Source organism: Lepus europaeus, chromosome 1 (assembly GCF_033115175.1).
Source record: "Lepus europaeus isolate LE1 chromosome 1, mLepTim1.pri, whole genome shotgun sequence".
Taxonomy (NCBI): Eukaryota; Metazoa; Chordata; class Mammalia; order Lagomorpha; family Leporidae; genus Lepus; species Lepus europaeus.
In genome coordinates, this window is record NC_084827.1 from 48,359,119 (window position 1) to 48,430,869 (window position 71,751).

The 71,751-nt window shown below is 44.4% G+C and overlaps 1 protein-coding gene and 1 pseudogene across 1 annotated transcript; both read right to left on the reverse strand.

Annotated features, from left to right (window-relative positions):
* Positions 1–6,896: 6,896 nt before the first annotated feature.
* Positions 6,897–8,327, reverse strand: LOC133747856 (putative elongation factor 1-alpha-like 3; annotated as a pseudogene).
* A 4,146-nt stretch (positions 8,328–12,473) lies between these two features.
* On the reverse strand, positions 12,474–42,041 carry SLC26A3 (solute carrier family 26 member 3). The gene is made up of 20 exons (XM_062195550.1): positions 41,911–42,041; positions 41,228–41,367; positions 39,834–39,944; positions 39,457–39,620; positions 37,633–37,797; positions 33,647–33,799; positions 33,110–33,192; positions 28,747–28,894; positions 28,523–28,636; positions 28,322–28,399; positions 26,131–26,226; positions 25,006–25,112; positions 23,514–23,583; positions 23,330–23,422; positions 22,497–22,592; positions 21,556–21,792; positions 17,858–17,912; positions 15,289–15,431; positions 15,117–15,182; positions 12,474–12,575 (listed from the first exon to the last, which is right to left on the reverse strand). The coding sequence occupies exons 1-20, from the start codon at positions 42,039–42,041 to the stop codon at positions 12,474–12,476; spliced, it is 2,352 nt and encodes a 783-aa protein (XP_062051534.1).
* Positions 42,042–71,751: the final 29,710 nt, after the last annotated feature.

Consider the following 71,751-nt stretch of genomic DNA (forward strand, 5'->3'; position numbering starts at 1 on the left):
TGCCTTCAGGAACTCCTAGAACCCGAATGTTGGGTTTTTTAATAGTATCCTGTAGATTCCCGACAATATTTTTTAGATTTCTAATTTCTTCTTCTTTTCTTTGGTTTGCCTGTTTCCTTTCCTGTTCTCTGTCTTCTAAGTCTGATATTCTCTCTTCTGCTTCGCCCATTCTGTTTTTAAGGCTCTCTAATGTGTTTGTCATTTGATCTATTGAATTCTTCATTTCATTATGATTTCTCGTCACAATCACCAATTCTTGTTCCACTAGTTGTTTCATTTCATTTTGATTCCTCCTTAATATTTCACTTTCACGAGAGAGATTTTCTATCTTGTCCTTTAAGGATTTCTGTAGTTCAAGAATTTGTTTTTGAGAACTTCTTAGTGTTCTTATCAATTTTTTGAGATCCGCTTCTTGTATTTCTTCTATCTCATCATCTTCATAATCTTGAGTTGGGGTGTCTTTTTCATTTGGGGGTGTCATAGTGTCTTCCTTGTTCTTGTTACCTCGGTTTTTGCGTTTGTTGTACGGCATGTTGGAGATATTTGGTTTCTTCACTGTGGTGTTTTTTTTTCTTGTTATACTATGACTCTAGATTAAGTGGACTGTCTGCTTTCAGTGGAGCCTTAGAGGCTTGAGATGGGTTTGGACTGAGAGCTGTGTTTGGTTCCTCAGGGTTGAGGGTGTGTCAAGATGACACTCCCAGGTTAGGTGTGGTAAATGTCTCTTTCTTTTGTTGATTCAAAAGGGAAGTAATTCCACACAGCTGAATGTAATTGGAGGTAGTTAGCAGGCAAATGATATACCCACAGGAGCCAGAGATTGGAAGCTCTTTCCCAAGGACCACACAGGGAATCTCTGCTGCCCTCAGTGTGGGCTCCAATTCTCCTGCAGTCTCCCACTGGGTTGCCAAGTTAGATGCTAATCTCCAGTTATTTCACCCCTCCCCCCTGAGTCAGGTTTTTCTGCTAGGCTCAGGGCTGGTGCAGACCTGAGGTCGCCCTGCTTATGACGTATGTCCAAAATGGCGCCTGCTCTTTGTCTTGCTCGCCCTTGAGGGGTGAGCGGAGAGAGAGAAACTTGTGTCCGTTTCGGTCACTTTTTTTTTTTTCCCTCTCTTCTAGTTAGCCTGGTGAACTTTTCCCCACGGAGTTTCAAGCCTCGTTCCCTCTAGCCTCCTCTTTCCGCTTGCCCGCTGGTGTCTCGGGCTATGGAGGTTCGGCTCACCTCGCGTTCCAGCGCTGGTGCGTTGAGTCTGCTGCTGGTGTCCCGAACTTGGGCTCCCACGCTCTCCACGCAGGTCCGCTGTGAATCACTAGTTCCGGAAGAGTTTCCTCTGTTGTTTCTTCCCCTACTCTTCCTTGACCCTGCAGTATCTCCACTTTTATTAACCTGTGTCTTGCCGAAGAATATCAATGTGCTCCCTTCCTATTCTGCCATCTTGGATCCCCCGGAAAATAGGCCATTATTAATTCAAGTATTTCTTTTGTCTATCTTTTCTTTCCTGAAGCATTTTTTAAAAAATATTTTACTTATTTGGAAGGCAGAGTTACAGAGAAAGAGGGAGACACACAGAGAGAGGTCTTCCATCTGCTGGTTATTCCACAAACGGCCAGGTCTGGAGCCAGGAGCATCTTCTGGGTCTCCCACGTGGGTTCAGGGGCCCAAATACTTGGGCCATCTTCCACTGCTTTCCCAGGAGCATCAGCAGGGAGCTGGATTGGAGGTGGACAGCTGGGACTTGAAATGGGGCCCATATCGATAGAGAGAGAATTCTTTCATCTGCTGGTTCACTCCCCAGATGCCCACAATGGCTGGAGCTGAGCTGATCTGAAGCCAGGAGCCAGGAGCTTCTTCCAGGTCTCCCATGCGGGTGCAGGGGCCCAAGGACTTGGGCCATCTTCTACTGCTTTCCCAGGCCATAGCAGAGAGCTGGACAGGAAGAAGAGCAGCCGGGACTAGAACCGGCATCCATATGGGATGCTAGCACTTCAGGCCAGGGCTTTAACCTGCTGTGCCACAGCATCGGCCCCTCTTTTTTTTTTTTTTTTAATGTAAGTACTTAATGCTATAAACTTCCTTCTTAATACTGCTTTTGCTGTATTCCACAGGTTTTGATATGTTGTTTTCGTTTTCCTTTACTTCAAGAAAATTTTTGTTTTCCTTTTTAATTTGTTCAATGACTCATTGATCATTCAGTAGCATGTTGTTTAATTTCCAAGTATTTATGAATGTCCTATTATTCTTGTTGTTGATTTCTAGTTTTATTCTTTTATGGCCTGAGGAGATATAGGGTATGGTTTCAGTCTTTTTGATTTGCTGATACTTGGTTTGTGGCCCAATATATGTGGTCCATCCTAGAAAATGTTCCATGTGTTGATGAGAAGAATGTGTATTCTGTAGCTGTGGGGTGAACTGTCCTGTAAGTGTCTGTTAGACCCATTTGCTTGATGGTGTGTAACAACTACAATGCATCTTAATTGATTTTCTTGGTCTGGATGATCTATCCATTGATGAGAGGAGAGTGGGGTACTTGAGTCACCTACTATTGTTATTTTGTAGTCCCTCTCTCTCCCTTTAGATCTAATAGTATCTGCTGTATGTATCTTGGTGGTTTGTGTTGGGTGCATGTACATTTATGTGTTAAGTCTTCTTGCTGAATTGAACCTTTAATCAAAATACAATGTCCTTCCTTACCTCTTTTTTACAATTTTCGATTTAAAGTCTATTTTATCTAATATTCCACAATAGCCATTTGGGAGAGTGAACCAGAAGATAGAAGTTCTCTCTTTCTGTCTCTGTCTCCCCCTCTCTCTGTAGCTCAGCCTTTCAAATAAATAAAAATAAGTCTTAAAAAAAAAGCTCAATATGGATCAAAGACCTACATTTAATCCTGAGACTATGAAGCTGCTGGAAGAAAACGTAGGAGAAACACTCCAAGACATTGGGGTAGGGGATGACTTCTTGGGCAAGACCCCAAAAACACAGGTAACAAAAGCAAAACTAAACAAAGGAGACCATATCAGACTCAAAAGCTTTTGCACAACAAAGGTAATAATAAATAGAGTGAAGAGACATCCAACAGAATGGGAAAAATATTTGGAAACTACCTGTCCAACAAAAGATTAATATCCTAAATATACCAGCAACTTAAAAACTCAGCAACAACAACAACAGTTGTTAACCAACCCAGTTAAGAAATAGGCAAAGGATCTCAATAGACAGTTCTCAAAAGAAGAAATACAAATGGCCAACAAATATATGAAAAAATGCTCAACATCTCTAGCCATCAGAGAAGTAAAAATCTAAAACACAGTGAGATATCATCTTATCCCTGTAAGAATGGCTAACATCCAAAACACAGAGACTAAATAATGCTGGTGAGGATGTGAGACAGGGCAACACTTATGTGTTGTTAGTGGGACTATAAGTGCAGCCACTGTGGAAAACAGTGTGGAGATTTTCTTTGTTTTTCTTAGAGATTTGTTTATTTACTTGAGATTCAGAGTTACAGAGAGAGGGAGAGATAGAAAGATCTTCTATCTGCTGGTTCACTCCCCAGATGGCTGCAACAACCAGAACTGGGCCTATCTGAAGCTAGGAACCAAGAGCCTTTTTGGGATTCCCATGCAGGTGCAGGGGTCTAAGCACTTGGGCCATCTTCTACTGCTTTCCCAGGCCACCAGCAGGGAGCTGAGTTGGAAGTGGAGCAGCCGCGACTTGAACCGGCACCCATATGGGATGCTGATGCTGCAGGGGGATGCTCAGCTTACTATGCCACAGAACCAGCCTTAATTTTCTTTTTTCTTTCTTTCTTTCCTTCCTTCTTTCTTTTTTTTCTTTTTTCTTTTTTTTTTTTTTGACAGGCAGAGTGGACAGTGAGAGAAAGAGAGAGAAAGGTCTTCCTTTACCGTTGGCTCACTCTCCAATGGCCACCGTGGCCGGCGCGCTGCAGCTGGTGCACCGCGCTGATCCGAAGTCAGGAGCCAAGTGCTTCTCCTGGTCTCCCATGGGGTGCAGGGCCCAAACACTTGGGCCATCCTCCACTGCACTCCCGGGCCACAGCAGAGAGCTGGCCTGGAAGAGGGGCAACCGGGACAGAATCCGGTGCCCCAACCAGGACTAGAACCCGGTGTGCCGGCACTGCAGGTGGAGGATTAGCCTATTGAGCCGTGGTGCTGGCCATTTTCTTAAAAAACTAAAGATAGATTTGCCATAGGATCCAGCAATCCCACTACTGGGTACATATCCATAAGACAGGAACATGCTGTAACCACCACATTTTTAGTAGCACTGTCCACAATGGCCAAAATTTGGAATCAATTTTCAATCTCTTCATTTTCAAATTCTAGTGTTGAAGTGTTGTTGTGTTCCTTTGGGTGTGTCATGTTGTCTTCCTTAATCTTGTTTCTTGAATTGCTTTGTTTATTTCTAGGCATTTGTGGAGATACTTGTTGGTGTTCCCCGCTTCCCCCCGCCCTTGGCTTTTATCTTGGACTATGCCTCTGTGGATTAGTGGAGTGTCTGCTCTTTCAGTGAATATCCTGAGGTGTGTGCTGGGTGTGGCCAAGGCGCTCTGTTTGGTGCTCCAGGGTGAGGAGAGTGTCCAAAGGTGACACCTAAATTGGGAGTGGTAAATCTCTCTCTCTCTCTCTCTCTCTCTCTCTCTTTTTTTTAATCAGAGAAGAGGATTTATCTGCTCTGTTGGCATTGTCTCACGCTCACCTCCAAGGAGGCCAATGCCTGGTTGCTAACCCCAGTGGGTATACTATTCATTGGCACCACCACAAGAACTGCACAGAGGATCAGAGCAGCCCTCTGTGTGAGCACAGATTCCACAGCCATGACCCTCACCAGAGAATCAGGGAGCCCCAAGTACGTGGAGTCACTCACAGTGACTGCCCAAGGACCTAGCCACACTTTGCACTCTCCCACACAGCCACAGTGTATTCATAGTCCCAGTATAGGTCTCCCACATTCACAAACACCTAGCCCCTGTCAATTCTCCAAGCCAGACTCAGGTGTCTCCACTTGGCTGGTTGCTGGGCCCGCAGATACAAGCTGGCGCAGCTGTTACACATATCCAAAATGACACCCTCCCTCTTTCGGCTAGTTACAGGACACCAGTGCCAAGTGGTAGGGGAGAAATATGCCCCCCTTTTTTCCCTCTAGGATGGCAGGTACCCCAAAGAGCTCCAAGCTGAATTCATGCCTGGCTCTTCCTGCTGCTTAACGCCAGTGGCTTGGGCTACTGCAGTCTGGTCTCACTTCTCTCCAAAGCTGGTGCTAAGGCTCTTGGCTGCTGGGGTCCTGAATTGTGCCTGCCCACACCCTCCACATAGACCCTCGGTGTCCCTTTAATTTGTGTGGAGTTTCCTTAACTTTTCCCTTAGATTGGACTCTCCCCACTTTTTTTTTTTAAACTATCTTCCCCTAGACTATAACATCCCCCTATTCTGCCATCTTGGTATATCTCCTACCATAATTTCTGTATCCAGTCATCAGTTGATAGACATCTGGGTTGATTCCCATATCTTAGCTGTTGTGAATTGAGCTGCAATATACATGGGGATACAGATCACTCTTTCATATGCTGATTTCTTTTGGTTTGGGCAAATTCCCAGGAGTGGGACAGCTGGGTCTTATGGTAGGACTATATTCAGATTTTGGTATTATTTACATACTATCTTTTACAGTGGCTGCACCAGTTTACATTCCCACCAACAATGGATTAGGGTACTTTTTTCCAATCCCAGGAATTTCGATTGTGAGCACTCCAGGAAATGTCAACAAATTAGGTGAAATGCCTGCCCTGAAAATTAGTACTTTTTTTTTTTTTTAGTTAAACAAACTTATTTGAGGGGCCATCATTATGGTGTAGCAAGTGAAGCCATGGTCTGTGATGCCAGCATCCCATGATGGAGTGCTGCGTTTGACTTCTGTCCGCTCAGATTCCTGCTGATGTGCCTGGGAAGGCAGCAGATGATGCCCCAAGTACTTGGGCCCCTGTCACCCATGTGGGAGACCTGGAGTTCTGTGCTTCTGGTTTCAGCATGGCCCAGCCCTGACTGTTGTGGTCACTTGGGGAGTGAACCAGTGAATGTATGATCTCTCTCTTTATCTCTCCCTCTTTCTCTGTCACCCTGCCTTTCAAATAAACAAACTATTATTATTTATTTATTTGAGAGAGAGAGAGAGAGAGAGAGTTACAGACAGAGAGAGGAAGAGACATAGTCTTCCATCCACTGATTCACTCCCCAAATGACTGCAGTAGCCAGAGCTGGGCCAGGCCAAAGCCAGGAGCCAGGAGCTTCTTCCAGGTCTCCCACGTGGGTGCAGGGCCCAAGGACTTGGGCAAATCCTCCCCGCTTTCCCAGGCTATAGCAGAGAGATGGATTGGAAAAGGAGCAGCTGGGACTTGAACTTGTGCTCCTATAGGATGCTGGTGCTGCAGGTGGAGGCTTAGCCCAGTGCTGGCTCCTAAATAAATCTTCTTAAAAAATTTATTTGAAAGACAGTGTGAGAGAGACAGACAGACAGTCAAAGATCTTCCGCTTTTTAGTTCATTCCCCCAAATGCCTGCAAAAGCCATGATTGGGCCAGACTAAAACCAGGATCCGGGAACTCCATTCAGGTTTCCCATGTGGATGGCAGGGATCCATGTACTTAAGCCATCATCTGCTACCCCCAGGGAACACATTAGCAGGAAGCTGGATCGGAAGCAGAGTAGCCAGGACTCAAACCAGGCACTCTGATATAGGATGCAGGCATGCCAAGCAGGACATGACCACTGTGCCAAGCCCCTGTTCCTGGTACTTTTTTTTTTCCTCTTTCCTTCTGAAGGCTTTATGATGCATTATCATTAACTAGTCTTTTGCTATTAAGCTTATATGGCCAATTGAGACAAACAGTTCTGAGGCCATTCTTCCACCACTGATTAAGACTGGGGTGGCAGGTATTAGGGATACTATTCATTTAGCCTCTGAGCTTTCTGGGAAGACTTGGTGACCTTGCCAGCTCCAGCAGCCTTCTTGTCCACTGCTTTGATCACACCCACAGCAACTGTCTGTCTCATGTCACAGAGAGAGAAATGACCCAGAGGAGGATAGTCTGAGAAGCTCTCAACACACATGGGACCATCTCAACAGTGGCAGCATCACCAGATTTCAAGAATTCAGGGCCATCTTCCAGCTTCTTCTCAGAACAACACAGCTCAGCAAGCTTGCAAGCAGTGTGAGCCATGTGACGATCCAGTACAGGGGCGTACGCAGCACTGATCTGACCTGGGTGGCTCAGGATGACCACCTGAGCAATGAAGCCAGCTGCTGCAATTGGTGGGTCATTTTTGCTGTCACCAGCCACGTTGCCACGATGAACATCTTTGACAAACACGTTCTTGACATTGAAGCCCATGTTGTCCCCAGGGAGAGCTTCACTCAAAGCTTCGTGGTGCATTTTGACGGACTTCAGTTGTGACGTTGACTGGAGCAAAAGGCACCACCATGCCAGGTTTGAGAACACCAGTCTCCACTTGGCCCACAGGGACAGTACCAACACCATCAATTCTGTAGACATCCTGGAGGGGCAGATGCGAAGGCTTTGCAGTTGGTCTAGTTAGCGGGAGGATGCAATCCAGGGCTTCCGGCAGTGTGGTTCCACTGGCATTGCCATGTTTGCAGGTGACTTTTTCCACCCCTTGAACCACAGTGTATTAGCACTTGTCTTCAGCATGTTGTCACCATTCCAACCAGAAATGGCACAAATGCTACTGTCTAAGGGTTGTAGCCAAATTTCTTAATGTAGGTGCTGACTTCCTTAACGATTTCCTTGTATCTCTTCTGGCTGTAGGGTGGCTCGGGGGAATCCATTTGTTAACACCAACAATTAGTTGTTTTGCACCCAGTGATAAGGCTGAAGGGCATTGTCATGGGTCTCCCCGTTCCTGGAGACACTAGCTTCCAGTTCCCCGACACCAGCAGCAACAATTGGGACGGTACAGTCAGCCTGAGATGTGTCTGTGATCAGGTTTGTGATGAAGTCCCTGTGTCCTGCGGCATCAGTGACAGTCACGTAATACTTGCTGGTCTCAGATTTCCACAGGAAGATGTTGATGGTGATACCACGTGCACACTCAGCTTCCGGTTTATCCAAGATCCAGGCATACTTGAAGGAGCCCTTTCCCATCTCGGCAGCCTCCTTCTCAAAATTTTCAATGGTTCTTTTGTCAATGCCACCACAATTTGTAGATCAGATGGCCAGTGGTGGTGGACTTGCCCGAATCTACGTGTCCAATGACAGTGATGTTGATATGAGTCTTTTCCTTTATCATTTTGTCTTTGATTTAGCGGTGGTTTCCATGACACCTGTGTCCTGGCAGCAAACCCATTGTGAAAAAGTCCTCAGTACTTTTTAATGGAAACAACTTGACCAAAAATCCATTACAGAATTTTGAGACCCATTTAAAAAAGTTTAACAAGAAAAATTTTTTTGTGAGAAATGGGATTAAAAGAAAAGTTTGTTTTGATGCAAAAAAATAATTGAAATCCATGCATAAGAATGGTCTTCAAAAAATTTACAGAGAATGTGTACTAAGGGGCTGGTGCTGTGGCGCAGCAGGTTAAAGCTGCAGCCTGCAGTGCTGGTATTCCATATGGGTGCCAATTCAGGTCCCGGCTGGTCCACTTCTGATCCAGCTCCCTGCTAATGCACCTCTGAAAGCAGTAGAGGATGGCCCAAGTCCTTGGGCCCCTGCACCCATGTGGGAGACCCAGAAGAAGCTCTGGGCTCCTGGCTTTGGATTGGCTCCGCTCTGCTCCAGCCATTGTGGCCATTTGAGAAATGAACCAGCAGATGGAAGACTCTCTCTCTCTCTCTCTCTCTCTCTTTCTCTTTCTATCTCTCTCTCCCCTCTCTTTCTCTGCCCCCTCACCTCTCTCTATAGCTATGTCTTTCAAATAAATAAAAGAAATTTTTTAAAAAAAATGTGTATTAAGGGCACTGCATGGCTTTCAACCTTTTTTGCACTAAAATAAACTTGTCTTTTACTTCTATTTTTTCCCACTAGCTTTTTGAGGTACTCTCATGTTTGATAATTATGTGCTGAGCACCTGTCATGTGGGACATAAAGATATACTCATTCAAGTATTTATGTGCTAGACACATTGCAAAGCACTTAGGATGCACCCCTCTTCAGCTAGACAATCCATGCATGTCATTAAATCACATACCATGTAAGAAGTGTGATAGAAATCCTATAGAAAAAAGGAAACATAAGGCTGTGGGGTGGTGGTGGGTTTGCATTTGAAATGGAGAGGGCAGGGAGGCACTCAGAGGAAAGGTGACGTTTGAACAAAGAGGAAGTGAGTGAAATCACAGAGAGGATGTGGGGCCGAGCTTGCCGAGCACAGGGCACACGTGCAAGGGCCTCCACGTGGGATTGCACCTGGCCTAGTGCAGGAGCCTGGAGTGGAGTGAAAAGCAGTGGTTAGCGGCGGCCTGAGGAGTGCTGTCAGGGGCCGTGGGGGCGATGCCAGGCCTTCAGGGCCATTGTAAAGATTTGGCCCTTACTCTGATAGACTTTGGAAGCTGCTGGGGTGTCCTGAGCAATGGGAGGGGATGTTGCAGCTCTTTGTACAAGGACTAGGAAGCAGAGAGACCAGTCGGAAGGGTGTTTTAACAATTTTCATGTGAGAGATGATGGTGGTAGCATTACAGGAATCAAGAAATGGGCGATTTATGGAGGAATATATATGCATATATATAAACACACATAAATATGAAATATATTGCACATATTTATAGGATCAAACACCTGTGGTAGGAATGAATACAACAGACGTGGGCTAATGTAGCTAAGAATTATTCTGCATAGTCATGCTTAACTTTTCCCCAACATTTTTTCTCCTATGTATTCTTTTTCAAGGTATGGATCTCAGGGAACTATGTTATGTTAGAAATATATTCCCCAGATTTACATAAAACCATTGGGAGAGGCAAATTTTTTTTTTTTTTTTTTTTTTGGACAGGCAGAGTTAGACAGTGAGAGAGAGAGACAGAGAGAAAGGTCTTCCTTTTCCGTTGGTTCAGCCCCCAAATGGCCACTATGAAGCCAGGAGCCAGGTGCTTCCTCCTGGTCTCCCATGCGGGTGCAGGGCCCAAGCACTTGGGCCATCCTCCACTGCCTTCCCGGGCCACAGCAGAGAGCTGGCCTGGAAGAGGAGCAGCCGGGACAGAATCTGGTGCCCCAACTGGGACTAGACCCCGGGGTGCCGGCGCCGCAGGCAGAGGATTAGCCTAGTGAGCCTCGGCGCCGGCTGGGAGAGGCAAATATTAACAGTATTTAATTTATTTCTTAATAAGTTTCTGGATGTACTTAAACAATGCTAAATTAGTGTCTTAGGACTAAATCTGAAGAATGCACCTGTATTATTTCCGAGTTTAGTCTTGCTTTGTACTGGCTCAGTTTTTTTTTTTTTTTTTTTTTTTTGACAGGCAGAGTGGACAGTGAGAGAGAGAGACAGAGAGAAAGGTCTTCCTTTTGCCGTTGGTTCACCCTCCAATGGCTGCCGCAGCTGGCACGCTGCGGCCAGCGCACCGCGCTGATCCGAAGGCAGGAGCCAAGTGCTTCTCCTGGTCTCCCATGGGGTGCAGGACCCAAGGACTTGGGCCATCCTCCACTGCACTCCCCGGCCACAGCAGAGAGCTGGCCTGGAAGAGGGGCAACCGGGACAGAATCCGGCATCCAAACCGGGACTAGAACCCAGTGTGCCGGCACCGCTGGCGGAGGATTAGCCTAGTGAGCCGCAGCGCCGGCTTGGCTGTTTTGAGACAGGTTTTCATTTCCTTTGGGAGGCAAGGTTTCCAAATCATCCAAAGCCTGGGCTCTGGGCTTGGATTTCTGCCCCTACCACCTGCAATGTACAACTTAGATGAGTTATTCATCCCTTTGAGCCTTGCTTTACTTTGCTTTTTTTTTTTTTTTTTAAAGATTAGTTTTATTTATTTGAAAGACAGAGTTACAGAGAGAGGTAGAGACAGAGAGAGAGGTCTTCCATCCGCTGGTTCACTCCCCAGTTGGCTGCAATGGCCGGAGCTGTGCCGATCTGAAGCCAGGAGCCAGGAGCTTCCTCTGGGTCTCCCACGTGAGTGCAGGGACTCAAGGACTTGGGCCATCCTCTACTGCTATTCCAGGCCATAGCAGAGAGCTGGATTGGAAGTGAAGCAGCCGGGGCACAAGTCAGTGCCCATAGTATATGCCGGCACTGCAGGCTGCAGTTTTAACCTACTATGCCACAGCGCCGGCCCCTACTTTGCTTTCTTAAAATCAGTCATAATATCTGCCCTATGGGGACTGCTTTGGGAATTTAGTGATTTTAGAGGGTACTTCAGAAAGTTCATGAAAAATGGAGCTAAAAAATAAGTTCATTTTCATGCCAAAAAACATCCACGGATAGCTTTTTCATGACACCCATTTTCGACTTTTTTAAGAGCCTCCTCCCTCCCCCAAGTATTTTAAAGGCATAGGTTATAGGATTTTTTTTTTTTTTTGACGGATATCAGCCTAAGCAATTTGAAGAATGGAGTTGTCATGAACTCAGGTGCAGAGAAGCTGGGAGGACAGATTAGGAGATCAGTGGGTTGGTTTTGACATGCTGCTGCTCAGATGGAGATGCAGACAAAATGGGTTAAATGCCCCTCTTCTCTGTGCTCGTACATGCATTGTGGGTTCAGGCTTGCGTTCAAATCTTTGTACTTACATTCTGGGTGGCAAGTCACTGTGGTCAGACATGAATATGTATCAAGAGCTTAATTATTATAAAATGATTTTAAAGATAAGGTGCTCGTACACATTAGTTTCAGTCTTTTTATATGTCTGACTCTTCCCAAGTGGCTCTGTTCCTCAGTTGTATCTACTTATCCTCAGTCTCCCTTGCATTGACATGTTCTATTTTGGTCTTGACCTCTTCCTAAATGAGGGGTCAGAGTTCTATACCAGTCAGTTTGCAGTACTGGTACTGAGGCTAGCACCTAGGCCCCACGTATGCCCATTACTCGAAGCACATCAACCTTTGTGGCCTAAGAGAAGAGAAGCATTTAGCCATAAGGCTATGTGAGTCTCTGAGATCCTAAGGTTGAAGGTATTGCGATTTACGCACAAGAGTTGGAGCACCTGTACAGATTCCCTGCTGCGTTGGTTGGTTGGCAAGAACGGTGGAGGGCACCTTGCTTGGAGCAATGCTGACATCAGTGACAACCATATAGGAAACTTTTGCTTCATTCTTGAGCCAAATGACCCCTTAAATAGGCTCCTGTCTTCAGTTTCTACTCTATGTTCTCCAGAAAGGAAAAGTTCTTAACCTGAGATTTATAGGGCATCACATGTTGATATATGTGTATGTGTATTTTTTCCTTGAGGTCCACAGGGTGCGTGAAATCATATAAATTGTCCATAACTCAAGAAACTTAAGAAGTGCTGTTAGGAAGAGTGCTGGTATTCTGGTTTTTGATTACGATAAACCATGTAAATACTCTTGATTTTGCTTTTGCTGTACTTGTGTTTAAGTCCACTGGATAAGCCCTAAGACACAGACAAAGGATGAAAGCGTGCCTGACAGTAAACTTTCAGTAGTGAGATCTATGACAACTCGAGCAGTTTTTCCCATGGACAAGAGGGATTTGATGTTGAACAGAGGGCACCACATCTTGTCTGTTGGAGCCGATGTTTAATTTCCATTGCATGAGTAATTACAAATTTGAACATTCCTCATGAAAAAGAGAAACAGGTTTGTTGAACCTCATTCTCCAGCTAAATGGAGCTCTGGAGCTGTTGTTCTGCCATGAGTTACAAATGATGACCAACCATGAAAAAAGAAGAGTCATACATTTCCCTATCATTTGTTCTTATTTCCTCCTCTTGAGAGCAGGAAGAATTGGCTAGCATCATGGTCGCCAACTTCTCACCTTCCCACTTCATCATATTATAGTTTCCATTAACTTAGATGAGAGTGCTTCAAAAATTTGGTGGGAAAAAGAATTAAAAGATAAGTTTATTTGGGTATAAAATTTTTTGAAATCCATTCATAATATTTTCATACTATGCAATTTTTGTGAATGTTTTGAAGACCCTTTGTATGTGTAGATTTTGCACCCAAATAAATGTACCTTTTAATTCGACCTTCCACAAACTTTCTGAAATGCCTCTGCACAATTTTCATAAGAAGCAGTGGGGGGAAAATAAGGATTTGCCTCAAAAGCTAGTTATAGTGACAGATAAAATACTAGAAGGATTGTTGTTTGAATCTGGTCAGGATTCTTGGTAGTAGAAATCTAGATGGTAGAAAGCTGAGGTGATAGTCAAAAATCTGGGCAAAGAAGTTCCCTTACAGGGGGTTTTGTTAGCAGAATCTCATGGAGCAGGTTTCCAGCTGAACCACTATAAAGGATCCCACAGCAAAGAGGTTTCAAAAAACTCACCAGAGGTTTGACAAAACAAGACACATTCACTGTACAATGAATTTTTAAAGTGGAGACACATTAGTATGACCTGTACAAATTATGAGATTCAAAGCAATGGTGTAAATACACTGCAAAATATATGCATGAAGGTAGTCACTTGGATGGAAATCTGTCAGTGCTACAAAAATACATATAAACAAAACAATTTTCTTCCTTTGATAAATCTACAAGGTATAAAATTAAGAGTATTTACATAATTTCATACTAGATATCTGAAAAATATACCATTCTAGAACAATCTCGTTCCAAAAGTTTGAAACATAGTTCTGTCAAATAAAAATATTCTTCATACAATGTATGAAGTTCTCAATAACTGTACGGGTAGAAAGTTGTTCTTTGCGCGACGCTCAGATGAGGAGCCCTCTGAATTATGTTTTGATTAGAACTTCGTTTCAGTTGGGACCTGGAAGAAGATAGAAAGTTTTAAAAGATTTGCTATAGTCAGTCTCTTTAAATAATTACTACTTAGTAGTCAGAATTTACCAGCCATCCACCACTCCTGACTCATCTTCCTTGAGCAAAGCAAGGCGCTGGTGTGTGGATGATTTGTTTTGCTAATGTTGGCAAACCAGTGTATATGACGGTGCTGCCTACATTTTCTGAGATAACTGGTTCTAAAGTGGGGATCCTGAAGCTCCATCCCTCAACACCGGGTGACTGTTCTGAATCCTACTGTTGGAGAGTGGGTTTCTGGTAGGGGGCTTTTCTTATAAAGGTTACGTAGGCAAGATTTGGGTTTCTCTGGAATCCAGCCCTGGGAGACCGCACCGCGCTGCTCATGTAGGTTCTCTTCTCCCCTTGGGTCTAACTAACCTTTTCATCTGAACTTTGCTACTTGATGTCACTCTTGATAATGACCAAGGGTTATCTTATGAGATAGATGTCTCCTTCATTTCTAGGTCACATTCCTTTCTTCTTAGACCTCTCTTTAATTAGGGAAATACCATCAGCCACTCCCCGACTTGAAGACAGTCCTTAGATTCTTTCCTAGGACCCTCAGTCCGTTAGTCTTTTACCAACACATAGAGGTGGTGAACTACAGTGAACAGCACATGGGGTTTCTCAGCAGCCAGATCAGAGTTCAGATTGTGTTGCTGTAACTGGGCACATGACCTTACACACGTTAAGCTCTCTGAGCCTGTTTCTTAACTCCCTCATTTGTGAAATGAAAATATCTTCTCTGTATATTGCTGTAAGGATTGAGATCATGCACCTACCATGTACCTGGCCTACAGCAAAAACACATTTTGGTTTGTGGTTCTGCTTTTCTCAAGCTACAGACATTGTCTCAAAGGTTTGAATACTCTAGAAACGAATGTTCTAGAATGAATGAAAAGTAGAAAAGCTATGCTCAATACGGCATTAACATGGATCTACTATCACCATTCCCTTCCCCCACCCAAACCCTCCAATATTTTTAACTGGTCTGAGCTCACGTTCCTCAAAATTCCCTACAAGATGGCGTGGCATTGCGTCAGTTTTCTAGGAATGAGATTCTGAGGCTCAAGCACTGGACTTTGTGCAGCTTAAGAGGCCCTCCTACTTCCAAGGATTTTTTTTGCTGTGACACCTATATGAAGAGAAATCAGTTGAAGAACATTACCTGATATTCCCGATTACGTAATCCTCCATTTGTGTTTATGATAAAATCAAATTTGCCTTCCTTTTCCTGAATAAAAGAACAGAATTACACATGGAATGTTGAAATATAAAGGAGCATTAAGAAAAAGTGTAGATGGTTGGTTGCAAATGTGAAATTCATCAAGAGCTGGTACCTGATGGGGATTGAACTTTGAAGCACTGTAATCCTTCTTCATCAAAATGTGCAAAACAGCATCGTGGATTGTTAAGAAAAATATGGAGTCCTGGACTTCATCATCGAAAAACTGACACCGAGAAAGCTTTTCAATAAAATCATCTGAAGAGAGAAAAGAAGCAGAGGCGCTTAGGAAGAAGGCAATTTTGGGCCACGGGTTTCCCCTTGAGACTGGTGATTTGAAATTCCCTCTACAAACGTGCACTTCGTGGACTTTGGCTGCAGTGTTTGTGGCGGCCATGGTCCAATGTTAGTGTATCATCAGTACAATGTCTTCTGGAACTACAGGATACCTTTCTTTTTTGTTCAAATTAACATTTTAATTCCACTTTTAAAAAAATTTATTTACTTGAGAGATAGAGTTACAGAGAGAGGGAGAGACAGGGAGAGGTCCTCCATCCAATGGCCCACTCCCCAAATGGCCATAGTGGCTGCAGCTGGGCAGATCCAAAGCCAGGAGCCAGGAGCTTCCTCCGGGTCTCCCATGTGGGTGCAGGGGCCCAAGGACTTGGACCATCTTCTACTGCTTTCCCAGGCCATAGCAGAGAGCTGGATAGGAAGAGGAGCTGCCAAGACTTGAACTGGCACCCATATGGGATGCCGGCACCACAGGCAGATGCCCAACATACTATGCCACAGTGCTGGACCCTACAGGATACCTTTCTAATAAAAATGTATGTTGATTGCCCTCATGTCAAAAGAAAGAAGGAAAAGGTTCAAATAAGAAAATCTCATCAAAAAGAGAAAACCTTAAGTAGTTCCTTAAACAGTTTTGAGAAGAAAATTAACCTACTCTTATTTAGGTAGGAGCCAAGTTAATTATTTTCCTTACTTAATAACTAGAGCATTACAATTGGGGTACTGCCAAAACAGAAAATACGCTTATAGATAAGTGATGTGCTGTGGTTCTTGGTGGCTGGACCTGTTATTTCTCAGTCTGTTTCCCCAGAGCTTCTGGGATTCGTCAGAAAACCTTCCTTGGAGCACCTCATGTTACCTCTCCAATCATCTTTGAGGAATCACATGCTTGCAGGCACTAAGTAACCAGTGCTCATTTGTACAAATCACTCAAGCAAATATTACTTCATGTTTACTGTGTGCAAAGCTCTGGCTGCACACAAAGAAGGATCGAAAGGTGAGTTAGAAGGAATCCCAATCTTAAGGAAGATAAGCATTCATATTTGTAGCACTGAGAGGAAAAGTAGTGTAAAATAATGAGGGCAAGGAACAATCTAGCTGTTTCTTTTTTTTTTGAAGATTTATTTATTTATTTGAAAGGCAGAGTTACAGAGAGGCAGAAGCAGGGAGAGAGAGAGAGAGAGAGACCGACCTTCCATCTACTGGCTCACTACCCAAGTGGCTGCAATGGCCAGATCTGGGCCAATTCGAGGCCAGGAGCCAGAAGCATACTCTACAGGGCATACACATACCAACCTGCAGAGTAATGGGACATGCGTGTATCCCTAAAAGATCAACAGGCCTGGGGATGTGAGGAAATTTGCAGTTATTGCAGGAAAACTTCTTGAAGGTGATTGGCATTGAGAAACTGGGATGGGAGAGCATTCCGGGCAGAAAGGGGCACTAGTTAGAAAGCTGCTCCAGAGAGTTGAGGTGAGAGGTGATAAGGTTCTGGAATGAGGCTGTGACACACGGACAGGAAGAGACTGAATGAAGAGGCAAGATTCATAGGAGCTGGCGGTTTACCATGGAGAGGGCGGCCGAGAAGAAGACACCAAAGACGGCGCCAAGGTTTCTGCTTTGGGCAAGTGAAGCAATAGTTGAGAAAGGAAAGAGAAGGAGTTGTTTTAGGGAGGAGGCGATGGCTTCGTTGTGAATGTGTGTCCACAGTGCTTGTGGGACATCCCTACTGGGACTGTTGAACCCATGAGTCTGCAGCTCAGAAGAAAGGTCTGGGCTGGAGGTGTAGCGTGGGGATGCATTTACACATAGCTGTACTTGAAATCATAAGCATGTAGAACTCGGCCAGTAAGAGCTCATGGATTCAGGACTGTAGAGTTGAAGGGTGCAGCTCAGGGAAGGTTATTCAGACAGGAGAGAGTAGGAGGAGAATCAGAAATGTGGTCTTGCAGAAGTTAGGCAGTGAGGGTATTAAGATCAGTCAATCCCAGCAGAAGAAGCCCAAGAGGGCAGCAGTTAATCTTGACCCTGTGGGTATCACTGATAGCCGTGGCAAGGCGGTCTCCTTAGCCAAGTAAGGCACAGTCCAAGATGGTGTGGGCTGAGGAGTGCAAGACACGGTAGGGAGAGAGGCAGAAAGCAAGGCTTTGAGTTAAAAAAAAAATAAGTTGATGTATTACTATCTATTCAATCAAGGTTCAAACTGTCAAAGTCATTTAATTACATATCAACATAAATATACAGACACTGTTTCCATAGGATTTCTATTGGCTGAGCTGCAAATTAGATTTCCCTCATGATGACCTATAAAATAATTGTCCTTTGGATAGGAAGTTGGCAGTGAGCCTGAAGTGATTGTCAAAACAGAAAATAAAAACAAAACAACTTACCATCTGTTCCAACAATGTACACATCCACCTTGATTCTGACAAAGTCTTTTAAAAGCTGTTAAAAGCAAGAAGATTTTCCTTAGGGAATAATTGCACTTGTCAGAAATGCAACAAAAACTATTGCAATTATAGCTTTCTGGGATACATGGCTTTCAGAAACGTCTACATTTTGAAAAGAGATAATAGTGTATGGAGATACTAAAGTTAAAAGCAAGGCTCCATGAGAGAAGAAATAAACTAAAAGAGTGTTCTTCTTCAGGCAGAAGTTAAAAAATAATCATTCTTCAGGGAGAAATTATGGGAAAATGTTCTGCCTTCACACAAAAGATCAACTCTGATTTAATTTTCTTTTTTCTTTTTCTTCTTCTTCTTCTTCTTTTTTTTTTTTTTTGACAGGCAGAGTGGACAGTGAGAGAGATAGACAGAGAGAAAGGTCTTCCTTTGCCATTGGTTCACCCTCCAATGGCCGCCGTGGCTGGCGCACTGTGGCCGGTGCACCGTGCTGATCCGAAGGCAGGAGCCAGGTGCTTCTCCTGGTCTCCCATGGGGTGCAGGGGCCCAAGCACTTGGGCCATCCTCCACTGCACTGCTGGGCCATAGTAGAGAGCTGGCCTGGAAGAGGGGCAATCGGACAGAATCCGGTGCCCCAACTGGGACTAGAACCGGTGTGCCGGCGCCGCAGGCAGAGGATTAGCCTATTGAGCCGCGGCGCCGGCCCTGATTTAATTTTAAAATAATATCTTTTATGGAATGATCTTGACTAGAGTTTTCTGCCTATGTAAAAGTAAACAATACAAAACAAGCAATAACCTAGGGTCCATAAGTTACTCATTATTCCTCTCCACGGTGACAACACATCCAGTGCTAATGAATCTTTATTCAATTCCCTGGTCTCTAGGCTAAGAACAAATACCAGTAGTGATATACAGAAGATCACAGAAGGTAAGAAAAGCAGCTTAGATTCTTGAGCACACTATCATCATCACCATCAACAAATACTTGGAGGATGTCTCTGCTAGGCACTGAACTAAGAGTCGAGGCCTTAAAGCAACAAAATTTGGAGCACCTGTCCTTGGTGCTGTTTTGCTAGTGTGAAACAGAAATGTCAGGGCAGATACTGTGGTCCAGTGAATTACTCCACTGCCTGTGACACCTGCAAATCATTGTACCAGTTCAAGTTCTGGCTGCCCTACTTATGTTCCTGGGAAGGTAGTGGATGATGGCTCAAGAGATTGGACCCCTGCCACGCATTTGGGAGACATGGATGGAGTTCCTGGCTCCTAGCTTCAGCCTGGTATAGCCCATCCTAGCTGTTGTGGCCATCTGGGGAGTGAACCAGCAGATGGAAGATCTCTGTCTCTCTATCTGTCACTCTGCCTTTCAAATAAATAAATAAAAATTTATTTTTATTTCAAATAAATACATTTCAAATAAATAAATAAAAATAATAAATAAAAATTTTTGAAAAGGGATTTTATATGCATTTATATTTTTCCTCCAAAACAAGAATAACAAAAACCTGAAAACCAAGACAGAAAAGAGAAAGCAAACAGTTTTAAGAGTTATAAATGTTTATTTGTTTTAAATAAAAGATAGGCTTTAAGGAAACCAAATTGATCCCATTTTGTAACTTTGTATTCAGTTTATTCCACACTTGATAGATCTACATCTTAGACCAGCTCCTAGGCAGATTTCTATGAGAACCCAAAGGAAGAAGGCAATGTAAAAGTTCTTAAATTTTCTTTACATATGCTTCTGCATTTCTATTGGAAACCAGTTTATTTTGGACATGCTGACAATGCCATAAAGCAAACTCCACATCTTGATTGTTTTTGTGCTGTTTTTAAAAATGTATTTATATATTTGAGAGCAGAGAGGTAGAGCAAGTGTGAGAGTGAAAGAGATCTTCCAACTGCTGGTTCACTCTCTAAATGCTCACAAGAGGAAGGTTGGGCCAGGCTACAGCCAGGGGCCAGGAACTCTGTTCAGGGTCTCCCATGTGGTCAGCAAGCCAGCATCTGCCGTCTCCTAGTGTGTTAATTATCAGGAAGCTGGAGCTGGGAGTGGATCTGGGACTCAAACACAGGCGCTCTGATGCCATTCCAAGTGCCATCGTTAGTCACCAAACACCCTCCCCTCAGTCCTGTTTTTCAAGTCACATGTGACATTTATTCTTTCATATATTTATTTCACTTTGAGACATATTTTTGAATAGCCAAGTGAAATTTCAGCAGCTTATAATGGATAAGGATAAAAGTAAAAGGATTCACTATTCTATTTTCACCCAGGAACTTTCTAGATCTCCCCAGATTTCAGGATAATTCAGACGGAAAGCTTACAAGGTTTTGAGAACACCACAGAATTCATATTTGGCAGGAGTGTGTATATAGTTGTCTTCTGCTGATTCAGCATTCACTAAGATTGTAAGCTTGGGTGCCTTCAAAATTACATACAGTCATGGGAAATACACCTGGGTTTTGTTTTATTTTTAAAGGTTTATTTATTTATTGAAAAGCAGGGTGATAGAGAAAGGGAGAAACAGGGAAAGAGAGAGAGAGAGAGAGAACTTCCATCCACTGGTTCACTCCCCAAAAGGCCACAATAACGGGGCTGTGCCAGGCTGAAGCCAGGAGCCAGAGACTCCATCGGAATTCCCCTCGTGGCTGGTAAGAACCCAAGTACCTGGACCATTGTTTTCTGGCTCCCAGGCACATTAGGAGGAAGATGGATTGGAAGTGTGAAGTAGCCAGGACTTGAACCAGGCACTCTGATATGGGGTGCAGGTGTCCCAAATCGTGGCTTAGCCTGCTGAGCCACAGTGCATGCCCTGGTAAATGTATTTTTAAAGAGTTCGCCCTCACCTCTCCATGGACTAGTCTAACATTATAATTTATTTCTTTTATTTGAAATGCTTTTTTTTTTTTTATTTGACAGGTAGAGATATAGACAGTGAGAGAGAGAGAGACAGAGAGAAGGGTCTTCCTTCAGTTGGTTTACTTCTCAGATGGCTGCTATGGCCGGCGCTGTGCTGATCCAAAGCCAGGAGCCAGGTGCTTCCTCCTGGTCTCCCATGTGGGTGCAGGAGCCCAAGCACTTGGGCCATCCTCCACTGCCCTCCTGGGCCACAGCAGAGAGCTGGACTGGAAGAGGAGCAACTGGGACTAGAACCCGGTGCCCATGTGGGATGTCGGCGCCACAGGCAGAGGATTAACCAAGTGAGCCACGGTGCGAGCCCCAACATTATAATTTCTTTCTTTCTTTTTTTCTTTTTTCTTTTTGACAGGCAGAGTGGATAGTGAGAGAGACAGAGAGAAAGGTCTTCCTTTGCCGTTGGTTCACCCTCCAATGGCCACTGCAGCCGGCGCATTGTGCTGATCCGAAGCCAGGAGCCAGGTACTTCTCCTGGTCTCCCATGGGGTGCAGGGCCCAAAGACTTGGGCCATCCTCTACTGCCTTCCTGGGCCATAGCAGAGAGCTGGCCTGGAAGAGGGGCAACCAGAATAGAATCCGGCGCGCCAACCGGGACTAGAACCCGGTGTGCCGGCGCCGCAAGGCGGAGGATTAGCCTGTTGAGCCACGGCGCTGGCTATAATTTATTTCTAATGAAGTGTGCATAATCTAAAGGGGCATCCTTCCACAAATTCAATTTTTTACCTTTGGTGACTGATTGGTGTTTTTATGAAGAAAAAAGAAATTACCGATTTGAGGCCTCTCATGGAAGAAACGTCAAGAAAGGAGACTGCTGAAAAATCGAGAATGAGGCTGTGGAGGCTGATTTTGGGGACGGTGATGTTGAGAGGAAGATCAGCATTCCAGTCTATCTGGAAAGGCAGGTCTGTGGTGTCGATGGGCTGGTCCAGCTCCTCTATCTGATTATTGTCCAGCTCTTCATCATCGGAATCTTTTACCCCATCAGCAGTACATATAAATCCTTTCTGCAGGAGAGGGTAGAGTGTACACATGACAACTCTGACCAAGAAGAACACTGAGAACACCTGAGAGCCTTGGGAGCACAGATGCCAAGTTGGGGCACGCAGTGGCATGTGGATACGCTCCCATTTTAGGAAGACACTCAAAGGGGCTGCTGTGGTTTGAACAAGCTTTGGCTCCTGAACTCATGCAGACATTAACCTATAACCTCATAGACTAATGGTCCTAAGAGCATGGGAAAAAATCCAATGATGGCGTTCAGGAGCAGGGGCTTAGCGGAAGTCCTCAGGTCACTAGGAAGCGCCCTTGAAAGGTGATTCCCAGAAGGCTGGGTGTGAAAGCCCGAGTCAGTCCCAGCCGCTTTCTCTGCTTCCTGGCCTGCCATGAATTCCTTCCTCTGCTTGCCCCTGCACTGCCATCTCCCACCCTCACCAATGCCAAGCCAACAGGTCTGCCTGACCTTGGACTTGGGCCTCCAGAACCAGGAGCTACCTAAACCTTTGCTCTTTATAGAGTTAGTTTTTTTTTTTCAGATATTTCACTGTCATGAAGGAAAGTTGACTAGTATAGATGCCATTTAAAGAAGAACATTAATGGGCATATGAAATACTCTGTTTACCTGGCATCTCATTTAAAGCAAAGGAACATTTTGGATTATATTTTATGAAGCTTTTAGCTGTAATGCGCAGAAACACGGTAAGAAGCTTACTGGTGTCACTTGTAGCAGGCCTCGCTTCTGCAGCTTTCGGATTTTCTTCAAAGCTTTGTTCCGCTTGCGGAGAATTCGAAGGGGGCTGAAGCCAATCTGAAAAACCCAGGGCTGGGTTACAAGAGCACAGAGTATCCTGCTGTTTCTATAGGATAACTCTAGTAACATTCATTGCAATGTGTTGAGGGGTTGGAACAAATTGAAATGATGTTTGTGATTTAAAATTTAAAAGTGGTTTGAATAACTTCAGCAACAACGTTGTGTCAGACCTATGGTTTGCTTAGATTGTGTGCAGTTATTATCATTGAAAAACTTCTGGACAGTCCAAGATTTCTACATAAAATTGTCTAATCTAAACCTTACTTGATTCTGTATTTGGGGCATGCATAACTCTTAGGGGCTTTTATTTTATTTATTTTTTAATTTGCTGAATACGTATGGTACCTAATCAATATTCTTCTGTATACTCCTCATTCTTTTACAAATTTATCTATTTTGTAACATTTGTTATACATTTTATGATTTTAGTGTTAGATTTGGGGACTGTGTATTGGATTTCAAAGAGTTCATGGAAAAATGGAATTAAAAGATAAATTTATTTTGGTGCCAAAGAACCCTGAAATCCTTGTATAGTTTTTTCATAATATACATTTTCCATGAACTTTCTGAAGACCCCTTGTATTAATGGACTCCTGTTAGTTTCGCTTGCTCTGGGATATGGGACACAAAGATACTGATATAACTCAACTTCAGCATGTGTGAAGAACAAACACTTCATGTCCAGACATTCAGTAGAGAACAACAACAGACAGCCAAATAAGCCCAAACCTTACAGCATCAATAAGTTTCTGCTTAAAGAAACCAATGTTGGCAAAGTAGATAGGAGCTGGACATCTGAAAATCTTCACTCCTTCTGGCTCATACATCTGTAAGGCAGAGAAGTAACATTAGATGGTGCCTGGAAGATTCATATTAATATCATGTAGCAAGTAAAAGAAAGAAATTTGTCTCCCTTACGTCAGAATAGTCTTTTCTATTCTTATAGATGTTGCTCCTTCCGATGTTAGCCAGGGTGGTACATTTTGGGCTGTAGGGAAAAAACAATACTAGGTCAATCCCTCCTGCATATTTGTTAGCCTGTAACTGATTCAATGATTCTTTTCTTTTTAGCATATCAAAGCAAACTCACTATTCAAAATCTAGAAGGTTGGGAAATCATCAGACACCATTTTATACCTTTGTGCCTTCCCACAGCTCCTAGGACAGTGCCTCCTAGTCACCCCACTGCAACTGACAAAGGCTTCCTTTTGCTTTTGCCATTTTGATTATGAATATCCCAATTTTTCAGTGGGTAGGGTAAGGTAGATGAGATCACCCAGTTACACAGGTGAAGATGTGGAGAAGTAAAATGACCTGCTGTGTCTCTATGTTTGATGAGTTCCTAGTGAAGACGCAAATAAAAACATGGTTGCATAAAGGAATTCAAGAACATTTCAACACCCGTGGAGCTCACCAGTCACCACTTGTGTTCTTGGGAGTCCTACTTCTCTCTCGCACCATGCAATCCAGTACAGACTGAGTGACCACATGGTGGCGACATTAAATGGATTTAAAAACCAAAAAGATGCCTGAGCTGGATGACTATTAAAGCATCTAGGCTGGCACCGTGGCTCAACAGGCTAATCCTCCGCCTAGCGGCGCCGGCACACTGGGTTCTAGTCCCGGTCGGGGTGCCGGATTCTGTCCCGGTTGCCCCTCTTCCAGGCCAGCTCTCTGCTGTGGCCGGGGAGTGCAGTGGAGGATGGCCCAGGTGCTTAGGCCCTGCACCCCATGGGAGACCAGGAGAAGCACCTGGCTCCTGCCTTCGGATCAGCGCGGTGCGCAGGCCGCAGCGCGCCGGCTGCGGCGGCCATTAGAGGGTGAACCAACGGCAAAAGGAAGACCTTTCTCTCTGTCTCTCTCTCTCACTGTCCACTCTGCCTGTCAAAAATAAAAAAATAAATAAAGCATCACAAATTCCAAGTGGCCATTAGGGAAGTTTAGGACAAGAGGGGTCTTTGAGAAGATTTTTAATCCAGCTCCATGCATTTAAGGTGGGAGTACACTCCAAAACCCTATGAAAAGGGAGAGCCCTCCACCAATCATGGAGAATCCCACAGTCTTCTCAATGACCCATTCCCTTAGAAGTCCAACACGTCTAAGGAAAACATTCAACCTGCTCGGGAGAGAATAACTTCCAGTTTACCGCTGGCTGAACAGACTTGGAGATTTATATGATTTCTTCCAGTTGGTGTCAAAGCAGGCAGCAGATCACGGCAGGACTTCTCCCTGGATGGATGCTCTACAACTGGACCATTCTGATGCCCAGAGGCCTTCAGGTGAGCATCCTGAGCAAGGAAGTCCTGGCCAGTCCAGATGGCTACACACACCTACACCTTCGTCTTAACCAGTGACAATTTTTCCCCCTCTTCTAATTTGGGGAGATCATAGGAGCAGGACAAACACTCACAACTGAGTCCTGAATACGATGGTGAGGAGTTCAAACGCCACACTTGCTGCCAGACCCAATCCGAGTCCCAGGACGATGGCAAAGATGAAGGTCATGATCCAAATTAACTGTGAGCAGAGAGCAACACATACACTACAGTTAACTTGGATTAAAGAACAGTGTCTTAGGTCCAGAAGTATGAGAACTCATGAACTTCTAGGACCAAAAGCAAGAAGTTGGAAGTTGTTTTTCCTGGGCCAAGGAGCAAAGTGCGCAGGGAAAGACACTTGTCCTAAGAGGTCATTTCTACTGGCTCAGGTTCTGGGCCACAGAAATAAGCAAAGATGGGAAGACTCAAAGGCCAGGTAGCCATTTCTGATACCATCCCCGAATGAGTTAAGGAAATAGGACAAGTCTGCTACAGTTAAAAAAAAAAAAAAAAATTCAGAACCAGCTGCAATTCATTAAAATCAGCCAATCAACTGGCAGAACCTTTACTAATCTCTTCCCCTGGGCCTGTCTATTTAGTTAATGATGGCTATCTCTGCGAGAATTCTAGCATGTCAAAAGGGTGCTAACACCCCCACGACTTTCTGTTGGGAACAAAGGAAAACTAATACCACTTATTACTTTATGTTCCTGAAGTTTCACAGGGTATGTTATCAAACGTTTATCACACCACAGACTTTGACTCTGATTAAATTATGGACTCTGGCCCTCATAGCAAGTCGTGCTGGAGAGCAAGGGGAAGCCTTTTCCAACGCAAAGGATTTCCAGAAGGAATGTTCAGACTTTAAGTTCTTCACAGGTTCTCTGGAAGCTGCCACCATGTGATGGAGAACAGATGCGATGCACACCTGAAAATTCAGTCTCACTGCCAGAGCTTTAAGCACAGAGCTAAGGGAGTTCTGTCCTGGTGATTCACAGATCCCCTTGTGCAAGTAGCCCTCCCTTGTACATTAAAATCCCAGGGAACGCTCTGTAGAGTATGCAATTTCAAGATAGCAAATAAAACTAAGGTGATTTTGAATAGTTAGATAGGAAGAAACTTTCGCTTAGGTTGGAATAGAAATATGCATTTTACATCAGCATTGCATGCCACTACTGTGTTTCATGTATTTTTCAGATATAATTTCTTCTACTTACACAGTCGTATTTGTCCTTCTTCCACAGTCTGCCTATCTCAGCAAACTGCATCAGCATTCCCTTTAAGTTTCCAAGTGCTAACGCTGCCAGGACAGACTGCGAACAACAAAACATCAGATGCACTTAAAGTTAACCGAGTAAACCATATAGAAGCAAAGGTGAAGGCTGGAGATAAGTGAGTCGTTTAAGGGCCTCCACTCATATCAAAGGATACACCCTTGCTGGTGTGCAATACTATACAAGACACAGCAGAACTGGGACTCTGGTCTGTCCCCATGCCTGACTTTGTCCCTACCATGGTGACAGGGCTGCATGGCCCTTTGTGATTATGCCAGAGATGATCTAGTGGCACTTAGTAGCCCACCCGTCAGGACAGAGAAGGGTAGATCTTAAGACCTATGGTGGTGGTGGTGGGGCAGCACTATGGTGTAGCAGGTAAAGCCATTGCCTGCAGTGCTGGCATCCCATATGGGATCCTATCCCATCCTCTCCCTCTCTGTGTTAACTCTGCCTTTCAAATAAATAAATAAAATTTTCAAGAAATATATGGCAGATTAAAAAAAAAGGAAATAGCACACAGATGAATGCTAGTTGAAAAATGGTGAAAACTATTATCAAAAAGACAAAAAATGACATGTTGGCAAGGATGTAGAGAAAATGAAGCCTTTATACACTGTTGGTGGCAGTGCAAATTAGTAGAGCCATTATAGGGAACAGGTTCCTCAAAAATTTAAAAGCAGAGCTACTGTTTTTGATTTTTGATATTTGATCCAGCTCTTCTACTTGTGGTATCTATCCGAGGGAAATGAAATCAACACCTGTTCATTGCAGCACCAATCACAACAGCTGAGACATGGAATCAACCTAGGTGTCCACCGACAGATGAATGGATAAAGATAATGTGGTATATATACATAATGGAATACTATGCAGTCACTAGAAAGAATGAGATCTTGAGATTTGCAGCTAAATGAATGGAACTGGAGATCATGGTGTTGAGTGAAACTAATCAGATACGAGATGGACAAATATCTCACGTTCTTCTCATAGGTGGAAGTTCAAAATCATTGATGAACATAGATTAGTGTTTATGACAAGCTGTGAAGGGTGGAGATAGTTAGAAGGAGGTCAGACAGATAGAAATAACTATTTCTAATGTGCCACAATATAATGGGGTGATGAAGCTCATAAAAATGGGTCAACTCTATACAGAACTGGAGGAGGGGAGCTGATAGGCTGCAAACACAGGGAAAGGTATGGGGAATGAAGGGCTGGCTGCCTGACTTGATTGGTTTATGCAGCATATTTTGAGAGGTATTGCACTGTACCCCATAAGCATGTGTAAGTATGTGGGTAAGCATTTGGTGTAGTGCTGTGGCCACCAGCTGAGGTGCCTGCAACCCATATCAGAGTGCCTGGGTTCAAGTCCCAGATGCACTGTCCACTCCAGTTTCTTGCTAATGTGCACCCTGGGAGGCAGCAGGTGATGGCTCAAGTAGTGGGCTCAAGTAGTTGGGAGATCTGCATTGAGTTCTTGCCTGGCCCAGCCCCAGCTGGTGTAGGCATCTGGGGAATACTCCAGAGAATGGGAGTTCTGCATCTGTTTGTCTCTCTCCCTGGCTCTGCCTCTCCCTCTCTCTGTAACTCTGACGTTCAAATAAATAAACAGAAATCTTAAAAAAAAGAAGAAGAAGCAGCAGCAGAAGCTCTGCACCTGGGTGTCTGCTCCCATCCTGCAATCTGACAGTGTTGGTCTTGGAGCCAAACCAAACCTCTAGCAGCTGCAGGGCGTACCCCTAAGAACGGGCTGGGTGGCTGGCAGCACCATTCCCTGAATCAGATAGAAGACCTGATGACCTCCACCTGTAAGAAAAGCTTCCCTTCGGTTCACGGGGAAGCCGTGGTGCCAGGCTGCCTTCTTGTGTCAACATGAATTACATCTGGGGCTACGCACTGGCAAAGGGGAGAGCAGATAAGGTGGCCCGGGCATCTGCATTCCTAACATTCATAAGATGCTGCCAGGGGAAAAGATAGGTTTTTGGCCCTTCAAGTAGCAGCTAAGGAGAATGCTTGGGAGTTTGGGGTTACTTCCTTTACCCCAGTGCAGTGTGTGCTTTCAGAGTTGGTAACCAGCCTCCTTGGTTTACCACCTCAAAGAGAGAGACGTTATCCAAAGAAAGAGGGGCGGTACCTTCTGTAGTGGCTCCAGAAGAAATCCAATAGCTACAATGACAATCAGCACAATGACAGAAGACAGAATCCCGGCAACCTGGGCAGATGAAAAGAAAAAAAAAAAAAAAAGGATTTTCCTCACATACCCAGCTTGTCCCTTGGTTCGGATTTCCCCGTTATTGAGGCCAAGATGGACCCTGCAGGAGGGACCTTAAAATACCTGCGTTTTGCCTCCTGTGCTCTCCTGAACCGCAGAGCGGGAGAGGGCGGTACTTCCGGCAAACCCTTTGAACGATCCAGTGAGGATGTTACCCAGGCCAAAGGCTATTAACTCCTGACAGGGGGGACAAGCAGGAAACTCTGTGAAGAGGCAGGGCCGCGACCATGCACACAGCGCGTTATTTCAAGTCGCTTCTTTAGATCCCGCATAGCTCATGCGCTCACCTGACTGCCGTCAAGCCGATAATCGTATTTGAGGGAATAGACGCTGGCTACGGAAAAGGCCACGACGAAGCCCACGATCGCAATGGTGAAGCAGTCTCCTATGGCATCTTGGAAAACCTGTGTGTCAGGTGCAGCAGGGGCTTGGAACCTGCAATTGAAATCCAGCAAGTCTAAATGTCACCAGCCTGCTTAGGGGTGCGTGTGTGTCGTGGTTGGGTAAATCAATGAATGAATGCAATCCAGGCTGAGCTGTCAGGCCTCGCTTTGGAGTGTGCCTTCCAAGTTGCCACCAAAAACTTTGGAATCTGCCATCTTATGTAGGAAAGCAGGGATGCCTGGGTTTGAGAAAAGACTGTAGATCCAGACCCCTGATCATGGGAAGTGGAATATGATTTTGCTAGTATAACCATGTGGTGATGCACATTCACACACCCATCCGCTTCCTTCAAAATGTCTTGGGTTCCACTGGAATTGTTACACTGGGCTGCAAAGTATCGCCCACAGTGTCTCTGCGTTGATGAAGCCTCTTTGGGGAAACACGTTCTCAAGGAAAGAACAAAAAAAAAAAAAAAAAAAAAAAAAAAAAAAAGAAAACAAAGAAAGAAATCTCTTTTCTCTCCTCATTGATAATAATATCTGACCATGGAAAGAAACCCCCAGCAAAGTGCTGGGCCTCGGATTCCACCTGCATGCCACAGAATTGCCAGAGCCAGCATGGAGGCAACAGAGTGGGCTCTGGTTAAAGGGATTCAGCGAGAGAGGCACATTCAGCTCACAGAAGTCTCTTCCATCATTCTGCCTCACAGACTTGGAGCAGTTAAATTACACTGCAAAAATTACAGCAGTTAAATTACATTGCAAAAATTGCACAAGCAGCAACTTACTAAATGCCCAATTCTTGTCTCCATCTGTTTCTGATCTAAAACTTATTGGAAGTGGGTTAATAGGATCCAATCAATTATTTCTGCATGGCTGTTCTGTGTTTTATGAGTATCTATGGTAACACACTTTCAGCTCTTATTTTATTTTTTTTTAAAGATTTATTTTATTTATTTGAAGGACAAAGTTACAGAGAGAGGTAGAGACAGAGAGAGAGGTCTTCCTTCCCAGATGGTTGCAACGGTGGGAGCTGCACCAATCTGAAGCCAGGAGTCAGGAGCTTCTTCTGGGTCTCCCACGTGGGTGGAGGGGCCCAAGGACTTGGGCCATCTTCTACTGCTTTCCCAGGCCATAGTAGACAGCTGGATCGGAAGAGGAACAGCTAGGACTAGAACCGGCGCCCATATGGGATGCTGACGCTTCAGGCCAGGGCTTTAACCCACTATGCCACAGCACTGGACCCTCAGCTCTAATTTTAAATAATACTGCTGCCACCATAAGTCAGAAAGTTAGCTTTAGGGGCCAGTGTGGGGGCTCAGGGTGTACAACCACTGCCTGCAACACTGGCCTCCCATATTGGAGTGCTAGGTCAAGTCCCGCCTGCTCTGCTTCCGATCCAGCTCTGTGCTAATGCGCCTGGGAAAGCAGCAGATGATGGCCCAAGAGCTTGGGCCCCTGCTACACACTTGAGAGACCTGGATGATGGAGATCCTGGCTCCAACTTGATTCAGCCATTGCAGCCATTTGGGGAGTGAACCAGCAGATGGAATCTCTCTCTCTCTCTCTCTCTCTCTGTAAATGACTTACAAATAAATAAATAAATAAATAATAAATTACTTTTAAAAATGAGCTTGGAATGTTTGTTTTTTTTTAAAAGAATAAATCTGGCATCAGTAATACAATTGAGTTTTATACCAAAATATCCAGGACCCTACTATCCTTCTTTTATTCTGGTCTCTGAACCTTGTAGACAGAGTGCTAAGAGACTTGGATTCATTGCCTGGCCTTACTGCCTACCCTCCTTCCCTCCTTGAGCCAGTTCCTCCATTTGTGAAGTGAGGATAACAACCCATTTTCTTTCCTTAAGCTTTAAAAGGAGGGCCAAATAAAAAAATGAACATCAAACTATCACACGGTGTAGAATGCAAGGTTCACTGTTGTCATGGGATCTTCTCCTTTGCTGCTTCTATGAACATTCTCATCAGCCAAGCTTCTTGCACGTGGTGAGTGTGACATCACAGGGTAACTTCCCAAGTGGTACCCTCAGTAACAGCAGACTGGCAAGCATCATTACCTCCCAGGAATACTCTAAGTGTAATCAACAGAAACTTAAAAAATCTACTCAATCATCACCCAGAAAAAAAATTGGTATATTTAAAAATCCACCCCAAAGTGCCTTGTCCCCAGTACAGGTGTTAAGTTGGTCATGGTGGGCACATAGCTGGAGCACTTTGAGTTGGCCAGACTCTTAAGCATGTTACAAATATCAAAGTCACTGAACCCTTGAGGAAGCTATGTGAAAGCTACTCTTTTTAGCCTCACTTTTTCATTTTTACGTTTGCCATGACATTGAGGTGCAGAGTTTAGCTATTTGCCTGCCTCCAGAGCACACCTACTAGGTTTCAATGCCTCTCAGTAGAGCGTAATGGCTACTAAGTGTGTTTACCCCTGCCCAACACAAAAACCTTGTGAAGAGAGTCCACTGACATTGAACACGCATTTACCAAATAAAGTCTTCAGATCATCACCCTGTGATCTTAAGCTTAGCGTTTATTTCCAAAACTCTTCAGGCAAGAGCCTCCCTGATCTTGCATTTATTTATTTCTGTGCCTGATTCATGTCTCCCGAGACACTGAAATCAAGTGTGAGACTTGGAAGTAGCAAGGTGGATGGAAATCCTCAGAAGTCTTTTTTCCATTTTAGCCTAATTCCACTTTCTAAATTAAAAGTGATATTGGAGATTTATTAAGATCCTTCATGAAGATCGAGTGATACATATCTTTTTTTTTTTTTTTTGCTTTAAAAATGTATGTGTATTTGTTTTTAAGAGAATTTGACTGGTTTTAAGCCACCAATACATATAAACACTGATTTCTGGAATTCCCAAACACTTAAGTAAGGAGATAAAGAGAGGTCTTTACAAAAACCCGCAGGAAAACGACCTTTGCTGGTAATTTGAAAGAAACTGGTGCTGTTTTTGCTCAGAGAGCAGAGAGTGGCAAGGGGCCAGGAAGCCAACCCGCTCTCTCTTAGCCCACAGAACGTAAGGGACGTGGTGTCAGCCTCCGTGTGCAAGTTTCCCAGCCCCTCGCTGTGCTGGACGTTGCTCGGGTCTTGTTTTGAACTTGATCTTGAGAAAGGACAGAGTGTGCCCAGCTGGGGCGCTCAAGTGGTGTGCCAGGATCCCTCAGTGTCTCTTTTGAACAACCAGAACGTGGCTCCAGTAACCTCAAACAAGGCACGGCGTGTTGTTGACAGTCATTTTGGGCAAGGAAACCTGGTTTCACTTGGTGTGTGCTTATGGGGAGGAGCAGTTTAATTGGCCTTTTTTTTTTTTTTTTTTTTCTCTCTTTGCTGCTTTGCTTACTTTCTCTCACCAGGGTTCCTGTCTGCCTTGTTTGTGAGCTCTTCCATAAGGGGAAACTTTCTGATATTAAGAACTGTGGACTGGGGTCGGCGCTGTGGTGTAGCGGGTAAAGCCTGTGCCTGCAGTGCCGGCATCCCATGTGGGCGCCGGTTCGAGTCCCAGCTGCTCCACTTCCGATGAAGCAGTCGAAGATGGCTCAAGTCCTTGGGCCCCTGCACCCATGCGGGAGACCTGGAAAAAGCTCCTGGCTCCTGGCTTCAGACCAACTCAGCTTCAGCTGTTGCCACCATTTAGGGAGTGGACCAGTGGATGGAAGACCTCTCTTTCTGTTTCTCCTTCTCTCTTTCTGTAACTCTGCCTTTCAAGTAAAAAAAGAAATTTTTAAAAGATTTATTTATTTATTTAGAAGGCAGAGTTACAGAGAGGCAGAGGCAGAGAAAGAGAGAAAGAGAGAGGTCTTCCATCCACTGGTTCACTCACCAAATGGCCACAACAGCCAGAGCTGGGCCTATCCAAAGTCACGAGCCAGGAGCTTCTTCCAGGTCTCCCACGATGAGTGCAGGGGCCCAGGGACTTGGGCCATCTCCTGCTGCTTTCCCAGGCCATAGCAGAGAGCTGGATCGGAAGTGGAGCAGCTGGTAAGGGATGTTGGCACTGCAGGCAGTGGCTTTACCTGCTATGCCACAGCGCCAACCCCAATAAATACATCTGTAAAACAAAAACTGTGGACCCTGATGTTTGTGGTGCCTTACTGGCAGGAGAGCTGAGCCAGCCTCCTCTGGCAGGTGCAGAGAGGTTTCTGAGAAGGGACAAAGCCTTTCAGCCCATGCCCGCCCTGCGCCTCCTGCTCACTCCCTGCTGCGTGGCTGGAGAGGCCGGCAGGGAAGACACACTCACCCTTTCTCCATCTTCCCGATCACAGACACGTTGAATCGCTGTTGGAAGTTACAGCCGTAGGACAAGCCTGCTGCAATCACGGTCTGCAAATTCGCAAATTGTCCAAGTGAGAAGCAACTATGAGTCTTACTTTGCCAAAAATCAAACAAACAAAAAACAAAACCACCACCGCCAACAACAACAACAAAGCAAAGCCAAACAACAACAAAACCAAAAGCCATGAGCAAAACCCAGCCCCTGGACCTATCAAATAAGATTTTCCAGAACCAAATAGAAATGTGTCTATCATCTTCTTGCAGGTCTCTCTCTCTCTTTTTCTCTCTTTCTCTCTCTCTCTTTCTGCACTTTCTTTGTCTCACACGGGAAGAAGGAACCCGAAATTGTAAGACAGTAACTAAATCTCAATGCAGAGAAAACCATAGTAAACCATATACCCGATTGCCCACTCAGACCTCCCGAACCCACAGAGGGCAAAGGATTTTCAACCTGCCGACTATTAGACTGTCTGTGATGGGAACACTTAAGATGACCATTTACCACAATGAGCTCAATGGGGATGGGCACGGGAAGCTTGGCTTTGAAGCGCTCGTTTATTTCTTTAAACACAAACACGATCAGGACGATGATCACTGACGTCACAAGGTCTGCAATGTTGGTCTTCCGGATTTGTGTGAATATGGACTCAAGTACCTGTGAGCCAGAAACAGAAACCATAAAACACCAAGTCCCGCGTTTGAGCGGAATTGGGAGACAGCCACTTCCAAACAGCTAAGAAGAGACGTGAGAACACAGGCACTGGAAGATACTGATGACAATTCCAATTATGACGTGTGTGAAATGATCCACAAGAGCATTGAAGAGATGACAAGCGTTAGCTCGGTGCAGGTGCAACACTAGCTTAGGGCCACGCCTGCCATTTTTGGTTGACCATCTCTTTGACTAGTGTCAGACTTCCTTGGGCACTTCTCACATTTTGACACCTGATGTTTTCTGCCCCTAGGTTTTTTTGGTCTTTTTTTTTCTTTTGGTTGTTGTTGCAGTCATCACCATTATTGTGTCTTGGAAATAATTTTTAAGCCCTTATAGTTTTCCTTAGCCTTCTCCCTTTTAAAGATTTATTCTATTTATTTGAAAGGCAGAGTTTACAAAGAGAGAGGTAGAGGAGGTAGGGAGAAAGAGAGAGAGAGAGAGAGAGAGAGAGAGAGAGAGAGAGAGAGAGAGAGAAAATCCTCCATCCACTGGTTCACTCCCCAGTTAGTTGCCAATGGCTGGATCAGGGCTGGTCTAAAGCCAGGACCCAGGAGCTTCTTGTGGGTCTCCCCACATGGGTGCAGGAGTACAAGCACTTGGGCCATCTTCTGCTGCTTTCCCAGGTGCATTATCAGGGAGCTGGATTGGAAGTGGAACAGCTGGGGCTCAAACTGGTGCCCATATGGGTGCCAGTGACTCAGGCTGTGGCCTTACCTGCTAGGCCACGATGGCAGCTCCCCTCTTTAAAACAATTTATTTATTTGAAAGGTGAAGTGAGCTAGAGAGAGAGAGAGAGAGAGAGAGAGAGAGAGAGAGGTTTCCATCTGCAGGTTTCCTAAACGGCTGCCACAGCCAGTTCTGGGCCTGGACAAAGCCAGGAGCCAGGAACCCCACCCTGGTTTTCCATGTGGGTGGTGAGTACCCAACTGCTTGGACCATCTCCTGCTGCTTTCCCAGGTGTATTAGCAGGAAGCTGGATACGAAGTGGAGTGGCTGGGACTTGAACCAGAGCTTTTTATGGGATGCAGGAGTCAAGTGGTGGTTTAACCCACAGCACCAGTATGACCAGGTCTTTTATCCCCTTGTTTAGGCTCAGATCCCTCGCATTTCATAGCTGACTCTACATGTCACTTTTGGAAAATAATTCCCTTACTGTGCACTGTGTGTAGTCTATTTTTTTAAGCCAGTTGGGCTTCATATCTGTGGGCCCAGGATAGCTCACACAGGTCCAAACTGGATCTCAAATAGCTCCTAGAGGGGTGAGCATTGTGGCACAAGGGGTTAAACTGTCACTTGGACTGCCCATATCCCATGTTGGAGTGACTGGGTTCAAGTCCTGCCTCTGCTTCTGAGCCAAATTCCTGTTAATGTGACCCTGGGAGACAGCAGCTGATGGCCCAAGTACTTGGGTCCCTGCCACCCACATGTGCAACTCAGATGGAATTCCCAGCTCTTGTCTTCTATCTGACCCAGCTCTGTCTGTTGCAGGTCTTTGGGTTGTAAACCAGCAGATAGAAGATTCTCTCTCTCTCTCTCTCTCTCGCTCTCGCTCTCGCTCTCGCTCTTGCAGTTGCTCTGCCTTTCAAATAAAAAAAAATGCTCCTAGAACACTCTGCATCTGGAGTAGTTCTGGATGAGAGTTGAGAGAGTGTTGGCTGCCAGCGCCATGGCTCAATAGGCTAATCCTCCACCTGTGGCGCTGGCACTCCGGGTTCTAGTCCCGGTTGGGGTGCCGGATTCTGTACCGGTTGCCCCTCTTCCAGGCCATCTCTCTGCTGTGGCCTGGGAGTGCAGTGGAGGATGGCCCAAGTGCTTGGGCCCTGCACCCCATGGGAGACCAGGAGAAGCACCTGGCTCCTGCCTTCGGATCAGCGCTGTGCACCGGCTGCAGCGCGCCAGCCTCAGCAGCCATTGGAGGGTGAACCAACGGAAAAGGAAGACCTTTCTCTCTTTCTTTCTCTCTCTCTCTCATTGTCTACTCTGCCTGTCAAAAAAAAAAAAAAGTTCTGCCTCAGGCTCTTAAACATGTCTTGATAGAAGTACTAAGAATAATAGTCATTATTTATTTATAAATTTATTTCTTTAAAAATTTTATTTTGACTTGTTTGAAAGGCAGAGAGAGAAAGAGAGGGAGAGAGAGAGAGAGAGAGAGAGAGAGTGAGAGAGAGAGATGAGGATCTTCCATCCACTGGTTCACTCCCCAAATGGCTGCAACAGCCAGGGCTGGGCCAGACAGAAGCCAGGAACCTGGAGCTTCTTCCAGTTCTCCCATGTGGGTGCAGGGGCCCTGGCACTTGGACGATCTTGCACTGCTTTCCCAGGCACATTAGCAGGGAGCTGGCTCCAAAGTGGAGCAGCTGGGACTTGAACCGGCGCCCATGTGGGATGCCGTTGTCACAGGCGGTGGCTTTACCTGCTACACCACAATGCTGGCCCCCAATACCTGTTATTTAAAAAACATTGTAGGAAACCATTGTTTTGGACTCAGCTCCTACATTAGACTCCAATATATCAGACCGATCCCAAGTGGAGTCACCCATGCTAGGTGACACACAATCAAATGAAACTTTAAGGAAGCAGACGGAGCCCCACTAGACCAGCTGTTTGCCCCCACAAGCTGGAGATCCCAGCCTGAGTCAGCATGAAAAGGTAGTCTCCTTTGCTTGAACCCTTATCTCCCCGCACAAAGCAGCCTGAGGTGACCTGACGTTAATCAACCAAAAAATATTCTTTCTATTATTCTGTTATTCTGTTTCCTCCTTCCTACCTTACAACACCCACCATTCCGCTATTTTCCAATGGCATTTGAGGCCCAGTAAGTCCATGTAGGCTGTGATGGACACCAAGCGTCTAAGGTTTGTCAACCTCTCAAAATTAAGTCGACCAAAAGGAGGGAATTGTTTAATTTGGTAGACAGCTGCTTCTGTACATAATTTAAGTTGGGCCTCGATGTTTCTCCTTCCAAAACCTAATCTGATGGGTAGCCACTCACAAGAGGCTGGCTGTCCAACAGTGCCCCAGGAAGACAGACGTAAGCCGTAAGCGACTTGAACCATCTCTGCACCTCACTTCCATGCTCTGCAGGTCTTTTCCTTCCCTTCTCTGGATGCCTTTTCCTCTGGCTATAAATCCAACGACCCATGTAGCTAGCAGGGCTGAGCATTTGAAACTGTTTTTGGTCCAGACTGCTGCCAATGCTAGAATTGCAAAAACCGCCAGTGAAGATCTGTGAAATTGGGTTTGCTGCAAACTTTTTGCCTGTTGACACCGTTCTGCTTTGCATCCTCTGGAGGAGGGGAGAACCACTGCCTTGTCTCCCTTTGGTCAATGTCCTTTTGCTTTTTCAACAGGGATGCATAAAAGACTCAATTGAGCACTTCAATTCTGAAAGTCCTGCTTTGGTGAGAAACAAGGAATCATCGTAACTTCACAAGCAAATAATCAAAATAAGATTTTGAGAAAATTTCTAAAACTTAGGCCAAACTAGATTGGAAATCCTTAAGAGTCAGATATTAAAAAAGTGACACTTCATCTCTGCTCCTAACATCAGCTGTATGGGAGGTGTGGTTGATTTTTTTGTATTGTTCTCTTTTAATCCACACTTTTCTTCACATAAATACATTTCCCAGCCCACTGACTTCTTAGAAGTCATAGGGAGGCCCCCCACCCCCACCCCCAAGCAAAGGCATTAAAGGAAAGGTCTCTACAAAACACAAAAACACAAGAGTGAGTGTTACGTATTTTAATGTTTTGTAAGCGAAAGAAATACTTACTTTGAAAATGGAAAATGGGTCGGTGTGTGCCGGGACTGTCAGCTGCAACATGAATTTGAGTTGGGAGACCACAACGTGGAGTGCGGCCGCAGTGGTGAAGGCGCTGATCAGGGACTCCGACAGGTAGATCACCACGAACCCAATCCGGAGAATGCCAAAGGCCAACTGGAAAGACAAGGACAAAAGCTTTTGTTACTGTAGTAGATTAGGAGTGTATTTGAGCAACCGAAAGGATCAGGGATTGAAATGATCCAGAATGTAAACGTTCAAGCCTGAACAGCCAGACCTTGAAGAAACTAATGTCTCTGCCTCCTGGGAAGTCCCCTGTTTTAGGGTTCCTCCTTCTTCTTCTCTCCCAGTCCATCTCCTAGAGTGAATGTCACATGGTATTCAAGTAGGATGTGGGTCTGGTCTGTCCCCAAGAAGTAACAGACTTCCCTTATATTCATATATGATATCTTTAGAAGACTCACCTATAAACCTTAGACTCTTATGTAACACCAGCCTTCAGTAATGATGCTGAGATGATTTTTTTGTTTTTAGTTTTAAAGATTCATTTATTTATTTGAAAGAGTTAGAGAGAGAGAGAGAGATGGAGAAAGAAATCTTCCATCTGTTGGTTCATTCTGCAAATGGCCTCAACAGCCAGGGCTGGGCCAGGTTGAAGTCAGGAGCCAAGAGCTTCATCTAGGTCTCTCATGTAGGTGGCAGAGGCCCAAATACTTGGGCAACCTTCCACTGCTTTCCCAAGGCTATTAGCAGGGAGCTACATCAGGAGTGGAGCAGCTGGACAGGAGCCAGTGCCCACATGGGGTGCCAGTGTCGCAGGCAGCGGTTTTACCCAGTGTGCCACAACACCAGCGCCACTGAGATGATTTCAGTTACACTATCCAGCTGTGGCAGCATGCATGGATGAGCGTCCATTCAGAGTCCCTCAAACAGGCTGCATCACTTGCTTTAGAAATAGATAACTATATATTGGATACCAGAAGTGCTTGGTTTTTGCTGAGGGCAAAGGGGGACTAATTCCCCTAAGGCATCAGTGTTTTTTCTAGTAAAGTGAATTGGACAGATTCCCCCCTTCCCTTGGCTAATTGTCTTTCCACTCATGGCTCCAGAATGTAGTCAGGGCTGTGGTTGAGAGAGTCCAGCTGGCTTCCATTTCTGTGTTTAGTTCAGAAACGTGTTAGTAGCAATGAACCACATTGTCAGTAGGACACACACTCATGTCCCTGAAGGGACTGACCTTTACTTTCTCAAAGAGATGGCCTTAATCAATAACATCACTGATCTTAAACTCAGGTGACATCCTGACACGTCTATGCCCGTTTTCCCTGTTCAACCCACGAGGTCAGGGGTGTGGCTTGGGAGTGAGGTTTTAGGCCTTAACACAATCCTCTTCAGCTTTCCCCAAAATCTTCGATACACACAGTTCAAAGTGCAAAGCCCCATCCTTTCCACTAGATTACAGTCGCCGGAGAGTTCCAAAGCCACTAGTGTAACTACTGCTTACATATGATTGTGAGTCTCTCAATTCCCCAACGCTCTGTTGAGTTAAGCATTCGCTCCTCTCCACTTGCACCTCCTGTTCCCGTTTTTCCTTCCATCTAGAGCCACGTCCACTTGGGTTTGCAGTGTGGAGGGTCCACCTCTGGCTGTGGTCCACCACGGCCCTTCCTGAAGTATTGCTGGTGGCCCTCTGGAGGAGAGATGCCAACCAGAGAGAGAGCGAGAGGAACCCTTTGGAGGGGTAGCAGGAGGATGCGAGAGCAGAAAGACGTGGCACAGCGAGGTCAAGCAGATTGTAGAAGACATGGTTCTCACCTGGATGATTCCGGTGAGGAATGTGACTGAGGCAGCCACCATTATCCTCTTGTCTGTCAGCGAATCACCCGTCGAGTTGTTAGAGGGGTCTGTGGATATACCGTCGTCTGGGGCTAGTCTCACAACTGCTGCTCCCACCATCATGCTCAGAACCGGAAATGGACCTAATTATCGGAGGAGGAAGTGGAGTTGAGATATGTGCCTCCCCCGCACACGAGAAGACTTCATTTCTTCCCAAACCCCAGTCCAGGTTCTTACAGGAAACTTGAACTTGCCTCTTGGATTGCACACAATTTGGAATTGATACAATGTGCAGTTAATAGAGTTCATAAAGGAAAAAGCAATGGGAGTGTTAATCAGTCCAGTAACTAACTTACCCACAGAGATGTGTTTAGAAGTGCCAAAGAAAAAGTAGACTATGACCGGGAAAAATGCTGCATATAGCCCGTAGGCTGGGGGGATGTTGACCAGCAGTGCAAAGGCTAAACCTGGAAACACACAAACAGCAGGGTCCTTATTTTGTGCAGGAGGAATCAGCGTACTTCTCATTAGGTTCTACTAGTATTTAAGAGTGGGCCTCAAAAATAAATTACCTTTGTAACTCAAAAGCCATCACAGATGTGAATGTCAGAACTAAAACTACAAAAAACTCTTAGAAGAAAATATGGGTGTCAGTCTTTGTAAACTTGGATGGGGCCATTGTTTCTCAGAAATGGCACCTGTGGCATAAGCAACCAAGAAAAAAGTCTTCATAAAAATTTTTAGAAAGTGTATTCAAAGGCTATTATTAAGAGAGTGAAATGGCAACCTACAGGATGTAGGCAATTTTTTACAAATTGTACATCAGAGAAGGGCTTAGTAACCAGAGCATATAAATAATATTTGCAACTCCACAATACAAGGACAAATGATCCAATTAAAAAGAGAGCCCAGGATTTGGGCTTTCTTTCCAAAGATATACACAACCAGACAATAAGTACACAAAGAATGTTCAACATCATGAGTCATTTGAGAAATACCAATCAAAACCTCTATGTGTGCCATTAGACATCTACTAGGATAACTCAAATAAATAAAAAAGGGAATAACAATAAGTGTGTAGGATGTTAAACCCTCACACATTGCCGGTGGGGATGTGAAATGGTGCAGCTACTTTAGAGAATCATTTGGCTGTTCCACAAATGATTACACACAGAGTTACCATATGACTCACCATGTCTAGGGATACACCCAAGAAGATGAAAACATATTTTACACAAAATTTGCACATATAAGTTCATAATAGCATTATCCATGATGCTATTATTCACTCATATTATTCATAATATATTCATAGATATTATTCACAGCAGCCTCAAAGGGAAAACATCTCCGATGTCCATCAGCTGATGAGTGGATAAACAAAATGCGGTCTGTTCATACAATAGATTGTTATTTGTCCATATAACAGAATGCAAGACTGATTCATGCCACACTATAGGTGAGCTTTGGAAATGTTATGCTAAGGGAAAGAAATCAGATCAAGTGTCACATAAGGTCTAGTTCTATGTCTAAGAAATCCACATAGACAGGAAGGCATTGTCAGGGAAGTGGGTGGGTGGGGGGGATGTGCAGTGACTGTTAGTGGGTAAGGGAGCTTGGGGAGATGATGTGGACATGGTGAACATGTCCTGTATAGCCAAGCACGTAGATGAAGAGCTGCTGCACTGTACACATTAGATGGTGAATTTTATGGTGTATGAATTCTATCAAAACAAAAAACAATAGTTACCTTGCAGGACAGCTACCAGCCCTGTGCTGATCCCTGAAACGATGTCACTGAGCAGCCATTCCTTCAGCTTGTACCCTGGTAACCAAGATGCTATGGGTAATAAAGAGAAGACAATCTCCTTGACCTTCCGGGAGGAACATCTGAAAACATTGAAAGCCGCAGGTGAGTCCATCAATAGCAAATTCCAGTTCAGGACCCAACTGTAGGTGAGACATTGGTACAGATGCCAGTATATTGGAGATTAAATTTGCAGTTTCCCCAGCACTAGCCCTCAACTCTTCACCCACTTCAACTGCCCTCTGGCCACCATCAAAAGCCTTTTTTAAAAAAATAAAAAAAAGAAAAAGAAAGAAAAATGTGTGCTTTTCTTGAGCCATAGCTGAGCTCCTTTGTCATCCTCGGTGTGGACTGTGCAACACTGCAGTTGGAAGTTTTGCCTCTGTCCCCATCTGTTAGCTGTTGGATTGAGAAAAACTCGGTTGAAAGCCGACGTGGTGTTCGTGTTAGACACTACCTTTCCAGCTCTACCAGGGAGTTGAATGTTTGGAAACTGAAGATAAAAAGGTTCCTTGGGCTATGGACAACAGCCAGAAAGGAGAGCTTGCAAGCTAGAAAAATCTAAGAGAGAGTTCTTTTTAAATTCCTAATGCCGGTGTCGTGTCTTAAACAAAAAAGTGTCTTACCTACAACACAATTTGAGATGATCCAGCAATGTCTTGTGATGTCTGTCTTTCTTCTTATGTTCCTCTGCAAAAGCATTTGCGGAGTACACCGGCCTGGCCACCACGTACTGGTTCCCAATGGGTTCGAGCATTTTGCTTTCTCTGGTGGCTGTGGCAAGTGGAAGCCCTCCAGAACTATGGAGTGAACTCTTGTTCTTGCCTTTAGCAGGTTAAAATGCCTGAAACCAAACAGAGCTGGCTTCTTAAATAACTCAGAGATAATGTGATGCAATTTACAGATGAGTGAGCTCCGAACTGAATGTTACCACCTTTTGAGATCAAAAGAGGCAGGATTAAGGGACCTCGATTGTGTTTTGGGACAGTGATATCACTTTTGACTCCAGTGAGCTGGACACAGCTCCTTTGGATAAGTAAACAAGAGCTTTTGTTGCGTTTTTTTTTTGAAAAGGTTTTCCCAAAGCAATAACATTTGATTCGGTTTGCTAATCAGGGACTCCATGTTTTCCTGGTCAGGTGAGATCGTCTCATCATTTTTTTTCCCCTGGAGACATTTGCATGGTGACCATCTTGGAGCCCTGGGGAGGATTAGACACAGAGGGTCTTCAGACTGTCAGAACTTCGGTAACACCTTATAAAATGCTTTTCACAGGGGGAAGTTAAAGACGTTGTCTGCTTATGTTCCTGTTGTTTCTGGGAGTTAGAGTTTTCTCAATGATAGGAAACCAAGGCACAAACTATTACTTGGCTACTTCGTTTATGGGTGGTAGCCTGTTTCTAAGGAAAAATCACTTACCCTGCCTGACCTCATCTATATAATGCGGATAACGCTGGGCACGTTTCAAGGTGGTTGTGAAGGTTAAATGAAAATGTTTTTAAGCCATATGGCATTGTGCTTAAAAACACTAAATATAGGCATTGCAGCATGGTAGTTAATGAAGTATTAGCTTTTATTTTTCACAAGTTATCTTAATATTGCATTCTTCCCTCAATCCTGTTTCCATTATTCTTCAAGATCAATTTTACAAAGTGTTTTTACGCACAACAACTATCTAGCTCTTATAATTCCACGAGACAGTTAAGAATGATCCTTATCATTATCTTCTTACAAATGAGGAAATATTCATACTGCCCTTGCTAAAATCTAAGCACTTCAGTGAGCAGAGTATAAAAACGGGGCTTCTGTTGTCAGACTTCCCTGCTACTTTCTCCACAACAGGCAGCTTCTCTGTGTTTGGTGTGACCAGCACTGAAGACTGTTCCAACTTATGCTGCCGTTCTCCTCGCCCCTAATCTTGGTTCTGTATCACTGGGCATCATGTCCAGACTTTTGTTCCCTGACTTCAATCACAGTGATGAATTATCTCACACGAGATTAGATCTCGTTACACGGTGCTCTCTTGTCCCTCAACGTATTTTCAGCAGATTTGCCAAGCACTGGTTATAATCAGGAATCAGATCCTGGCTTCCACTCCTGGCTTCACCTGACCCCTCTTTGATCGCCCCTCCCCTGCGTTTGTCTCCTCCACCCCAACTCCCCAGCTTCCTCTCACATTCTTTGAGCTGGCATTCACCAGCCGCCACGTGGTGCTTCTGTCCCACACTCTGGCGGGAGTCCTGTGGACTTTTTTTTTTTTTTTAATTTATCTACTTTTTAATTTTGAGATAGGATATTTGAAACTGACATTAGCGTCAAAGGCTTAAAGCTCTGCTAAATAAAGAGTTCAGTAAAGAAAAAGTAATAAGACTACCATCAGCAGGAATATATACAAGGGCAATAAGCAATAATCAAATGAAAAGGTGTATACTGCTCTCTAATAATTTGATGGTTTCAGGTCGTAGATTTAAGTCTTTAATCCATGTTGAGTGAATTTTTGTGTAAGGTGAAAGGTAGGGGTCTTGCTTCAAGCTTCTGCACGTGGAAATCCAATTTTCCCAGCACCATTTATTGAATAGACTGTCCTTATTCCAGGGATTAGTTTTGGATCTTTGATCAAATATAAGTTGGCTGTAGATGTTTGGATTGATTTCTGGTGTTTCTATTCTGTTCCATTGGTCTATCTATCTGTTTCTGTACCAGTACCATGTGTTTTGATAACAACTGCCCTGAAGTATGTCCTGAAATCTGGTATTCTGATGCCTCTGGCTTTGTTTTTGTTGTACAAGATTGCTTTGACTATTCGAATAAGATCAAAGTCAGCGAACTCTAAAGGCTTCCATAGCCCTGGGAACTCATGACTAGAGCCTAGGGAGATTACTGACGCCATGAATAGGAGTGTCAAATTGTTAAGTCAACAACAGGAGTCACTGTGTACTTACATCCCATGTGGGATCTGTCCTTAATGTGTTGTCTAATGTGCAGTGATGCTATAACTAGTACTGAAACAGTATTTTTACACTTTGTGTTTCTGTGTGGGTACAAACTGATGAGATCTTTACTAATTATATACTGAATCGATCTTCTGTATATAAAGATAATTGGAAATGAAAAAAAAAAACCTGGTGTTAAATTGGAAATGGCATAGAAAATTAATTAATTTAAAAAAAAATTATGTAGGATCTCTGTCCTTAATGTGCTGTACACTGTTATTTAATGCTATAACTAGTACTCCAACAATATTTTTTTCACTTTGTGTTGCTATATGGGGGCAAACTGTTGAAATCGTTACCTAATATATACTAAACTGATCTTCTGTATATAAAGAGAATTGAAAATGAATCTTGATGTGAATGGAAGGGGAGAGGGAGCGGGAAAGGGGAGGGTTGCGGGTGGGAGGGAAGTTATGGGAGGGGGGAAGCCATTGTAACCCATAAGCTGTACTTTGGAAATTTATATTCATTAAATAAAAGTTTAATAAATGAAAAAAAAGGTGTATACTGCACACACATACAATGATGATTGCTGTGCTCACAGATCATTAAAACTAAAAGAAAGACGTGCCTGTGTGTATCATTTTCCCTGCAAATATAGTGTGTTGCCAAACTTTCTTTTTCCTTCTTTGTTCCGTTGACTTCGAGGTCCCCTCTGACTGTTCTGAGCCTCTGCTCAGCCAAGCCGCTCCTCTTGCGTGGCTCTCTTGTCTCCACACCCTCCCCCACCTTTCCACCCTCAGCCTCACGTGTCACACCACACTCACACTACCAGAGAAACTGAAGTGAGATCAGCTTGCTCTTTGCTGTGCATGCATAGGTTTTTTTTTTTTTTCTTTTTTTTCCAATTACCAACAGATTGGTTGGGGCATTCACACTTAATTTTTAATGCATGGTCAATGACTCCTGCCATCTTGGGTCTCTTGTACAGGCTTGTCTATCATGTCTGTAAGAACAGCCTTAGCGGGACCGGTGCTGTGGTATAGTGGATTGGGGTGCTACTTGCAGTGCCAGCATCCCATATGGGCACTGGTTCGAGTCCTGGCTGCTCCACTTCCGATCCAGCTCTCTGCTATGGCCTGGCAAGGCAGTGGAGGGTGGCTCAAGTCCTTGGCTCCCTGGGAGACCCACGTGGGAGACCCTGAAGAGGCTTCTGGCTCCTGACTTTGACTGACCCAGCACCAGCCATGGTGGCCATTTGGGGAGTGAACCAGTGGATGCTAGCTCTCTCTCTGTCTCTGTCTCTCTGCCTCTGCCGCTCCCTCTCTGTAACTCCATTTTTCAAGTAAATAAATAAATCTTAAAAAAAAAAAAGAAAGAAAGGCTCTTGTGAGGGATCCAAGCTAGCCAACCTTTGGATGAAGAAGCTTCCAGCACTGTGTCATTTGACTTCTGTCAAATGTTGCAATGGACACCCCCCCCCCCCCCCCCCCGCCAAATAAAATCCAAAAGATTCTGCTCTGATGGCTGTCCTCAGTGTTGTTAGCAATGAGTTCCTCATTAATTCTCTTCCTTAATACGGATCTTGAAGGTACTTCTTTTTTTCCTTTGCTGGGAACTTCAAGAAGTTCATGGGAAAAAAAAATGGAATTTAAAGTAGTTTATGTCAGTGCAAAAAACTTTGAAACCCGTATAATTTTTTTTTCATAATAGGTGTTTTTCACGAGCTTTTTGAAAACCTCTGTAGGATCACTCTCTGCCAAGTCATGGCTTATTTATTTATTTTTGACTGTGCAGACCATGGCTGCCTCTTTAATGGGTTCTCCCAGTCCTTCCAGTTGGCTCAGGAGACTCAGCCCTGGTCCTCCTCTCTTGCTTGGGAAAGGCTGCTCCTCAGAGGCCAGTGTCATCTGCAGGGCCAGGAGTCGGGGGAGCTTAGGTAATCTTTCCAGAACTTCAGGAGAGATTTTGAGAGCCAAAGTCTACCGTGGTATTGTTTTTCCTGCCTTGCTCCCATCCCTGCTTCCTAGAGCTGTCACCTCACATTTCAGGTGTAACCAGCAGAGTGAGCCCCAAACCAGCCTTCCCAGCGGTGCTTCTCTGAAGAGACGTCGCACATAGTCATAAATTCATGCCTTCTCCATCTCGCCATTCCTCAGATTCTTGAGAATGAGCTACATGACTTAGGAATTCCGATGTGATTTTTTTTTTTAAACCTGAAAAATAAATCTCCCAGAGATTCTTGGGGGAAAAAAAAAACTTGTTTTGGCTCCTGCAATCACAATTCTAGTTTCAAATAGTGCACCTATGTTATGCCTTGTTGTGTTCTGTTTCATCCTCACGGCTTGATTTCCCTATCAGTTGCTTTGGATGCTGGTGGCTTTTGGAGGATTTAAATTCATTTGCAGATATCCATCCTCCTGATAGTTTTAGAACCCTGAACCTTATTTGTATTGCCACTTTTTTTTTTTTGACAGGTAGAGTTATAGACAGTGAGAGAGACAGAGAGAAAGGTCTTCCTTCCGTTGGTTCACTCCCCAAATGGTAGCCACGGCTGGTGCTGCACAATCCGAAGCCAGAAGCCAGGTGCTTCCTCCTGGTCTCTAATGCGGGTGCAGGGCCCAAGCACTTGGGCCATCCTCCACTGCCTTCCCGGGCCACAGCAGAGAGCTGGCCTGGAAGAGGAGCAACCGAGACTAGAACCCGGAGCCCATTTGGGATGCCGGCCGTACCGCAGGCGGAGGATTAACCAAGTGAGCCATGGCGCTGGCCCCTGTATTGCCACTTTTCTTTACTTTCCTATAATATGCTCCTTTTAATTTTTTTGGCCTCTGTGATATGTATATTGTACATACATAGACACTCATGTACAAAGGGTCCTTGAAAAATTCATGGAAAAATGCTTATTCTGAAAAAAACTATAAATAGATTACAAGTATGTTTTACTCCAAAATAAATGGATCTTTTCATTTTTTTCCCATGAACTTGTTGGCAGCGTCTCATCCTTTATATCCTGGTGCTGGATTTAGTCATGACATTTGTTCTCTCTCTCCTCTCTCTCTCTGTCTCTCTCCCGTTTTTTCCAGCAGAGACTCAGTGCTGGAGTCAATTTCTGAAGTTTAATTTCTCACCTTAATTATTTTAGCTTAGGAAGAGCATTTGCCTGTTTCTAGGGGCTGCCATGTACATGCCCCTCTGCCACCCTCAAAGTCCCGCCCTCCTCCAAGCACTGAGTGTCACCATGTGGCCTCTGGTCATCCAGGAACCTTCACATTGCTTTGCCCCATTCCCGGATGAGAGATGTCTTGTGGCCCTGGCCTTTTCCCTGCTCAGCATCGATCTGTCCCACATTCCGGTCTTTCAGGGGGTTTGTGCTTTATGCTGGGAAGCAATGATTTTGGACCAGAAAGTGCATAAGCAATGCTAGGCTTTGTTTTTAATCAGTAGGCATGGAAACCAGGAGGCAAACAGGTGTGCCAAGTATTTTCTGGGTCTTTGTGTGTATAGGGGATGTCTCTGCTCTGGTCCAAGCAGCTCTTAAGGACAGCTCCCCGCACCAGCCATGCAAGTTATCAAGGGCCTTTGTGGGGACATCGCTGAAAACACCTGCTCCTCTACTGCACTTCAAAATACTGTGCCAATTGCTGGGAACCCAGAGGTAAGCCAGCCTCGCGCCATGCATTTGTCTCTGGGCATCAGGAGATCCAGTTGTGTCTGGATTATGGTGCCTGAGGAAGGCAGTGAGATATGGGGGGGACACACAGGGTAACTGCTTCAGGGGGTGCCTCGAGAGGGCTCCCCGTCAGCAGCCAAAGAGGACCTAGGACACAAGGGCACAAAAAGCCCCACGTTCTGGGCAGTTGGAAGCTGGGTGGAAGCAGGGAGATGATGGCCCCAGACTGGGAGAACGTCCAGGGGCCAGTAAGAGTAATTTGTGGGTGAGAGCAGGGATCTCCGCACTGGCACTGGTGAAGAGGGAACAGAGGGGCCAGGGGCTGGGGTGAGCAGCACTTTCCCATTAAAATCTGTGAGTCTCCTGGACTTCAGTCACTTTGAACCATAGCAGGGCCTTTACCGAATTCAGCTGTCATAGATGTCCACGGAGCTATTTCTGTGGGTATCATTAGAAGATGAGAAACATTCCTGTAACGGTTAGTGATGATCACGTGTACACTATTAGCAGCTCACAAACATCCCCAGCTGGGTTTTGACACCAGAGGCGTTTCACGCAGGGTGGGGATGACCTGATAGTGGCATTAACAGATGGTGGGTTTGGGGTGAGGATCTTGGGGTACAGCCCTTTCCCCCAACCCCTGTCGGTCAAGACAAGGCAGCTAAAGGGAAATGTTCCTAATCTTTCAATCTAAATGATGTGACAGATGCACACAACTCCAGTTCAATATTAATACTGGGAAAGAACATCCTGTAACAGTAGTCTGTTTTGTGTCTGTCAAAATGTATAGTGGTCTGATAGCATCTTCTAGAAACATAGCTTTAGCTTTATAATTTTAGGTTAAGCACAAACATGATTATGATTCTCCAGTTCTGTTACTATGTAGCCCATAATTGCCGAAAGACAAAAACCTAATTTATGTAGCAGGTCTATTTGGTAACTAAATTTACTCTATTTGGTAACTAAGTAGACCAGCTTCAAATCCTTGCTCTGCCATCGCTTAGAAGTGTTTGCTATGAACCCTTAGTTATTCTAATGGTGAGAGGGGGAAGCCTTGAAGATGGAAGGTAAGGTGTGTAAAGAGAGATTTCTTAGCCTTGTTTCAGTAGAAACCAGTTTCAGGGCAGAGTCCAGCACTGTGTGGAGCCACCACTTACAACGGTGCTCAGCTGACAAAATCAGCTGTGACTTATAGGAGAAGTTTGGTGCTGCCAGCTTTCCTGGGATGTCGTGTTTACTCTGAGCTTATCTCCTAAGCAGTGGTATACCATTCTCACTGTAGTCTTTTGTACCATCATTTTTTTCTTAAATATTTTATTTATTTATTTGAGCACAAGAGAGAAAGAGAGAGAGAGTGAGAGAGAGTACACTGGGCCGATCCGAAGCCAGAAGCTTCTTCTGGGTCTCCCATGTGGGTGCAGGGGCCCAAGGACTTGGGCCATCTTCCACTGCTTTCCCAGGCCATAGCAGAGAGCTGGATCGGAAGAGGAGCAGCCGGGACTCAAACCGGTGCCCATATGGGATGCCGGGACCACAGGCGGAGGCTTAACCTTCTACGCCACAGTGTTGGCCTCTGAACCCCTGTGTATCTGGACTTCTTAGCATGACATACAGGCCCTCAGTATTTTGACTCTGGGCTACTTCCCACCTCCTTTGCAGTAAGAGAGGGCTCCTGGCGCAACACAATATTTACCATCTGCATTCTTTGCTCATGTTTATCTATAGCCTGCTCCTGCAACACCTGCTAAATACCAATTGACCCTTAAAAATACTCAGTTATCCCTGACCATTGATTCCTTTCTTCGTTCTTCAGGCTTATTGTTTGTTGGGAGTTCAGATGTAGAAGATACGACGATGCAATGAAGCCTTTATGGAGTTCCCCAAGGGGAGTTAATCATTTCCTCCTCTACATTCTTGGGACATGGTTCTGTTCCATGTTGTGCTGTGCTATCACCATTTATACCTCTCTCCCCTAGAAGACAGAGACCCTGCAGGGTAAGGCCAACGTCTTCCTCATTTTTTTTTTCCATTTTGCATAAACCCCATAACATAGTAGGCAGGGAGGTTTGTCAAAGCAGTTGAGGATGGCCCAGGTCCTTGGGCCCTGCACCCATGTGGGAGACCAGGGGAGGCACCTGGCTCCTGGCTTCGGATCGGTGCGGTACACTGGCCGCAGTGCACCGACCGCCGCGGCCATTGTGGGGTGTGGAAAAAAAAAAAGGAAGACCTTTCTCTCTGTCTCTCTCTCTCTCACTGTCCACTCTGTCAAACAACAACAACAACAACAAAAACAAAGTAAGCTGAATGATGAACAAAACATGCACAATGCTGTCATCCCAAGTGTCCAAGCTTACATTCACAGGAGGAGTGCCCAAAATGATTGAGCACGGATAAGAAATTACCAGAAGGGATGTGACCGTGGGTTGGCATGAAGGCAGTTGGCACAAGGAGCTGCGGATCTTACTCATGCAGGGAATTTACAACATGTGTCCTCACTTTGTGTGAACTCTATGATTTCTTAGCCAATATGACCTTAAAGAACAGATCAGCTTGGGAGGGGCAGTGAGAAAGCAGCACGGAATGAGAAAATTGTGTTTAAGGGATGGTGAGAGTTCCAAAACCAACACAGAGGTGGTTGGCTGCCCAAAGGCCAAACAGAGAGACAATGGGAGGCACCACAGCAAAAATGTTTGCGGGCCCAGTGGGCCTGTGGGAGAACCCAGAGAATCCCTGGCCATTTCTCTATGGCTTTATGGTTTTCTAAGCACTTTCGCTTTTCTCCTTGAGTTTTACCCTTGAAGTCAGCTGAAAAAGTAGGCCATTACCACTGCCACCTTGCAAAGGAAAAAATCGAGCTCAGAGAAGATAAGCCACTTCAAGTCTCTGGCTAGCAAGGGATCGAGCTGGGATGAGAAGCCAGGTCTTGGGACGATCTCTGCTATAGGCTGGCTAGCCGAGAGACCAGAGAGACGAGTCAAGGGCAGCGAGCTGTGGGTGAGGCCCTGTCAGGTCCCTTGTCCTTGAGTCTAAGAGCCCCTCACAGTATCCCTCTCTGTCAACATCACACACACAGCCTGTGAGCCTGTGGAATCCAAAGTCCAAGAGGCCAGGGGAAGCTCTTCTCTTCTCCGCGGTTGGAGATTCCAAGTCTTCCATTGTGGAGGACTAGACGATGATATTACTCATTTATCCCAAGAATTAAAAAAAAAAATCCATTCTCATTTTGTGACCTGTTTTGTTTCTTAGTTGAATATGAGCTCCTTAGTGGGGTTATTCATTTATCTGGGGTGCATAAACTATTTGTTTCTGAAATTCGTCAGCTACTGCCCATTTTCTCATAATAACCTGCATGTGGTCTCATTCACTGTGCTGTGTCTTCCCACGATAAATTTCTTTTGGAAAAGAAAGTGCTGTAATGCAGTGACTTAATAAATCGTCTCTCCGTGCACATCTGAAACATCTGTCTCGTCTTTTCCTGCAGCTTCAAGAGCAAAACAGACGTGAGCTGGTTAGGCTTGGCCATCCACAGGCTCGGGTCTCCTGCTGATAACACAGGGCACTCTGTCGCTCCCCAGAGACAGTGTCTCTCCTGCCTCTCTCGTCCTTTTTCCTTCTCTGTCCTTGCTTCAATCTTTTCTCTCCTGTCCCTTCCTGTGACTTTGGACTTTCTGGCCGACAAATCCCTCGCATCTGCACCAGATGTGTTTTCTTAATCCCGTCTAGCAGATAATTCTATCTGCTCTAGAAATTTTGCCTAGAAGCTTGCTTTTACTTGCTGAACTTTAGAGCAGACGATCTGCCTATAAAGTCAGATTTGGGTGGAGCATTAAGCAAATTATCTGAATCGGGAAGGTTAAAAAAACCCACTGTTATCTTTGCAAAGCCTATTTAGGCCTTTAACAATGCACACAGCAATTTACTTGGTATCTTAAAGTCTACTCAAATATTTACTTCACATTGCTAGTGTTCCAGATAAATTTTCAGCATACTACTGGCATCATTCAAAATATTCATGATCATAAAATAAACTCCAGACTGCAACAGTAACTTCTAAACAGGCTTGGATTAGGAAAAAAATATCATTTTTAAGAAATAGAAAACCAGTATGAGTAAAATGACCATGGATTTGGTTCCTACCTTATGCACGCTCAGTCAGGAGCCTTGGCAGCAGTGGAGCGTTTTCTAGATAAAGGAGCCCAGTTTTGACAGCCAGTGTCTATCCACTTGGGTCTATAGGCTTTGCATGCATCCATATGTTTCGAGATGTCTATATATAGGTTATGTAAGGCAGTGGGCAAATCACCTTTCTGTCAGCTTTAATAATTAACTTTCATTAACTTTTACAACAATGGAAAGAGTCCAATATGGTCTTGACCTTTGAGATGCTGATCAGCAGAAGGGATGATGACAACAGCTTCCCAAGTTCCTTGTGAGATTAAACCACCCCCTGCACTTGTGTGTGTGTGTGTGTGTATTTCCTTGGTTTGCAGAGATTTGCACAGCAGATGTAAAAAAAAAAAAAAAAGGAAGAATGATAAAAAGAAAGGTCATCCTAAAGGCACTCTCCTGACATTTTACCTACCAGCTTAAATGGGAGTTCAGAGGTGTTGTTTCTTGGTTGGTTGGTTTCATAGGACTCTCAGGAGCTGCAGAAGAGCAGTGCACAGGTCAACGGTGGTGTCACAGCGGCCCATGGCAGGCATGCTCCTCCAACACCAGGCAGCAGCGCTCTGTTCGCACTCCAGTCGCTGCCCCCACCACTGCTATTCTAAGGGCGATCATCCCTGTGTTGTCCAAGCCAATGAATGTCTCCAGTCCTTACTTAAACTGCTAGCACTGGACCATGCTGGCTGCTCTTCCTTTGCAGAGCCTCAATTTGAAACATCAGAGAAATTTTTTTCCTGCCATCCTTCATTTTTGGCCTCACACTTCTTGGCCACCTCCTCTTCTCTACAGCTCTTTCTTTGATAGTCCCCAAGGTTCTGTCCTTGGCTCTCTCCTCTCCTCTCCTCTCCTCTCCTCTCCTCTCCTCTCCTCTATCTTCTTTCTTTCACCCCCCCTTACCCCAAAATCCCATGATTCCAAGCAATCTTCAGATTTCTACCTTCAGCTCTCTAGATTCCCACATTTACCGACTCAGCATCTCTGTTTGGATGCACTTAGGCATCTCAACCTTAACACATCCAAGTCTGAATACTGAGCTTCTTTCCCAAGTCCACTGCATCTCCATTTTTTGTGAAGAGCACACCCCTCCACTCGTGTCAGAATTCTGGGACCCACCCGCGACAAGTGCTTTTTCAGGCACTCCCCCCACCCCCAGCCTGTTCCTCACTAAGACCTATTGAGTCTACCTTCAAGACAAGAGGATAATTCAAAATGTTTATAGACAATGGGATTAAAATATAAATGTATTTTGGTTGTAAAAAAGATTTGAAAATCCAAGCATAATGAGGGGTGTTTAAAGACTTCATGGAAAATGCCAATTATGGAAGAATTATGTGTGGATTTCAAAATGTTTTTCACCAAAATTTATCTTTTGATTACGCTTTTCCACAAATGTTGTCATATATCCCGTATATCAGAAGTCAATGCGCTCTCTCATCTCTTCTCTCACCTCCCTTGCTTAAGCCAACACTCTCTCACAAGAGCTGTGACAGTACTTTTTTAAAACAATTTTTTTCAGTTAATTTATTTGAGAGGCAGAGAGAAAGAGACAGAGAGAGTGAGCAAGCTCCTACCCACCGGTTCACTCCCCTAGATGCCTACAAAGTCCAGGTCTGGGCCAAAGTTAAAGCCAGGAGCTGGGAACACAATTTAGGGCTCCCATGTAAGTGGTAGAGGCTGAGTCACCTGAGCCATCACCACTGCCTCCCACGGTCTGCATTGGCAGGAAGTTGGAGTCAGGAGCTGGAGCTGGGACTCACGCCCACGCACTTGGAAATGCGATGCAGATGTCTTAAATCACGAGGCCCCGAATGCCTGCTCCTGGCTGCACGTCTTGCTCCATCTATTAGCCTTGCCATGCTCTTTACCACGCAGTAGTTGGAATGATCCTTTCCTTCTGGTCTTCTTTGTGGGGCTAATTATACTTAGGGTGAAAGACCTCCAAAGTCTAGCATGATATTCCCCTGTCTAACTCTCCAGCTTTTTCCAGCCCTGCCCTTGCCATCATTTCTGCTACTTCTGCCACAGTGATCTGTTAGTCCCCTAGATTGGCCACTCCTTTTCTTTGCTTAAATGTACTTCTCCCTGCTTTGTCTGAAAGTTTCTTAACGTTAAATCCTTAGAAAGAATCTCTTTGGTTTCCCAGTCTCAGTTGGCTCCTCTTGTGGCATTCTCTTATAGTGTCTGTATTTATTTACTTATTTATTTTTAAATGTTGACTTAATTTCATCTACTTGAAAGAGTGAGAAACACACACACACAGAATGGATCTTCCATCTGCTGGTTCACTCCCCAACAGCCAGGTCTGGGCCAGGTTGAAGCCAAGAGCCTGGAACTCCATCTGGATCTCCCATGTGGTTGGCAGGGCCCCAAGTCCTTGAGCCATCTTCTGCAGCCTTACCAGGACCATTAGCAGAAAACTAGACCAAACGTGGAGTATCTGGGAATCAAATGAACCCTCTGACATGGATTGCAAATGTCACAAGGGATGACTTACCTCAATGCACCACAATGACTACCCCCACATCTGTACTTTTAAAACCCAGAATCATTATTATTATTTTTTAAAAGATTTTTATTTATTTATTTGACAGGTAGAGTTGCAGACAGTGAGAGAGAGAGACAGAGAGAAAGGTCTTCCTTCCGCTGGTTCACTCCCCAAATGGCCGCAACTGCTGGAGCTATGCTGATCCGAAGCCAGGAGCCAGGGGCTTCTTCCAGGTCTCCCATGCACTTGGGCCATCCTCTACTGCCTTCCCAGGCCACAGCAGAGAGCTGAACTGGAAGAGGAGCAACTGGGACTAGAACCTGGCGCCCATATGGGACGCCGACGCTGCAGGCGGAGGATTAACCAAGTGAGCCACAGCGCCGGCCCCAGAATCATTATTTTTAAATACACAACTACATACTAGCGTAATGCTTGGCTTCTTAATTAGAAGGGAAGCACCTTGCAGGGAGGGACCATGGCTGTCTTACTCATGATTGTGTCCCCAGTCCCAGAATCAATCTATCACAAAATAACCACTCAAGAAGGTTTGCTTAAATGACAGGTAATTTAATAAATTTTATTTTCACATCAGTCCAAAAGAATTCACACAGGTGACCATAGTTTTTCTAAATTAATCTAAAATTTTGCCTTTTTCAATCTGACTCGCACATGGACTGTATAATTGAATTCACTGTGGTATCATTTATCTCATGCTTTTATTAGTAGTGGATAAAAGTTGTTCAGTGCCAGGAACCCTGCAATGTATTTTATTGGGCTTATCATATTTAATTCTTACGAGAACCATATATGTTATAATTTTTAAAAAGATGTATTTATTTATTTGAAAGACAGAGTTACAGAAAGAGAGTTGCAGAAAGAGTTATAGAAAGAAAGATCTTCCATTTGCTGGTTCACTCCTCAGATGACCAAAATGGTCAGGGTTTGTTCGCAATGAAGGCAGGAGCCGGGATTTTCTACACTTGTTCTTACTTTCAGGTTTCTTACAGATGTGGCAGTGGCCCAACCTTTTGGGCCATTTTCTGTGGCTTTCCTAGGCCATTAGTAGGGAGCTGGATCAGAAGTGGAGCAGCTAGACACAAACTGGTGCCCATATGGGATGCTGGCATTGCAGGTGGTGGCTTAACCTATTCTGCCACAACACTGGTCCCAAGAATAATGTATACTATAATATTTTGAATTTCTATTTTACAAATGAGTATAATAAAATTTACTTTAAATTATGGAGCTAATTAGAACTCAAGAAGCCTAACTTTGTCATATTTTTTAAAAAAGATTCATTTATTTATTTGAAAGGCAGAGTAACACAGATACACACACATACACACACACATATATATCTTCAATATGTGGATTTATTCCATAAATGGTGGCAGCAGCCAGGTATGGGCCAGGCCAAACCCAAGAGCCAGGAATTCCATCTGGGTCTCCCACATGGGTGGCAGGGGCCCAGGCACTTAGGCCATTCCTCACTGCCTTTCAAGGTGCATTAGCAGGAAGCTGGATTGGAAATAGAACAGCCAGGACTTGAACCAGTGCTCCGATTTGGGATGTGGTAGCTGGACCCACTGTACCGAAAACACTGCCCCCTGCCTTTCTTGTCTTTAGTTACCATAAAATACTTCTTTCATTATTTTAACAAATATACAGCATATTTGTTCAGAGCCACTTTGTATGGATCCAAGTGCATATTTAGGTTTGATTGCTGAAAGGACTGGAAAAAGTTACATATAAAGGTAGTCTCAGAACTACTGATCAGATTACGAATGATTTGTTTTAGAATAGGAGAGTTTTGCAAGATTGATGGATGGAAGCCAAACAGAGACAAACCAATAACCAATGTAAATACTTACAATAACCGAATGTAAAGATACCTTGATAATAGCAACAGAAGCTATAAAGACTCATGGCATAAATTTTATTCAGAGGTATTTAAGAACTTCATGCAAGAAATTGCAAAACATCATTTAGGGACAAAAAGCAATCCTGATAAAACTGTAAATCTCAATATCATAAGATGTTTCCTTCAAAGTAATGCATTACTTAAATGCTGTTGATCTGAAAGCTTTTTTCATAGAACTGGTCTAACTTGTCCTAAAACATATATGAAAACACAAAAGGCAGAGAGAAATCAAGAAAACTTTGAGGAAGAAATTATGGGGAGACTTACCCTGCCAGATATAAACTACAATAATTATGAATGAGCTGTGTTTGTGCTGTAGGAGTGAACTACACCAATGGAATGGAACAGAAGTCCCAAAAACATACATTGAAACCAGATACATGCTAGAGGCTAGAGAAAAGACGGGCTATTTTGTAAGCATCATGGAGGGAACTGACTCTCCACCTGGAACAAATAAAATTTAGACCTCAATGTCACACTGTATACAGTGAACCAGAGGATGGGAGTTCTCCCTGTCTTTCTCTCTCTCTCTCTCTCTCTCTCTCTCTCTCTCTCTGTAACTCTGCCTTTCAAATAAATAAATAAATAAAAACTTTTGAAGTTGACTCAAAATATAAATATGAAAAGAAAAAATTTAAACTTCTAGAAGAAAAAATATAAACTTGGAATAAAAATATTTCTTAAGTCACAAAAATGTGCATATCATAAAGGAAAAGATCGATAGATTCAACTTCATAAAAACTGAAACACAAAAAATGTAACAAAAATTAGGACAAACTACAGACTGGACAAGATACTTGATCCAAGTAAGTATTTATTTACTTATTTGAAAGAGTTACAGAGAGAGGAAGAAAGAGAGAGAGAGAGAGAGAGAGAGAGAGAGAGAATTTTCCATCAGCTGCTGCATTCCCCAAATGGCCAGAACAGCCAGGGCTGGGCCAGTCTTAAACCAGGAGCCAGCAGCTTCTTCCAGGTCTCCCACATGGGTGAAGGAGCTCAAGCACTTGGGCCATCTTCCACTGCTTTCCCAGGTGCATTAGCAGGGAGCTGGCTTGGAAGTGGAGCAGACCGGACTCAAACCGGTACCCATATGGGATAATGGTGCCTAACCAGCTGTGCCATAGCACCGGGTGGTGGGAAGGCAATTGAGTCTTCAAAAGGATTAATATGTAGATGATATAATAAACTACAAATCAATAACACAAAAGGCAAACTTCACACAAAAAATGCCAATTAGCATATAAATATGTGTTCAGTTACAAGAGTAGTTAAAGTTGATCAAAACCACAAATTTCACACCAAGCAGAGGTTGCAACTAGTTGTGCAGGAGCTTGAAGTTTATGCAATTTGTGGGTCTGTTTTAAGAAAAAGAATAGAAAATTTCAAATCTGGGGCCAGATGCCATGGTGCAGATGGTTACACTGCTGCCCGGGATGCCAACATCCCATATCAGGGTGCCTGGGATCAAGTCTCACCTCCACTTCCCATTCAGCTCCCTGAACCTTGGGAGGCAAGAGATACTGGGGTCTTTGACACCCATGTGGGAGACCAGGATGGACTTCCCATCTCCTGGCTTCTGCCTGGCCCAGTCTTGGATATTACAGGCATTTAGGGAGTGAACCAGAGGCTGGGAGACCTCTCTCTCTCTCCCTTTCAAATAAATAAATAAATCTTCCTTTTAAAGAAAAGAAACCATATTTTATTCATAAACTAGAATTCTATATAAGGAAAATTAATGTATTATAGCTTCACAAAACATGAAGCCATTTTACGAACATGAATTGAGTGAAAACATTATTAAAGTAAATATAAATGATTCTGTTTATAGAAATTTCCAAAATGTGCAGAAGTGGGATTACATAGTATTTCTTTTATTTTTTATTTTTTTGACAGGCAAGGGTGGACAGTGAGAGAGAGAGAGACAGAGAGAAAAGTCTTCCTTTACCGTTGGTTCACCCTCCAATGGCCGCTAAGCTCGGCGCGCTGCGGCCAGTGCGTTGCACTGATCCGAAGGCAGGAGCCAGGTGCTTCTCCTGGTCTCCCACACGGGTGCAGGGCCCAAGGACTTGGGCCATCCTTCACTGCCTTCCCGGGCCACAGCAGAGAGCTGGCCTGGGAGAGGGGCAACTGGGACAGAATCCGGCGCCCTGACCAGGACTAGAACCCGGTGTGCCGGCGCCGCAGGCGGAGGATTAGCCTATTGAGCTGTGGCGCCGGCCACATAGTATTTCTATTTTAAATTTTTAAAAGGCAGAGAGAGAAGAGAAAGAGATCAATCTTAAACCTACTGGTTCACTCTCCAAATGCCCACTACAGCTGGAGCTGGGCCAGGCTGAAGCCAGGAGCCTGGAATGCCCTCTGGGTCTCTCAGATGGGTGGCAGGGATCCAAGTACGTGAGCCATCATATATATTATCTCCCAGGCCCTTTAGCTGGAGGCTGGATCAGAAATGGAAGAGCCTGGACTGGAGCTAGTGTTCTGTTATGAGATGTGGGCATACCACCTGGCAGTTAAAACTGCCACACCACTGCACCCACCCACTATTTTTAAGTTTTTGAGGAGCCTCTAAACTTGGTTCTACCCATTTAAATTCCATAATAGCTGTATCAGTTTTCAAAGTTTCTGTAATGATTTACAACGATCCCATGCCTGGGAAAATAATCCAAGAAAAATGAAATATCCATATCCCACAGAGATAAGTGGTCTTCCATGTTCATTGTAGCATTAGTCACAATGGCCAAGATATGGAAACAACCCGCTAGTGAATGCATCAGGAAGATGTGGTATATGCCCACAATGGGACATTTCATCAGTGAGGAAGAAGGAAATCCGGCACAAAGACGTGAGTGAACCTAGAGGACGTTATACCAAGTGAAATAAGCCAGCCATGGAAAGGCAAACACTGCATGATACCACCTGTATGTGGAATGTAAAAATAGACTAGAATCATGAAAATAGAGTAGAATGGTGGTTGTCAGGACCTGGGGCTAGGGGTGATGAGTGCAAAAGGGGAGACACTGCTTGAGGGGTACAAAGTGTCAGCTAAATGGAACACAATGACTACAGTTAATTTTATTTGTATATTGAGCTTGGCCAACAGGGCAGACCTTTCTTAAGTGTTCTCCCCACACAGAGAACACACAAAGAGTAACTATAGTTGGGTTCATTAGCTTGCTTATAATCATTTAATAATGTGTGCGAATATCAACTCACTATGTTACATGATTTCAAAGTATACTTTTTATTTATCACCATGATATGGAAATAAGGAGTTACTATTTGTCTCAATGAAATAATTAAAGCTGGAAAAATGTTTATGATTCATAGATGTATAGGAACTGTGTAACAACAAATCATGGAGTGAAAATAAGAAATTAAGGTCAGTGGCTACTGCTGTGGAGATGGGGAGGGCAATTTACTCAGGAGGACTTCAGTTGTGTCTATAGTATTTCATTTCTTTTTCTTATTACTGATATACAGATGTATATATATATGTGTGTGTGTGTGTGTGTGTAAATTACACTAGGGCTGCTATAACAAAATACTACAGATTGGGTGGCTTAAACAATAGAAATTTACTTTCCCATAATTCCATAGGCTATAAATCTGAAATCAAGATATAACGTTTCAGCAGACCATGTCCCAGTGAGACATGGGGTCCCTCCTTGCTATTTCCTAGTTTCTGGTGATACCACCAAACCTTGACATTCCTTGTATTGTGGCTGTATCACTCCGGTCTTTGTCTCTGTCTTCATCTGAGATTCTCAGTGTGTGTCTCTGCCCACCCCCTTTCTAAAAATAGTATGTATTTATTTGAAAGACACAGCGGGAGAGATTTTCCATCTGTTAGACCACTCCTCAAATGCCTGCACAACAGCCAGAACCGGGCTAGGTTGACGCCAGGAGGCCAGAGCTCAATCCGTGTCTCCCACAAGGGTAGCAGGGACCCAGGTACTTGAGCCAGCTCCTGTTGCCTCCTATGGTTTAAGTTAGCAGGAAGCTTGAATTAGAAGCATAGTTGGGACTCAAAGCCAAGCACTTCAATACAGAATGTGGGTGTCCCAAGTGGTGTCGTCACTGTAGCACCAAATGCCAGCCACTGTCTTCTCTCTCCTTATAAATCCATTAGTTGTTTTGGATTAAGGGCCCATCCTACTCTAGTATGACCTCATCCTAGCTAATTACATCTGCAACAATCCTATTCACAAAGGAGATTTTTCTGAAGTATTGGAAGTTAGGACTTCAGCATTTCTCTTTGGGAGACACAATTCAATCTATAACAAGGTATAAGTTACATGCAGTGACATACAGAGATCCTGAGTGTACATTTTGATGAGTTTTTGACAAACACATCTAACCTGTGTATTAGCTTATTCTTGATCCTTTAACAAATGACTAAAAACTGTCTTGAGATTATAAAGATTTATGATCTTATATTTCTGTAGACCAGAAGCCTGGCCCAGGTCTCAGTGGACTAAAACCTCGGTGTTCCTTTCTAGTGGGTCTAGAGAGGATTCCAAATCCTTCTAGAAACCATCCACAGCCATCAGCTCATGAGCCCTTTATTGTGAAAGCCAACAGCATCACGTCTCTCTACCCCTTCTCCTGGTTCATTCTCTCTCTGCCCACAGCCAGAAAATATTCTGTGCTTTTAAGGGTTCACAAAATTCAGTTGGCTCCCTCCTGGCCATCTCCCTACCTTGAGGTTCTCACCCTTGATCACATACGTAAGGTCCTTTTACCATGTAAGGTGACATAGTCACAGGCTCGGAACTTTCAGACAGGGTCATCTTTGCAGGCCAATATTCTGCCTATCACACCGAGCAACACTCCCCCTATCAAAGTAGAGAACATTTCCATTCCCCTAGAAGATCCCTTCATGCCTATTCTTGGTCAATTCCAGCCAATCCCCAGAGGCAAACTCCGTTCTGATTTGTATCACTGATTAGTTTAGCCTGTTCTAGAACTTCATATAAATGAAACATACAGTATGTTCTATTTTGTATCTGGCTTCTATCTCACAGTGTATTGTTGAGGTTCATCTATATTGTTGCAGGCATTGGCTGCCGATTCTCTTTAAAGTTGAATGGTATTGCGCTGTATGAATATGCTAATATTCTGTTGTATGAATAGGGTATCCCATTGTAGGAATATGACAGCACTGTCTTATACATTCTCTCACTGATGAACATTTGTGTGGATTCCAGTATGGGGGTATTATGAACTTTTTCTGTGTGCAAAGTATTTGTTAGACACATATTTTAATTTCTCTTGGATCTTGGAAGAATTTCTAGGTTATAGGATAAAAATATGATTAACTTGACACAAAAGTGCCAAATGGGTTTGAAAAGTGTTTTTGCAGAGTTAAAGTCTCACCCTCAGTGTATGAAAATTCCAGTTGCTCTTCAGCATGGCCAGCGCTCGGTATTTTCAGTTTTAGCCATTATGTAGCATGTTTGTTTTATTTTTTAAAAAAGAAAAAAAAAAACAAATCCTTTTCCCTCAAACAACAAAATAAGGAATATTCCTTAAATGCTTAGCCCAACTTTGGGAGTTAGAGATTTAGTGGTTTATGTTGGCAAGCTATTTTAAACTTTAAAGCTATTTTAACTTAGACATACACTTAAATTAATAATTAAACAGATAGAAATTAATATAATATATTTATTAATATGCATTCACATAGCCTAGAAAACAAACTTTTCCTAGCCTATCAAAGTTTATCCTTGGACACGACTGATTGAATTAAGTACTTCTCTCAGTTTCTCACCATTTTCTCACTTCCTTGGGATGGGCTATGTTTTATTTATTTTTCTATCCTGAGTGCTTAGCACAGTAAAATGGACATGGGCAGTGCTCAATAAGGTTGTTGACCCAAGTGCTCAAGATAATAGGCCAATAAATTGACCAAGAAGAGGCATGAAGGAATCTTCTAGGGGAATGGAAATGTTCTCTACTTTGATCACCCTACTCTACAGTGTGTGCCCCCTGAAACTGCCTTGCTTATTTAGGGTATAAAAGTAGAGAAAGACAAAGGATTGGGATTTTTTTTTTTAAATAGCTCATTTTCTAGTTAGTGAATTTTACCTCAATGAATTATTTTAAATTATTTATTTATTTTTTTTTTGACAGGCAGAGTGGATAGTGAGAGAGAGACAGAGAGAAAGGTCTTCCTTTTGCCGTTGGTTCACCCTCCAATGGCCGCTGCAGCCGGCACATCGCGCTGATCCGAAGGCAGGAGCCAGGTGCTTCTCCTGGTCTCCCATGCGGGTGCAGGGCCCAAGCACTTGGGCCATCCTCCACTGCCTTCCCGGGCCATAGCAGAGAGCTGGCCTGGAAGAGGGGCAACCGGGATAGAATCCGGCACCCCGACCGGGACTAGAACCGGGTGTGCCAGCGCCGCAAGGCGGAGGATTAGCCTGTTAAGCCATGGCGCCGGCCAAAGGATTGGGATTGGATTCATGAGACATGGGTCTAGTCAAGCCTGCATGTGTAGATAAACTGTGTGCCTTTGCTCCTGAAAAAAAATATTAAGGCTGTTGAGTTAATGAACAAATATAAAGCATATTATTTTATTTTATGTTTAAAAATTTAAAATTAATTCCATTTTCTTTATTTGAAATATGGGGGGGGGGGGGGGGGGAGGCTCTCCGAGTAGCTGATTCATTCTCCAAGTGCCTGCAACAGCCAGGGCTGCTCTGAAACACAGCGAGGAGCCAGGAACTCAATCCAGGTCTCCCAAGCAGGCAGCAGGGACCCAAGTCCTTGAGCCATCACTGTTTCACCCCAGGTTGTGCACCAGCAGGAAGCTGGAAACAGAGGTAGAACCAGGACCAAACCTAGGCACTCTGATGTGGGATGTGTAGATCCCAAGCCAAATGCCCACCCCAGGCATATTGATTTAAAGCATGAATATGAACGACTAGACTTTTTTTTATCGGCACCCCTGAAAATCATCAGCAGTATGTAGCTTCAGGAGATATTGTAAAGGAAATGGAACTGTAGAGAATAAACCATGTATAGAATAACCTCCCCAAACGGCCTATACCGCCGATGCTGTGCCAATCCGAAGCCAGGAGCCAGGCGCCCCCCCCCGGCCCCCCACAGAGGTACAGGGGCCCAAGCACCCGGGCCCCCCCCCCCCCCCAGGCCACAGCAGAGAGCCAGACCGGAAGAGGAGCAACCGGGACCAGAACCCGGCGCCCACACGGGATGCCGGTGCGGCAGGCGGAGGATTAACCAAGTGAGCCATGGCGCTGGCCCCATGAACGACTAGACTTATAAACTTCTGTTTTAACAGAAAAACAGTTTCAAATTGGTGCTGAAATCTTTTTTTTTTTTAAGATTTATTTATTTGAGAGGTAGAATTACAGAGAGAGGGAGAGAAAGAGAGGTTTTCCATCCATTGGTTCACTCCCCAAAAGGCCACAATGGCCAGAAATGGGCCAATCCAAAGCCAGAAGCCAGGAGCTTCCTCCAGGTCTCCCATGCAGGTGCAGGATCACAAGCACTTGGGCCATCTTCCACTGCTTTCCCAGGCCATAAGCAGGGAGCTGCATCAGAAATGGAGCAGCCAGGACTTGAATCGGTGCCCATGTGGGAAGCTTGTGCCTTAGGTGGAGGCTTAATCTACTATGCCACAGCACTGGCCCCATCCATGTCCTTCGAAGCCATCAAATTTCCCACCCACCATGTTGTTTCAGATGTGATGTCTTTTGGCTTAAACAATTGTGACAGAAGTGTTTAAATATATATAATATTATGGTATCACCCTACTCTACAATGTTAAGCAAGAACCACTGGATAACATTTTCATGACTCAAATTCTATTTAAATGTAAAACAAGTGCCTGTCTGTAAAACTGGACCTAGCCATGTGGTACAGCAGGTTAAACCGCTGCTTGCAAGGCTGGCATCCCAAATTAAGTGCTGGTTTGAGACCCAGCTGCCCTGCTTCTAATCCAGCTCCTTGCTAATACATCTTGGAAAACAATGGAGAATGGGCCCCTGCCACCTATGTGGGAGACCTAAATGGAGTTCCTGGCTCCCACTGTTGGCCTAGCCCAGACCTAGCTGTTGTGGCCATTTGGATAGTGAACTAGTGGATGGCAGATCTCTGTTTCTCCCCCTCCCCATTCTGCCTTTCAAATAAATAGATAAAAAAAAAATAAACAACAATAAAAAAGATTTCAGAAAATGTATTAAAGTTCTACAAAAGTCTGTGTGTGTAGGTGTGTACAAGCACAAATTTTTTTCAGGGGAAAGTTTTCATGATTCATCAGGTTCTCAAAGGTGAAGAAATATGAGATGTTATAAAGACTACCCTTTGGGGCTGGTGCTGTGGCATAATGGATAAAGCCGCCACCTGCAGTGCCGGCATCCCATATGGGCGCTGGTTCGAGTTTCGGCTGCTCCTCTTCTGATCCAGCTCTCTGCTATAGCCTGGGAAAGCAGTAGAAGATGGCCCAAGTCCTTGGGCCCCTGCACCCATGTGGGAGACCTGGAGGAAGCTCCCAGCTTCGGATTGGCCCAGTTCTGGCCCTTGTGGCCATCTGGGGAGTGAACCAGTGATGGAAGATTCTCTCTCTGCTTCTGCCTCTCTGTTACTCTATCTTTCAAATGTCAAAAATAAAAATAAAAATAAAAAAATAAAAAAGGGGACTACCCCTAGTTCCCTAGCCTAACATGCATCTCTACTAATCCATCCTAGCGTTGAGACATGCCAGATGGAAACTCAAATTTCAGAATGGAGGGAAGAGTAAAATCAATCAGTAATCGCCATTCAGAAACAAATTGAACTTTCTGGTGTCTTTTCATTGGTCAGACCCGTGGAAAAACCCGTGGAAAAACAAGAAACAAGCTTGGAGAAGGTGATTTTAAGGCATTCCTTCGGTTGGAAGAGTGGGTTCGAGTTACCCTCCACTACACTGGTGTGGTGTGGGGGAGTCTGAGGGAGGCAGAAGGACACGATGCTGAACAACCTTACAGGAAGTACACTTTGTACAGTCTGGACAGCAGTCACTTGGGGTTCATGACTCTCATTTCTTGCATAAGTCACATTTCCTTTATTGCTTCTTATTTCAATTCATTTTTATTATGTGCAGCAGTCTGATAAGACCTACGGCAATACAATACTGGAGTGAAAGATTATGTTTTATATGTTTAAATATACGACAACCTTTTGTCCTCATTGTGCCGGGCCCTCTCCCACAGCTGGAGTCTTCATTTTAGAGGTGGGACTCCCAGGGAAATCATAGGTGTGCAGAGTACATTGGCTGCCATGGTCATTTTGCAACTACCTTCCACTTTATTGCCAACATTGTCTAATACTCTGAAAGCAGACCAGTTCTGTCTCTGAAACAATTTAAAGAGCTGGCTCAGTTTCTCACTGGCCCTATAATTATGGAATTTTCTAGTAAATAGTAAAGATTTCTAACATAGGTATTGTTCACCAGTTCCAACACATGGATAATAATAGTAACATCGAATTAATCCATTTTCATTTCTCTGCCAAACCAAATGACTCTTTGGGGCTGTTTTCCTGGTTCGTACTGTAACAATGTGTACGTTTTTCTCTTCCTTCCTAGAACTCTCCCTTTTTGCGTTTTATGAATCTTACATGTTCCTGGAGCTCTCTGTTCGTTTCCTTATAACTGGTTCCTCTTCCATTTCCTGCCTTCACCTCCAGTCCTCAGAGCTTAACTGTGTTCTTCTACCCTTCTCATCACACAGTCACTCTTAGATGATTTTATGATTCCAGAATTGCACACAAGAACTTGCATTGCAGCAATGTTTTGTAGATGCAAGCAGTGATTGTGGCAAAAAAAAAAAAAAAAATCCCAAGAAACAATCCTACTAAACACAACCAAAGGTGCTTATCAAACAGAACTGGTTAAGTAGAGCAAGGGGGCTGGCGTGGTGGTGCGTGGGTTGAGCTGCCACTTGGGACACCGGCATCCCATAGTGGAGTGCTGGTTTGAGTCCCAGCTACTGTTTCCACCCCAGCTCCCTGCTAATGGACCTGGGATGTAGCAAATGGTGACCCAAGTCCTGAGTGCTTGTCATCCCCCTGGGAGACCCAGATGGAGCTCCTGATTCCCAACTTTGGCCAGGTCTAGCCCTGGCTGTTGTGGATTTTAGGGGAGTGAACCAGCCAATAGACGGTCCCTCTCTATCTGTCTCTGTATCACTCTGCTTTTCAAATAAACAAATAAATATTTTTAAAAAGCCCTACATGATAAGAAAGAATTTTTAGATTAAGTTAAATAAGAAAATTAAGTTTTTAAAGCACCATATGTGCTGAAAGAATGCCTCTTCCTATTTTTCTCTCTAGGGTTTTTTTTCCCCTATTGTTATTTTATCCTCTAATTCACAGTCTATGTTGCCACCAACTTAATTTTCTGAAAATACTGTTTTCGTTATTAAATCCCTTTGTTCATTCTCTTTTGTACTCTGACACCTTTCCTGGAAGCACATGTGGGATAAGTTCTTGGCACCATGATGAGTGAGCAGAGTTTCTAGAAGGAAGGAGAAGGGACTGATGTTGTGTCCACCATGGTTCTGTACTGGAGGAGGTGGGGGATACTCCTGTGTTCTGACACAGTCAGTCCCCCTCACTCTCTTCCTCTGTAAATGCTCATTGAGTAGGAACCTGTGGGTATGCAAGGAGGAGTCCCAGCTCTCTCTACTCAATACTCGAGATCATGAGTCAGTTAGCTCTCCCATATCTGTTCCATTTTCTTTAGTGCCATTCCTTAATTTGACTCATGTAAAATTCACTTCTCTACTGTACCTCCCACGTTCATTGACAAAATAGAAAGCTTGTTTTAGTGCAAAAGTTATACATGCTTACGGTAAGAAAATAATTTCGTGCAATTACACAGGATAAAAACAAAAAGTCCCCTCCTATGACTCCAAGTTTGCTTGTCATCACAGAAAGAAAATCAGGAGAGAGCGAGGAGAATTTTTGAGTCAGTAGATTTTGAGTCAGCAGCTTTAGATGAGAAAAGTAATGCTAGGGATCTTTTATACTGGTGTCCATTTAAATAGCACTAATCCTTAAAATAGTTTTTAAAACGTTCTGATGGAGGTGAGGTGAAAATCCCATCCTCTGTGTGTGCACATGGGCCATGTGGGCACTGCTGTTTCTGTTGCTGATAGAGGAACACGAAGCCAAGCACAGAACACAGGCGAAGCTGATACATTTTATAAGAGAGTGCCTCAAACAATCTGTGGAAAAATGGAATTAAAAGACATTGGTTTGGGCACAAAAACATTCTGAAATACATGCATCGTTTTTTCACCATATGAATTTCTATGAATTTTCTGAAAACACTTTGTGTGAGTTTCAATTTTTTTTTTTTTTTTGCATCAAGATAAACTTATCTTTAATTCCATCTGTCCACCAGTCCTCGAATAGGATGCTCTGAGAGCCAACCAGAGCTCGGGGAAAGGAGACGAGACGCTGCCTGGGCCACACGGGTAGGCGCTGAGGCCCTCTCCCTGAGGCCAGCTGGCCACCCTCGGTTCGGCTCAGTTTATATATGCGAGGCTGAGCCCAGGGCTTCCCTTACCTCCACTGACCGTGACCTTCAGGTTCCTCTTTCTTCCGTGTGCAGATTGTGTCCCAGGAGCTGCTCTGCCTCCCGAGCCTCAGATAGAATCATCTCCTGGAGTCAGCCACTCTTTTCCCCATAGCCTCAGTTCTCATTGCCAAAGTTTCCCATCAGCCCACTTAAATAAGTTCAGCTCTTATGCTTGGTTATCGGGCTGATTCGGTAACTGACTTACGGACACATGAAAAGATGTGCTATTGTATGGTATTTAGGCAATGCAGAATTGATTGAATGTGAGATTGTGGTCATCTGAAAAAAAAATGACATCAAACATCTGGTTCAAAACATAATTTTTTCTATGAGGAAATCAGATTTGGCTCTCAATCCTTTGATCTATTCTACCTTTTTTTGAATGAAGCAATCCTTTGTAAGTTTAAACAGTACTTGTCCTACACTGCTATTTATAATTGTTGGATGTTTGTTGAATTCATTATGAAGATACTGAATAGGCAAGTGCTACTGACTTCAGCGTATTCTTTACTGTGTAATTAAAATTTGAGAAACAGAGAGGGGGAAACACATAAATTATAGGTATTTGAGTATGAAAAGCAATGAAAAATGACTCCTTTTGTTGAAAAGGGAGTTTTTTTGACAAAATTTATTAATGCTTATTAATAATTGACTCTGATGCACTTGGAGGCAGTGATGCGTTGCTCAGTTTTAAAAACAGGAAACAAGATTCCCATGGGCTTTCTCTCTTGTTTTGTACATTAAAAATATGTCACCATGACACTTCTCTGACCCAGGCTAGCTCAGCAAGGAAAGGGAACCCTGTGGAATCTACGCCTCCTATGGGCATGTAACTGCTAGTTTGAAAATTCATTTGCTTATGCATTTAATTTAAATTAGTTATCAGCCCCCAATTTCTTCTTTTTTTAAGATTAATTTATTTATTTGAAAGTCAGAGCTACACACAGAGAGAAGGAGAGGCAGAGAGAGAGAGAGAGATCTTCCATCTGCTGGTTCACTCCCCATTTTGGCTGCAATGTCCAGAGCTGAATCAGTCTGAAGCCAGGATCCAGGAGTTTCTTCCATGTCTCCCACATGGGTGCAGGGGCCCAAGGACTTGGGACATCCCCACTACTTTCCCAGGCCATAGCAGAGAGCTAGATGGGAAGTGGAGCATCTGGGACTCGAACCGGTGCCCATATGAGATGCTGGCACTGCAAGTGGCGGCTTTACCTGCTACATCACAGTGCCGGTCCCAGAGCTTAGAATCTTTTTTTTTGTTTTTTTTTTGACAGACAGAGTGGACAGTGAGAGAGAGAGACAGAGAGAAAGGTCTTCCTTTACCGTTGGTTCACCCTCCAATGGCTGCGCGGCCGGCGCACTGCGCTGATCCGAAGGCAGGAGCCAGGTGCTTCTCCTGGTCTCCCATGCGGGTGCAGGGCCCAAGCACTTGGGCCATCCTCCACTGCCTTCCCGGGCCACAGCAGAGAGCTGGCCTGGAAGAGGGGCAACCGGGACAGAATCCGGCGCCCCGACCAGGACTAGAACCCAGTGTGCCGGCGCTGCAAGGCAGAGGATTAGCCTATTGAGCCGCGGCGCTGGCGGAGCTTAGAATCTTAACTCCACTGCCTACCAGTGTGCCCAGGGCAGGTGAACATCAAAGGAAACAGCTGTCTACCTTGTAGATTTGTTTTGAGTGTAATAGGTAATATACATAAATCACTTGGAAGAGTTCTGAGTCTTTTCTTTAATGGCTTATTTATTTGAAAGAGTGACAGAGGGGTGAGGGAAGGGGTAACAGAGAGAGAGAGACAGAGAGAGAGAGAGAGAAAACTTTTTTTTTTTTTTTTGACAGGCAGAGTGGACAGTGAAAGAGAGAGAGACAGAGAGAAAGGTCTTCCTTTGCCGTTGGTTCACTCTCCAATGGCCGCCGCGGTTGGCGCGCTGCGACCGGTGCACCACGCTGATCCGATGGCAGGAGCCAGGTGCTTCTCCTGGTCTCCCATGCGGGTGCAGGGCCCAAGCACTTGGGCCATCCTCCACTGCCTTCCCGGGCCATAGCAGAGAGCTGGCCTGGAAGAGGGGCAACCGGGACAGAATCTGGTGCCCCGACCGGGATTAGAACCCAGTGTGCCGGCGCCGCAAGGCAGAGGATTAGCCTAGTGAGCCGCGGCGCCGGCCAAGAGAGAACCTTTCATCTGCTGGTTCACTCCCCAAATGCCCACAACAGCCAGGGTTGGGATAAGCTGAGGTCAGGAGCCAGGAATTTCATCCAGGTCTCCCATGTGGGTAGCAGCGACCCAAGTACTTGAGCCATCATCTGCTGTCTTTGAAGTGCATCAGCAGGGAGCTGCATTGGAAGGGGAGTCACCAGAACTTGGACCGGCCCTCCAATGTGGGATGGGGGCATCCTCAGTGGTGGCTTAACGCACTGTGCCACAATATACCCAAGCTACATTTTGGTATTGAATCATCATTTACTCTACATTCAGGGTTCAGTGGAACTAAGTTGGTGCCATGAGAAAGTGTTACTCAGTGATTCGCTTAACCACTCACTCGGCATTTTGCTTCCTATCAGTTCCTTCCAATTGTTACAGACGAGGCCAAAATGAAATCTCCAAATTTTTCATGGACACTTTTGTCAGATGGCAGTACTCTTATTTTTCTCTAAAAATTTATTTATTTATTTATTTATTTGAAAGGCAGTGTTACAGAGAGAAAAAGGCAGAGAGAAAGAGAGAGAGAGAGGGAGAGGTCTTCCATCCGCTGATTCACTCCCCAGATGGCTTCAATGGCTGGAGCTGCACTGATTTGAAGCCAGGAGTCAGGAGCTTCTTCTGGGTCTCCCACATGGGTGCGGGGGCCCAAGGACTTGGGCCATCTTCCATTTCTTTCCCAGGCTCATTAACAGGGAGCTGGATTAGAAGTGGAGCAGCGGGGACTCAAACAGGTGCCCATGTGGGATGCTGGCACTGCAGGCTGTGGCTTAACCCACTGTGCCACAGGACCAGCCCTGGAGATTTCTTAGGAAATTGGAAATAGACTTGCCATATGATCCAGGAGTCCCACTACTGGGCATATACCCAGAAGACTTGAACACAGTGTATCAAAGAGATACCTGTACCATCATGTATATACAGCACTGTTGACAATGGGCAAAATATGGAACCAACCAAGGTGTCCATCATCAGATGAATGGATACAGAAAACATGCTGTATGTTCACAATGAAGTATTATTCAGCTATAAAAAATAAATTCTGCCATTTGCAGCAAATTGGACACAACTGGGGGACGTGATGTTGAATGAAATAAGCTGCACCCAGAAAGACAACTACTGCATGTTCTCACTGATAGATGGGGGCTAATACTTGAAAAACAAACAAAAACAGATTTAAAAAATGTCTGTTCTTAGTAGCTTTTGACAGGGAGAAAATAGAATGATCCTGTGTACTCAGAGGCAAGAGGTGCAACTGGAGTGTGACTAGAAGAAAAGTCAGCTTAGGGGAAATTTTAGATGGCATGAAAGGCACGCTTCCCTTGTTCAAGGTGGGACCCAGCATCATGGCTGCCCAAATAAACTTTAGAAAAAGAATTGGTCAAGGCTGTAGCTCAAAAGGCCCAGTCAGGAACAACTATTTCAAGAGGAAATCCAAGTTTTAAATATCAACTTCCACCAGGAGGAAGCCAGTCTAAAGATATGTGGGATGGGAGCTGGTGGTGTGGT

Bases quoted from the DNA above. Each gene is read 5' to 3' on its own strand.
- SLC26A3 (XM_062195550.1), bottom strand. From the start codon at position 42,041: ATGCTCGAACCCATTGGGAACCAGTACGTGGTGGCCAGGCCGGTGTAC. The intron at 39,945-41,227 runs GTAACTATTGTT...GTGTGTTTCCAG, and splicing joins GCTGGTAGCTGTCCTGCAAG to GTTTAGCCTTTGCACTGCTG. The intron at 33,800-37,632 runs GTAAGTATTTCT...TCTGGCTCACAG, and splicing joins ACCCATTTTCCATTTTCAAA to GTACTTGAGTCCATATTCAC.